Source organism: Hyperolius riggenbachi, chromosome 3, assembly GCF_040937935.1.
Source record: "Hyperolius riggenbachi isolate aHypRig1 chromosome 3, aHypRig1.pri, whole genome shotgun sequence".
Taxonomy (NCBI): Eukaryota; Metazoa; Chordata; class Amphibia; order Anura; family Hyperoliidae; genus Hyperolius; species Hyperolius riggenbachi.
The window spans coordinates 2,357,433-2,426,757 of NC_090648.1; positions in this window are offsets into that span (position 1 = coordinate 2,357,433).

Sequence of the window (69,325 nt, forward strand, 5' to 3'; positions counted from 1 at the left end):
TGCAGCCATCCTGTGCCCTCGTAGTCACTCACTGCTGCTCCAGTCCCCCGCCACCAGCTAGTTCTGCTTCTACCAGCCCCATGCAGCCATCCTGTGCCCTCGTAGTCACTCACTGCTGCTCCAGTCCCCCGCCACCAGCTAGTTCTGCCTCTACCAGCCCCCTGCAGCCATCCTGTGCCCTCGTAGTCACTCACTGCTGCTTCGGTCCCCCGCCACCAGCTAGTTCTGCTTCTACCAGCCCCATGCAGCCATCCTGTGCCCTCGTAGTCACTCACTGCTGCTCCAGTCCCCCGCCACCAGCTAGTTCTGCTTCTACCAGCCCCATGCAGCCATCCTGTGCCCTCGCAGTCACTCACTGCTGCTCCAGTCCCCCGCCGCCAGCTAGTTCTGCTTCTACCAGCCCCATGCAGCCATCCTGTGCCCTCGTAGTCACTCACTGCTGCTCCAGTCCCCCGCCACCAGCTAGTTCTGCTTCTACCAGCCCCATGCAGCCATCCTGTGCCCTCGTAGTCACTCACTGCTGCTCCAGTCCCCCGCCACCAGCTAGTTCTGCCTCTACCAGCCCCATGCAGCCATCCTGTGCCCTCGCAGTCACTCACTGCTGCTCCAGTCCCCCGCCACCAGCTAGTTCTGCTTCTACCAGCCCCATGCAGCCATCCTGTGCCCTCGTAGTCACTCACTGCTGCTCCAGTCCCCCACCACCAGCTAGTTCTGCTTCTACCAGCCCCATGCAGCCATCCTGTGCTCTCGTAGTCACTCACTGCTGCTCCAGTCCCCCACCACCAGCTAGTTCTGCTTCTACCAGCCCCATGCAGCCATCCTGTGCCCTCGTAGTCACTCACTGCTGCTTCGGTCCCCCGCCACCAGCTAGTTCTGCTTCTACCAGCCCCATGCAGCCATCCTGTGCCCTCGCAGTCACTCACTGCTGTTCCAGTCCCCCGCCTCCAGCTAGTTCTGCTTCTACCAGCCCCATGCAGCCATCCTGTGCCCTCGCAGTCACCCACTGCTGCTCCAGTCCCCCACCGCCAGCTAGTTCTGCTTCTACCAGCCCCATGCAGCCATCCTGTGCCCTCACAGTCACTCACTGCTGCTCCAGTCCCCCGCCACCAGCTAGTTCTGCTTCTACCAGCCCCATGCAGCCATCCTGTGCCCTCGTAGTCACTCACTGCTGCTCCGGTCCCCCGCCACTAGCTAGTTCTGCTTCTACCAGACCCCTGCAGCCATCCTGTGCCCTCGTAGTCACTCACTGCTGCTCCGGTCCCCCGCCACCAGCTAGTTCTCCTTCTACCAGCCCCCCCCTGCAGCCGTCCTGTGCCCGCATAGTCACTCACTGCTGCTCCAGTCTCCCGCCGCCAGCTAGTTCTGCTTCTACCAGCCCCATGCAGCCATCCTGTGCCCTCGTAGTCACTCACTGCTGCTCCAGTCCCACGCCACCAACTAGTTCTGCTTCTACCAGCCCCATGCAGCCATCCTGTGCCCTCGTAGTCACTCACTGCTGCTCCAGTCCCCCGCCACCAGCTAGTTCTGCTTCTACCAGCCCCATGCAGCCATCCTGTGCCCTCGTAGTCACTCACTTCTGCTCTGGTCCCCTGCCACCAGCTAGTTCTGCTTCTACCAACCCCCCCCCCCCCCCCCTGCAGCCGTCCTGTGCCCGCATAGTCACTCACTGCTGCTCCAGTCTCCCGCCGCCAGCTAGTTCTGCTTCTACCAGCCCCATGCAGCCATCCTGTGCCCTCGTAGTCACTCACTGCTGCTCCAGTCCCCCACCGCCAGCTAGTTCTGCTTCTACCAGCCCCATGCAGCCATCCTGTGCCCTCGTAGTCACTCACTGCTGCTCCAGTCCCCCGCCACCAGCTAGTTCTGCTTCTACCAGCCCCATGCAGCCATCCTGTGCCCTCGTAGTCACTCACTGCTGCTCCGGTCCCCTGCCACCAGCTAGTTCTGCTTCTACCAGACCCCTGCAGCCATCCTGTGCCCCCGTAGTCACTCACTGCTGCTCCGGTCCCCCGCCACCAGCTAGTTCTGCTTCTACCAGCCCCATGTAGCCATCCCGGGCCCTTGTAGTCACTCACTGCTGCTCCAGTCCCCCGCCACCAGCTAGTTCTGCTTCTACCAGCCCCCTGCAGCCATCCTGTACCCTCGCAGTCACTCACAGAGCCTCCGGTCCACCACCAGCTAGTTCTGCTTCTACCAGCCCCATGCAGCCACCCTGTGCCCTCGTAGTCACTCACTGCTGCTCCGGTCCCATGCCGCCAGCTAGTTCTGCTTCTACCAGCCCCATGCAGCCATCCTGTGCCCTCGTAGTCACTGCTGCTCCAGTCCCCCGCCGCCAGCTAGTTCTGCTTCTACCAGCCCCATGTAGCCATCCCGGGCCCTTGTAGTCACTCACAGCTGCTCCAGTCCCACGCCACCAGCTAGTTCTCCTTCTACCAGCCCCCTGCAGCCATCCTGTGCCCTCGTAGTCACTCACTGCTACTCCAGTCTCCCGCCACCAGCTAGTTCTGCTTCTACCAGCCCCATGCAGCCATCCTGTGCCCTCGTAGTCACTCACTGCTGCTCCGGTCCCCCGCCACCAGCTAGTTCTGCTTCTACCAGCCCCATGCAGCCATCCTGTGCCCTCGTAGTCACTCACTGCTGCTCCGGTCCCCCGCCACCAGCTAGTTCTGCTTCTACCAGCCCCATGCAGCCATCCTGTGCCCTCGTAGTCACTCACTGCTGCTCCAGTCCCCCGCCACCAGCTAGTTCTGCTTCTACCAGCCCCATGCAGCCATCCTGTGCCCTCGTAGTAACTCACTGCTGCTCCGGTCCCCCTCCGCCAGCTAGTTCTGCTTCTACCAGCCCCCTGCAGCCATCCTGTGCCCTCGTAGTCACTCACTGCTGCTCCAGTCCCCCTCACCAGCTAGTTCTGCCTCTACCAGCCCCATGCAGCCATCCTGTGCCCTTGTAGTCACTCACTGCTGCTCCGGTCCCCCTCCACCAACTAATTCTGCTTCTACCAGCCCCATGCAGCCATCCTGTGCCCTCGTAGTCACTCACTGCTGCTCCAGTCTCCCGCCGCCAGCTAGTTCTGCTTCTACCAGCCCTATGCAGCCATCCTGTGCCCTCGTCACTCACTGCGGCTCCGGTCCCACGACGCCTGCTAGTTCTGCTTCTACCAGCGCCATGCAGCCATCCTGTGCCCTCGTAGTCACTCATTGCTGCTCCGGTCCCCCGCCACCAGCTAGTTCTGCTTCTACCAGCCCCATGCAGCCATCCTGTGCCCTCGTAGTCACTCACTGCTGCTCTAGTCCCCCGCCACCAGCTAGTTCTGCCTCTACCAGCCCCCTGCAGCCATCCTGTGCCCTCATAGTCACTGCTGCTCCAGTCCCTCACCGCCAGCTAGTTCTGCTTCTACCAGCCCGCTGCAGCCATCCTGTGCCCTCGTAGTCACTCACTGCTGCTCCAGTCCCCCGCCACCAGCTAGTTCTGCTTCTACCAGCCCCCTGCAGCCATCCTGTGCCCTCATAGTCACTGCTGCTCCAGTCCCTCACCGCCAGCTAGTTCTGCTTCTACCAGCCCGCTGCAGCCATCCTGTGCCCTCGTAGTCACTCACTGCTGCTCCAGTCCCCCGCCACCAGCTAGTTCTGCTTCTACCAGCCCCCTGCAGCCATCCTGTACCCTCGCAGTCACTCACAGAGCCTCCGGTCCACCACCAGCTAGTTCTGCTTCTACCAGCCCCATGCAGCCACCCTGTGCCCTCGTAGTCACTCACTGCTGCTCCGGTCCCATGCCGCCAGCTAGTTCTGCTTCTACCAGCCCCATGCAGCCATCCTGTGCCCTCGTAGTCACTCACTGCTGCTCCAGTCCCCCGCCGCCAGCTAGTTCTGCTTCTACCAGCCCCATGCAGCCATCCTGTGCCCTCGTAGTCACTACCTGCTGCTCCAGTCCCCCGCCACCAGCTAGTTCTGCTTCTACCAGCCCCATGCAGCCATCCTGTGCCCTCGTAGTCACTCACTGCTGCTCCAGTCCCCCGCCACCAGCTAGTTCTGCTTCTACCAGCCCCATGCAGCCATCCTGTGCCCTCGTAGTCACTCACTGCTGCTCCGGTCCCCTGCCACCAGCTAGTTCTGCTTCTACCAGACCCCTGCAGCCATCCTGTGCCCTCGTAGTCACTCACTGCTGCTCCGGTCCCCCGCCACCAGCTAGTTCTGCTTCTACCAGCCCCATGCAGCATCCTGTGCCCTCGTAGTCACTCACTGCTGCTCCAGTCCCCCGCCGCCAGCTAGTTCTGCTTCTACCAGCCCCATGCAGCCATCCCGGGCCCTTGTAGTCACTCACTGCTGCTCCAGTCCCACGCCACCAGCTAGTTCTGCTTCTACCAGCCCCCTGCAGCCATCCTGTGCCCTCGTAGTCACTCACTGCTGCTCCAGTCCCCCGCCACCAGCTAGTTCTGCTTCTACCAGCCCCATGCAGCCATCCTGTGCCCTCGCAGTCACTCACTGCTGCTCCGGTCCCCCGCCGCCAGCTAGTTCTGCTTCTACCAGCCCCATGCAGCCATCCTGTGCCCTCGTAGTCACTCACTGCTGCTCCAGTCCCCCGCCACCAGCTAGTTCTGCTTCTACCAGCCCCATGCAGCCATCCTGTGCCCTCGTAGTCACTCACTGCTGCTCCAGTCCCCCGCCACCAGCTAGTTCTGCCTCTACCAGCCCCCTGCAGCCATCCTGTGCCCTCGTAGTCACTCACTGCTGCTTCGGTCCCCCGCCACCAGCTAGTTCTGCTTCTACCAGCCCCATGCAGCCATCCTGTGCCCTCGTAGTCACTCACTGCTGCTCCAGTCTCCCGCCGCCAGCTAGTTCTGCTTCTACCAGCCCCATGCAGCCATCCTGTGCCCTCGTAGTCACTCACTGCTGCTCCAGTCCCCCGCCACCAGCTAGTTCTGCTTCTACCAGCCCCATGCATCCATCCTGTGCCCTCGTAGTCACTCACTGCTGTTCCAGTCCCACGCCACCAGCTAGTTCTGCTTCTACCAGCCCCATGCAGCATCCTGTGCCCTCGTAGTCACTCACTGCTGCTCCAGTCCCCCGCCGCCAGCTAGTTCTGCTTCTACCAGCCCCATGCAGCCATCCCGGGCCCTTGTAGTCACTCACTGCTGCTCCAGTCCCACGCCACCAGCTAGTTCTGCTTCTACCAGCCCCCTGCAGCCATCCTGTGCCCTCGTAGTCACTCACTGCTGCTCCAGTCCCCCGCCACCAGCTAGTTCTGCTTCTACCAGCCCCATGCAGCCATCCTGTGCCCTCGCAGTCACTCACTGCTGCTCCGGTCCCCCGCCGCCAGCTAGTTCTGCTTCTACCAGCCCCATGCAGCCATCCTGTGCCCTCGTAGTCACTCACTGCTGCTCCAGTCCCCCGCCACCAGCTAGTTCTGCTTCTACCAGCCCCATGCAGCCATCCTGTGCCCTCGTAGTCACTCACTGCTGCTCCAGTCCCCCGCCACCAGCTAGTTCTGCCTCTACCAGCCCCCTGCAGCCATCCTGTGCCCTCGTAGTCACTCACTGCTGCTTCGGTCCCCCGCCACCAGCTAGTTCTGCTTCTACCAGCCCCATGCAGCCATCCTGTGCCCTCGTAGTCACTCACTGCTGCTCCAGTCTCCCGCCGCCAGCTAGTTCTGCTTCTACCAGCCCCATGCAGCCATCCTGTGCCCTCGTAGTCACTCACTGCTGCTCCAGTCCCCCGCCACCAGCTAGTTCTGCTTCTACCAGCCCCATGCATCCATCCTGTGCCCTCGTAGTCACTCACTGCTGTTCCAGTCCCACGCCACCAGCTAGTTCTGCTTCTACCAGCCCCATGCAGCCATCCTGTGCCCTCGCAGTCACTCACTGCTGTTCCAGTCCCCCGCCTCCAGCTAGTTCTGCTTCTACCAGCCCCATGCAGCCATCCTGTGCCCTCGCAGTCACTCACTGCTGTTCCAGTCCCCCGCCTCCAGCTAGTTCTGCTTCTACCAGCCCCATGCAGCCATCCTGTGCCCTCGCAGTCACCCACTGCTGCTCCAGTCCCCCACCGCCAGCTAGTTCTGCTTCTACCAGACCCCTGCAGCCATCCTGTGCCCTCACAGTCACTCACTGCTGCTCCAGTCCCCCGCCGCGAGCTAGTTCTGCTTCTACCAGCCCCATGCAGCCATCCTGTGCCCTCGTAGTCACTCACTGCTGCTCCGGTCCCCCGCCACCAGCTAGTTCTGCTTCTACCAGACCCCTGCAGCCATCCTTTGCCCTCGTAGTCACTCACTGCTGCTCCGGTCCCCCGCCACCAGCTAGTTCTCCTTCTACCAGCCCCCCCCTGCAGCCGTCCTGTGCCCGCATAGTCACTCACTGCTGCTCCAGTCTCCCGCCGCCAGCTAGTTCTGCTTCTACTAGCCCCATGCAGCCATCCTGTGCCCTCGTAGTCACTCACTGCTGCTCCAGTCCCACGCCACCAACTAGTTCTGCTTCTACCAGCCCCATGCAGCCATCCTGTGCCCTCGTAGTCACTCACTGCTGCTCCGGTCCCCCGCCACCAGCTAGTTCTGCTTCTACCAGCCCCATGCAGCCATCCTGTGCCCTCGTAGTCACTCACTGCTGCTCCAGTCCCCCGCCACCAGCTAGTTCTGCTTCTACCAGCCCCATGCAGCCATCCTGTGCCCTCGTAGTCACTCACTGCTGCTCCAGTCCTCCGCCACCAGCTAGTTCTGCCTCTACCAGCCCCCTGCAGCCATCCTGTGCCCTCGTAGTCACTCACTGCTGCTCCGGTCCCCCGCCACCAGCTAGTTCTGCTTCTACCAGCCCCATGCAGCCATCCTGTGCCCTCGTAGTCACTCACTGCTGCTCCAGTCTCCCGCCGCCAGCTAGTTCTGCTTCTACCAGCCCCATGCAGCCATCCTGTGCCCTCGTAGTCACTCACTGCTGCTCCAGTCCCCCGCCACCAGCTAGTTCTGCTTCTACCAGCCCCATGCATCCATCCTGTGCCCTCGTAGTCACTCACTGCTGTTCCAGTCCCACGCCACCAGCTAGTTCTGCTTCTACCAGCCCCATGCAGCCATCCTGTGCCCTCGCAGTCACTCACTGCTGTTCCAGTCCCCCGCCTCCAGCTAGTTCTGCTTCTACCAGCCCCATGCAGCCATCCTGTGCCCTCGCAGTCACTCACTGCTGTTCCAGTCCCCCGCCTCCAGCTAGTTCTGCTTCTACCAGCCCCATGCAGCCATCCTGTGCCCTCGCAGTCACCCACTGCTGCTCCAGTCCCCCACCGCCAGCTAGTTCTGCTTCTACCAGACCCCTGCAGCCATCCTGTGCCCTCACAGTCACTCACTGCTGCTCCAGTCCCCCGCCGCGAGCTAGTTCTGCTTCTACCAGCCCCATGCAGCCATCCTGTGCCCTCGTAGTCACTCACTGCTGCTCCGGTCCCCCGCCACCAGCTAGTTCTGCTTCTACCAGACCCCTGCAGCCATCCTGTGCCCTCGTAGTCACTCACTGCTGCTCCGGTCCCCCGCCACCAGCTAGTTCTCCTTCTACCAGCCCCCCCCTGCAGCCGTCCTGTGCCCGCATAGTCACTCACTGCTGCTCCAGTCTCCCGCCGCCAGCTAGTTCTGCTTCTACCAGCCCCATGCAGCCATCCTGTGCCCTCGTAGTCACTCCCTGCTGCTCCAGTCCCACGCCACCAGCTAGTTCTGCTTCTACCAGCCCCATGCAGCCATCCTGTGCCCTCGTAGTCACTCACTGCTGCTCCAGTCCCCCACCGCCAGCTAGTTCTGCTTCTACCAGCCCCATGCAGCCATCCTGTGCCCTCGTAGTCACTCACTGCTGCTCCAGTCCCCCGCCACCAGCTAGTTCTGCTTCTACCAGCCCCATGCAGCCATCCTGTGCCCTCGTAGTCACTCACTGCTGCTCCGGTCCCCTGCCACCAGCTAGTTCTGCTTCTACCAGACCCCTGCAGCCATCCTGTGCCCCCGTAGTCACTCACTGCTGCTCCGGTCCCCCGCCACCAGCTAGTTCTGCTTCTACCAGCCCCATGCAGCATCCTGTGCCCTCGTAGTCACTGCTGCTCCAGTCCCCCGCCGCCAGCTAGTTCTGCTTCTACCAGCCCCATGCAGCCATCCCGGGCCCTTGTAGTCACTCACAGCTGCTCCAGTCCCACGCCACCAGCTAGTTCTCCTTCTACCAGCCCCCTGCAGCCATCCTGTGCCCTCGTAGTCACTCACTGCTACTCCAGTCTCCCGCCACCAGCTAGTTCTGCTTCTACCAGCCCCATGCAGCCATCCTGTGTCCTCGTAGTCACTCACTGCTGCTCCGGTCCCCCGCCACCAGCTAGTTCTGCTTCTACCAGCCCCATGCAGCCATCCTGTGCCCTCGTAGTCACTCACTGCTGCTCCAGTCCCCCGCCACCAGCTAGTTCTGCTTCTACCAGCCCCATGCAGCCATCCTGTGCCCTCGTAGTCACTCACTGCTGCTCCAGTCCCCCGCCACCAGCTAGTTCTGCTTCTACCAGCCCCATGCAGCCATCCTGTGCCCTCGTAGTAACTCACTGCTGCTCCGGTCCCCCTCCGCCAGCTAGTTCTGCTTCTAAAAGCCCCATGCAGTCATCCTGTGCCCTCGTAGTCACTCACTGCTGCTCCGGTCCCCCTCCACCAGCTAGTTCTGCTTCTACCAGCCCCATGCAGCCATCCTGTGCCCTTGTAGTCATTTACTGCTGCTCCGGTCCCTCTCCACCAACTAATTCTGCTTCTACCAGCCCCATGCAGCCATCCTGTGCCCTCGTAGTCACTCACTGCTGCTCCAGTCTCCCGCCGCCAGCTAGTTCTGCTTCTACCAGCCCTATGCAGCCATCCTGTGCCCTCGTCACTCACTGCGGCTCCGGTCCCACGACGCCTGCTAGTTCTGCTTCTACCAGAGCCATGCAGCCATCCTGTGCCCTCGTAGTCACTCATTGCTGCTCCGGTCCCCCGCCACCAGCTAGTTCTGCTTCTACCAGCCCCATGCAGCCATCCTGTGCCCTCGTAGTCACTCACTGCTGCTCCAGTCCCCCGCCACCAGCTAGTTCTGCCTCTACCAGCCCCCTGCAGCCATCCTGTGCCCTCATAGTCACTGCTGCTCCAGTCCCTCACCGCCAGCTAGTTCTGCTTCTACCAGCCCGCTGCAGCCATCCTGTGCCCTCGTAGTCACTCACTGCTGCTCCAGTCCCCCGCCACCAGCTAGTTCTGCTTCTACCAGCCCCCTGCAGCCATCCTGTGCCCTCATAGTCACTGCTGCTCCAGTCCCTCACCGCCAGCTAGTTCTGCTTCTACCAGCCCGCTGCAGCCATCCTGTGCCCTCGTAGTCACTCACTGCTGCTCCAGTCCCCCGCCACCAGCTAGTTCTGCTTCTACCAGCCCCCTGCAGCCATCCTGTACCCTCGCAGTCACTCACAGAGCCTCCGGTCCACCACCAGCTAGTTCTGCTTCTACCAGCCCCATGCAGCCACCCTGTGCCCTCGTAGTCACTCACTGCTGCTCCGGTCCCATGCCGCCAGCTAGTTCTGCTTCTACCAGCCCCATGCAGCCATCCTGTGCCCTCGTAGTCACTCACTGCTGCTCCAGTCCCCCGCCGCCAGCTAGTTCTGCTTCTACCAGCCCCATGCAGCCATCCTGTGCCCTCGTAGTCACTACCTGCTGCTCCAGTCCCCCGCCACCAGCTAGTTCTGCTTCTACCAGCCCCATGCAGCCATCCTGTGCCCTCGTAGTCACTCACTGCTGCTCCAGTCCCCCGCCACCAGCTAGTTCTGCTTCTACCAGCCCCATGCAGCCATCCTGTGCCCTCGTAGTCACTCACTGCTGCTCCGGTCCCCTGCCACCAGCTAGTTCTGCTTCTACCAGACCCCTGCAGCCATCCTGTGCCCTCGTAGTCACTCACTGCTGCTCCGGTCCCCCGCCACCAGCTAGTTCTGCTTCTACCAGCCCCATGCAGCATCCTGTGCCCTCGTAGTCACTCACTGCTGCTCCAGTCCCCCGCCGCCAGCTAGTTCTGCTTCTACCAGCCCCATGCAGCCATCCCGGGCCCTTGTAGTCACTCACTGCTGCTCCAGTCCCACGCCACCAGCTAGTTCTCCTTCTACCAGCCCCCTGCAGCCATCCTGTGCCCTCGTAGTCACTGCTACTCCAGTCTCCCGCCACCAGCTAGTTCTGCTTCTACCAGCCCCCTGCAGCCATCCTGTGCCCTCGTAGTCACTCACTGCTGCTCCGGTCCCCCGCCACCAGCTAGTTCTGCTTCTACCAGCCCCATGCAGCCATCCTGTGCCCTCGTAGTCACTCACTGCTGCTCCAGTCCCCCGCCACCAGCTAGTTCTGCTTCTACCAGCCCCATGCAGCCATCCTGTGCCCTCGTAGTCACTCACTGCTGCTCCAGTCCCCCGCCACCAGCTAGTTCTGCCTCTACCAGCCCCCTGCAGCCATCCTGTGCCCTCGTAGTCACTCACTGCTGCTCCGGTCCCCCGCCACCAGCTAGTTCTGCTTCTACCAGCCCCATGCAGCCATCCTGTGCCCTCGTAGTCACTCACTGCTGCTCCAGTCTCCCGCCGCCAGCTAGTTCTGCTTCTACCAGCCCCATGCAGCCATCCTGTGCCCTCGTAGTCACTCACTGCTGCTCCAGTCCCCCGCCACCAGCTAGTTCTGCTTCTACCAGCCCCATGCATCCATCCTGTGCCCTCGTAGTCACTCCCTGCTGTTCCAGTCCCACGCCACCAGCTAGTTCTGCTTCTACCAGCCCCATGCAGCCATCCTGTGCCCTCGCAGTCACTCACTGCTGTTCCAGTCCCCCGCCTCCAGCTAGTTCTGCTTCTACCAGCCCCATGCAGCCATCCTGTGCCCTCGCAGTCACTCACTGCTGTTTCAGTCCCCCGCCTCCAGCTAGTTCTGCTTCTACCAGCCCCATGCAGCCATCCTGTGCCCTCGCAGTCACCCACTGCTGCTCCAGTCCCCCACCGCCAGCTAGTTCTGCTTCTACCAGACCCCTGCAGCCATCCTGTGCCCTCACAGTCACTCACTGCTGCTCCAGTCCCCCGCCGCGAGCTAGTTCTGCTTCTACCAGCCCCATGCAGCCATCCTGTGCCCTCGTAGTCACTCACTGCTGCTCCGGTCCCCCGCCACCAGCTAGTTCTGCTTCTACCAGACCCCTGCAGCCATCCTGTGCCCTCGTAGTCACTCACTGCTGCTCCGGTCCCCCGCCACCAGCTAGTTCTCCTTCTACCAGCCCCCCCCTGCAGCCGTCCTGTGCCCGCATAGTCACTCACTGCTGCTCCAGTCTCCCGCCGCCAGCTAGTTCTGCTTCTACCAGCCCCATGCAGCCATCCTGTGCCCTCGTAGTCACTCACTGCTGCTCCAGTCCCACGCCACCAACTAGTTCTGCTTCTACCAGCCCCATGAAGCCATCCTGTGCCCTCGTAGTCACTCACTGCTGCTCCGGTCCCCCGCCACCAGCTAGTTCTGCTTCTACCAGCCCCATGCAGCCATCCTGTGCCCTCGTAGTCACTCACTGCTGCTCCAGTCCCCCGCCACCAGCTAGTTCTGCTTCTACCAGCCCCATGCAGCCATCCTGTGCCCTCGTAGTCACTCACTGCTGCTCCAGTCCCCCGCCACCAGCTAGTTCTGCCTCTACCAGCCCCCTGCAGCCATCCTGTGCCCTCGTAGTCACTCACTGCTGCTCCGGTCCCCCGCCACCAGCTAGTTCTGCTTCTACCAGCCCCATGCAGCCATCCTGTGCCCTCGTAGTCACTCACTGCTGCTCCAGTCTCCCGCCGCCAGCTAGTTCTGCTTCTACCAGCCCCATGCAGCCATCCTGTGCCCTCGTAGTCACTCACTGCTGCTCCAGTCCCCCGCCACCAGCTAGTTCTGCTTCTACCAGCCCCATGCATCCATCCTGTGCCCTCGTAGTCACTCACTGCTGTTCCAGTCCCACGCCACCAGCTAGTTCTGCTTCTACCAGCCCCATGCAGCCATCCTGTGCCCTCGCAGTCACTCACTGCTGTTCCAGTCCCCCGCCTCCAGCTAGTTCTGCTTCTACCAGCCCCATGTTGCCATCCTTTTCCCCTTCGCAGTCACTCACTGCTGTTCCAGTCCCCCGCCTCCAGCTAGTTCTGCTTCTACCAGCCCCATGCAGCCATCCTGTGCCCTCGCAGTCACCCACTGCTGCTCCAGTCCCCCACCGCCAGCTAGTTCTGCTTCTACCAGACCCCTGCAGCCATCCTGTGCCCTCACAGTCGCTCACTGCTGCTCCAGTCCCCCGCCGCGAGCTAGTTCTGCTTCTACCAGCCCCATGCAGCCATCCTGTGCCCTCGTAGTCACTCACTGCTGCTCCGGTCCCCCGCCACCAGCTAGTTCTGCTTCTACCAGACCCCTGCAGCCATCCTGTGCCCTCGTAGTCACTCACTGCTGCTCCGGTCCCCCGCCACCAGCTAGTTCTCCTTCTACCAGCCCCCCCCTGCAGCCGTCCTGTGCCCGCATAGTCACTCACTGCTGCTCCAGTCTCCCGCCGCCAGCTAGTTCTGCTTCTACCAGCCCCATGCAGCCATCCTGTGCTCTCGTAGTCACTCACTGCTGCTCCAGTCCCACGCCACCAACTAGTTCTGCTTCTACCAGCCCCATGCAGCCATCCTGTGCCCTCGTAGTCACTCACTGCTGCTCCAGTCCCCCGCCACCAGCTACTTCTGCTTCTACCAGCCCCATGCAGCCATCCTGTGCCCTCGTAGTCACTCACTTCTGCTCTGGTCCCCTGCCACCAGCTAGTTCAGCTTCTACCAGACCCCTGCAGCCATCCTGTGCCCTCGTAGTCACTCACTGCTGCTCCGGTCCCCCGCCACCAGCTAGTTCTCCTTCTACCAGCCCCCCCCCCCCCCCCCCCCCCCTGCAGCCGTCCTGTGCCCGCATAGTCACTCACTGCTTCTCCAGTCTCCCGCCGCCAGCTAGTTCTGCTTCTACCAGCCCCATGCAGCCATCCTGTGCCCTCGTAGTCACTCCCTGCTGCTCCAGTCCCCCGCCACCAGCTAGTTCTGCTTCTACCAGCCCCATGCAGCCATCCTGTGCCCTCGTAGTCACTCACTGCTGCTCCAGTCCCCCACCGCCAGCTAGTTCTGCTTCTACCAGCCCCATGCAGCCATCCTGTGCCCTCGTAGTCACTCACTGCTGCTCCAGTCCCCCGCCACCAGCTAGTTCTGCTTCTACCAGCCCCATGCAGCCATCCTGTGCCCTCGTAGTCACTCACTGCTGCTCCGGTCCCCTGCCACCAGCTAGTTCTGCTTCTACCAGACCCCTGCAGCCATCCTGTGCCCCCGTAGTCACTCACTGCTGCTCCGGTCCCCCGCCACCAGCTAGTTCTGCTTCTACCAGCCCCATGCAGCATCCTGTGCCCTCGTAGTCACTGCTGCTCCAGTCCCCCGCCGCCAGCTAGTTCTGCTTCTACCAGCCCCATGCAGCCATCCCGGGCCCTTGTAGTCACTCACAGCTGCTCCAGTCCCACGCCACCAGCTAGTTCTCCTTCTACCAGCCCCCTGCAGCCATCCTGTGCCCTCGTAGTCACTCACTGCTACTCCAGTCTCCCGCCACCAGCTAGTTCTGCTTCTACCAGCCCCATGCAGCCATCCTGTGCCCTCGTAGTCACTCACTGCTGCTCCGGTCCCCCGCCACCAGCTAGTTCTGCTTCTACCAGCCCCATGCAGCCATCCTGTGCCCTCGTAGTCACTCACTGCTGCTCCAGTCCCTCGCCACCAGCTAGTTCTGCTTCTACCAGCCCCATGCAGCCATCCTGTGCCCTCGTAGTCACTCACTGCTGCTCCAGTCCCCCGCCACCACCTAGTTCTGCTTCTACCAGCCCCATGCAGCCATCCTGTGCCCTCGTAGTAACTCACTGCTTCTCCGGTCCCCCTCCGCCAGCTAGTTCTGCTTCTAAAAGCCCCATGCAGTCATCCTGTGCCCTCGTAGTCACTCACTGCTGCTCCGGTCCCCCTCCACCAGCTAGTTCTGCTTCTACCAGCCCCATGCAGCCATCCTGTGCCCTTGTAGTCACTCACTGCTGCTCCGGTCCCCCTCCACCAACTAATTCTGCTTCTACCAGCCCCATGCTGCCCTCCTGTGCCCTCGTAGTCACTCACTGCTGCTCCAGTCTCCCGCCGCCAGCTAGTTCTGCTTCTACCAGCCCTATGCAGCCATCCTGTGCCCTCGTCACTCACTGCGGCTCCGGTCCCACGACGCCTGCTAGTTCTGCTTCTACCAGCGCCATGCAGCCATCCTGTGCCCTCGTAGTCACTCATTGCTGCTCCGGTCCCCCGCCACCAGCTAGTTCTGCTTCTACCAGCCCCATGCAGCCATCCTGTGCCCTCGTAGTCACTCACTGCTGCTCCAGTCCCCCGCCACCAGCTAGTTCTGCCTCTACCAGCCCCCTGCAGCCATCCTGTGCCCTCATAGTCACTGCTGCTCCAGTCCCTCACTGCCAGCTAGTTCTGCTTCTACCAGCCCGCTGCAGCCATCCTGTGCCCTCGTAGTCACTCACTGCTGCTCCAGTCCCCCGCCACCAGCTAGTTCTGCTTCTACCAGCCCCCTGCAGCCATCCTGTGCCCTCATAGTCACTGCTGCTCCAGTCCCTCACCGCCAGCTAGTTCTGCTTCTACCAGCCCGCTGCAGCCATCCTGTGCCCTCGTAGTCACTCACTGCTGCTCCAGTCCCCCGCCACCAGCTAGTTCTGCTTCTACCAGCCCCCTGCAGCCATCCTGTACCCTCGCAGTCACTCACAGAGCCTCCGGTCCACCACCAGCTAGTTCTGCTTCTACCAGCCCCATGCAGCCACCCTGTGCCCTCGTAGTCACTCACTGCTGCTCCGGTCCCATGCCGCCAGCTAGTTCTGCTTCTACCAGCCCCATCCAGCCATCCTGTGCCCTCGTAGTCACTCACTGCTGCTCCAGTCCCCCGCCGCCAGCTAGTTTTGCTTCTACCAGCCCCATGCAGCCATCCTGTGCCCTCGTAGTCACTACCTGCTGCTCCAGTCCCCCGCCACCAGCTAGTTCTGCTTCTACCAGCCCCATGCAGCCATCCTGTGCCCTCATAGTCACTCACTGCTGCTCCAGTCCCCCGCCACCAGCTAGTTCTGCTTCTACCAGCCCCATGCAGCCATCCTGTGCCCTCGTAGTCACTCACTGCTGCTCCGGTCCCCTGCCACCAGCTAGTTCTGCTTCTACCAGCCCCATGCAGCCATCCTGTGCCCTCGTAGTCACTCACTGCTGCTCCGGTCCCCTGCCACCAGCTAGTTCAGCTTCTACCAGACCCCTGCAGCCATCCTGTGCCCTCGTAGTCACTCACTGCTGCTCCGGTCCCCCGCCACCAGCTAGTTCTCCTTCTACCAGCCCCCCCCCCCCCCCCCCCCCTGCAGCCGTCCTGTGCCCGCATAGTCACTCACTGCTTCTCCAGTCTCCCGCCGCCAGCTAGTTCTGCTTCTACCAGCCCCATGCAGCCATCCTGTGCCCTCGTAGTCACTCCCTGCTGCTCCAGTCCCCCGCCACCAGCTAGTTCTGCTTCTACCAGCCCCATGCAGCCATCCTGTGCCCTCGTAGTCACTCACTGCTGCTCCAGTCCCCCACCGCCAGCTAGTTCTGCTTCTACCAGCCCCATGCAGCCATCCTGTGCCCTCGTAGTCACTCACTGCTGCTCCAGTCCCCCGCCACCAGCTAGTTCTGCTTCTACCAGCCCCATGCAGCCATCCTGTGCCCTCGTAGTCACTCACTGCTGCTCCGGTCCCCTGCCACCAGCTAGTTCTGCTTCTACCAGACCCCTGCAGCCATCCTGTGCCCCCGTAGTCACTCACTGCTGCTCCGGTCCCCCGCCACCAGCTAGTTCTGCTTCTACCAGCCCCATGCAGCATCCTGTGCCCTCGTAGTCACTGCTGCTCCAGTCCCCCGCCGCCAGCTAGTTCTGCTTCTACCAGCCCCATGCAGCCATCCCGGGCCCTTGTAGTCACTCACAGCTGCTCCAGTCCCACGCCACCAGCTAGTTCTCCTTCTACCAGCCCCCTGCAGCCATCCTGTGCCCTCGTAGTCACTCACTGCTACTCCAGTCTCCCGCCACCAGCTAGTTCTGCTTCTACCAGCCCCATGCAGCCATCCTGTGCCCTCGTAGTCACTCACTGCTGCTCCGGTCCCCCGCCACCAGCTAGTTCTGCTTCTACCAGCCCCATGCAGCCATCCTGTGCCCTCGTAGTCACTCACTGCTGCTCCAGTCCCCCGCCACCAGCTAGTTCTGCTTCTACCAGCCCCATGCAGCCATCCTGTGCCCTCGTAGTCACTCACTGCTGCTCCAGTCCCCCGCCACCAGCTAGTTCTGCTTCTACCAGCCCCATGCAGCCATCCTGTGCCCTCGTAGTAACTCACTGCTTCTCCGGTCCCCCTCCGCCAGCTAGTTCTGCTTCTAAAAGCCCCATGCAGTCATCCTGTGCCCTCGTAGTCACTCACTGCTGCTCCGGTCCCCCTCCACCAGCTAGTTCTGCTTCTACCAGCCCCATGCAGCCATCCTGTGCCCTTGTAGTCACTCACTGCTGCTCCGGTCCCCCTCCACCAACTAATTCTGCTTCTACCAGCCCCATGCTGCCCTCCTGTGCCCTCGTAGTCACTCACTGCTGCTCCAGTCTCCCGCCGCCAGCTAGTTCTGCTTCTACCAGCCCTATGCAGCCATCCTGTGCCCTCGTCACTCACTGCGGCTCCGGTCCCACGACGCCTGCTAGTTCTGCTTCTACCAGCGCCATGCAGCCATCCTGTGCCCTCGTAGTCACTCATTGCTGCTCCGGTCCCCCGCCACCAGCTAGTTCTGCTTCTACCAGCCCCATGCAGCCATCCTGTGCCCTCGTAGTCACTCACTGCTGCTCCAGTCCCCCGCCACCAGCTAGTTCTGCCTCTACCAGCCCCCTGCAGCCATCCTGTGCCCTCATAGTCACTGCTGCTCCAGTCCCTCACTGCCAGCTAGTTCTGCTTCTACCAGCCCGCTGCAGCCATCCTGTGCCCTCGTAGTCACTCACTGCTGCTCCAGTCCCCCGCCACCAGCTAGTTCTGCTTCTACCAGCCCCCTGCAGCCATCCTGTGCCCTCATAGTCACTGCTGCTCCAGTCCCTCACCGCCAGCTAGTTCTGCTTCTACCAGCCCGCTGCAGCCATCCTGTGCCCTCGTAGTCACTCACTGCTGCTCCAGTCCCCCGCCACCAGCTAGTTCTGCTTCTACCAGCCCCCTGCAGCCATCCTGTACCCTCGCAGTCACTCACAGAGCCTCCGGTCCACCACCAGCTAGTTCTGCTTCTACCAGCCCCATGCAGCCACCCTGTGCCCTCGTAGTCACTCACTGCTGCTCCGGTCCCATGCCGCCAGCTAGTTCTGCTTCTACCAGCCCCATCCAGCCATCCTGTGCCCTCGTAGTCACTCACTGCTGCTCCAGTCCCCCGCCGCCAGCTAGTTCTGCTTCTACCAGCCCCATGCAGCCATCCTGTGCCCTCGTAGTCACTACCTGCTGCTCCAGTCCCCCGCCACCAGCTAGTTCTGCTTCTACCAGCCCCATGCAGCCATCCTGTGCCCTCATAGTCACTCACTGCTGCTCCAGTCCCCCGCCACCAGCTAGTTCTGCTTCTACCAGCCCCATGCAGCCATCCTGTGCCCTCGTAGTCACTCACTGCTGCTCCGGTCCCCTGCCACCAGCTAGTTCTGCTTCTACCAGACCCCTGCAGCCATCCTGTGCCCTCGTAGTCACTCACTGCTGCTCCGGTCCCCCGCCACCAGCTAGTTCTGCTTCTACCAGCCCCATGCAGCATCCTGTGCCCTCGTAGTCACTCACTGCTGCTCCAGTCCACCGCCGCCAGCTAGTTCTGCTTCTACCAGCCCCATGCAGCCATCCCGGGCCCTTGTAGTCACTCACTGCTGCTCCAGTCCCACGCCACCAGCTAGTTCTCCTTCTACCAGACCCCTGCAGCCATCCTGTGCCCTCGTAGTCACTCACTGCTACTCCAGTCTCCCGCCACCAGCTAGTTCTGCTTCTACCAGCCCCATGCAGCCGTCCTGTGCCCTCGTAGTCACTCACTGCTGCTCCGGTCCCCCGCCACCAGCTAGTTCTGCTTCTACCAGCCCCATGCAGCCATCCTGTGCCCTCGTAGTCACTCACTGCTGCTCCAGTCCCCCGCCACCAGCTAGTTCTGCTTCTACCAGCCCCATGCAGCCATCCTGTGCCCTCGTAGTCACTCACTGCTGCTCCAGTCCCCCGCCACCAGCTAGTTCTGCTTCTACCAGCCCCATGCAGCCATCCTGTGCCCTCGTAGTAACTCACTGCTGCTCCGGTCCCCCTCCGCCAGCTAGTTCTGCTTCTACCAGCCCCATGCAGCCATCCTGTGCCCTTGTAGTCACTCACTGCTGCTCCAGTCCCCCTCCACCAACTAATTCTGCTTCTACCAGCCCCATGCAGCCATCCTGTGCCCTCGTAGTCACTCACTGCTGCTCCAGTCTCCCGCCACCAGCTAGTTCTGCTTCTACCAGCCCCATGCAGTCATCATGTGCCCTCGTAGTCACTCACTGCTGCTCCGGTCCCCCTCCACCAGCTAGTTCTGCTTCTACCAGCCCCATGCAGCCATCCTGTGCCCTTGTAGTCACTCACTGCTGCTCCGGTCCCCCTCCACCAACTAATTCTGCTTCTACCAGCCCCATGCAGCCATCCTGTGCCCTCGTAGTCACTCACTGCTGCTCCAGTCCCACGCCGCCAGCTAGTTCTGCTTCTACCAGCCCTTTGCAGCCATCCTGTGCCCTCGTAGTCACTCACTGCTGCTCCGGTCCCATGCCGCCAGCTAGTTCTGCTTCTACCAGCCCCATGCAGCCATCCTATGCCCTCGTAGTCACTCACTGCTGCTCCAGTCCCACGCCGCCAGCTAGTTCTGCTTCTACCAGCCCCATGCAGACATCCTGTGCCCTCGTAGTAACTAACTGCTGCTCCAGTCCCCCACCGCCAGCTAGTTCTGCATCTACCAGCCCCCTGCAGCCGTCCCGTACCCTCGTAGTCACTCACTGCTGCTCCAGTCTCCCGCCGCCAGCTATTTCTGCTTCTACCAGCCCTATGCAGCCATCCTGTGCCCTCCTCACTCACTGCGGCTCCGGTCCCACGACGCCTGCTAGTTCTGCTTCTACCAGCGCCATGCAGCCATCCTGTGCCCTCGTAGTCACATATTGCTGCTCCGGTCCCCCGCCACCAGCTAGTTCTGCTTCTACCAGCCCCATGCAGCCATCCTGTGCCCTCGTAATCACTCACTGCTGCTCCAGTCCCCCGCCACCAGCTAGTTCTGCCTCTACCAGCCCCCTGCAGCCATCCTGTGCCCTCATAGTCACTGCTGCTCCAGTCCCTCACCGCCAGCTAGTTCTGCTTCTACCAGCCCGCTGCAGCCATCCTGTGCCCTTGTAGTCACTCACTGCTGCTCCAGTCCCCTGCCACCAGCTAGTTCTGCTTCTACCAGCCCCCTGCAGCCATCCTGTGCCCTCATAGTCACTGCTGCTCCAGTCCCTCACCGCCAGCTAGTTCTGCTTCTACCAGCCCGCTGCAGCCATCCTGTGCCCTCGTAGTCACTCACTGCTGCTCCAGTCCCCCGCCACCAGCTAGTTCTGCTTCTACCAGCCCCCTGCAGCCATCCTGTACCCTCGCAGTCACTCACAGAGCCTCCGGTCCACCACCAGCTAGTTCTGCTTCTACCAGCCCCATGCAGCCACCCTGTGCCCTCGTAGTCACTCACTGCTGCTCCGGTCCCATGCCGCCAGCTAGTTCTGCTTCTACCAGCCCCATGCAGCCATCCTGTGCCCTCGTAGTCACTCACTGCTGCTCCAGTCCCCCGCCGCCAGCTAGTTCTTCTTCTACCAGCCTCATACAGCCATCCTGTGCCCTCGTAGTCACTCACTGCTGCTCCAGTCCCCCGCCACCAGCTAGTTCTGCTTCTACCAGCATCATGCAGCCATCCTGGGCCCTCGTAGTCACTCACTGCTGCTCCAGTCTCCCGCCGCCAGCTAGTTCTACTTCTACCAGCCCAATGCAGCCATCCTGTGCCCTCATCACTCACTGCGGCTCTGGTCCCACGCCACCAGCTAGTTCTGCTTTTACCAGCGCCATGCAGCCATCCTGAGCCCTCGTAGTCACTCACTGCTGCTCCAGTCCACCGCCACCAGCTAGTTCTGCTTCTACCAGCACCATGCAGCCAGCCTGTGCCCTCGTAGTCACTCACTGCTGTTCCGGTCCCCCGCCGCCAGCTAGTTCTGCTTCTACCAGCCCCATGCAGCCATCCTGTGCCCTCGCAGTCACTCACTGCAGCTCCAGTCCCCCGCCGCCATCTAGTTCTGCTTCTACCAGCCCCATGCAGCCATCCTGTGCCCTCACAGTCTTTCACTGCTGCTCCCATCTCCCGCCACCAGCTAGTTCTGCTTCTACCAGCCCCATGCAGCCATCCTGTGCCCTCGTAGTCACTCACTGCTGCTCCGGTCCCCCTCTGCCAGCTAGTTCTGCTTCTACTAGCCCCATGCAGCCATCCTGTGCCTTCGTAGTCACTCACTGCTGCTCCAGTCCCCCGCCGCCAGCTAGTTCTGCCTTTACCAGCCCCATGCAGCCATCCTGTGCCCTCGTAGTCACTCACTGCTGCTTCAGTCCCCCGCCGCCAGCTAGTTCTGCTTCTACCAGCCCCATACAGCCATCCTGTGCCCTCGTAGTCACTCACTGCTGCTCCAGTCCCCCGCCACCAGCTAGTTCTGCTTCTACCAGCCCCATGCAGCCATCCTGGGCCCTCGTAGTCACTCACTGCTGCTCCAGTCCCACGCCGCCAGCTAGTTCTGCTTCTACCAGCCCCATGTAGCCATCCTGTGCCCTCGTAGTCACTCACTGCTGCTCCGGTCCCCCGCCGCCAGCTAGTTCTGCTTCCACCAGCCCTATGCAGCCATCCTGTGCCCTCGTAGTCACTCACTGCTGCTCCGGTCCCCCGCCGCCAGCTAGTTCTGCTTCTACCAGCCCCATGTAGCCATCCTGTGCCCTCGTAGTCACTCACTGCTGCTCCAGTCCCCCGCCACCAGCTAGTTCTGCTTCTACCAGCCCCATGCAGCCATCCTGTGCCCTCGTAGTCACTCACTGCTGCTCCGGTCCCCCGCCAGCTTGTTCTGCTTCCATCAGCCCCCTGCAGCGATCCTGTGCCCTCGTAGTCACTCACTGCTGCTCCGGTCCCCCACCACTAGCTAGTTCTGCTTCTACCAGCCCCATGCATCCATCCTGTGCCCTCGTAGTCACTCACTGCTGCTCCGGTCCCCCACCACTAGCTAGTTCTGCTTCTACCAGCCCCATGCAGCCGTCCTGTGCCCTCGTAGTCACTCATTGCTGCTCCAGTCTCCGTCCACTAGCTAGTTCTGCCTCTACCAGCCCCATGCAGCCATCCTGTGCCCTCGTAGTCACTCACTGCTGCTCCAGTCTCCGTCCACTAGCTAGTTCTGCCTCTACCAGCCCCATGCAGCCATCCTGTGCCCTCGTAGTCACTCACTGCTGCTCCGGTCCCCCACCAGCTAGTTCTGCTTCTACCAGCCCCATGCAGCCATCCTGTGCCCTCGTAGTCACTCACTGCTGCTCCAGTCCCCCGCTGCCAGCTAGTCCTGCTTCTACCAGCCCCATGCAGCCATCCTGTGCCCTCGTAGTCACTCACTGCTGCTCCAGTCCCCTGCTGCCAGCTAGTTCTGCTTCTACCAGCCCCCTGCAGCCATCCTGTGCCCTCGTATTCTCTCACTGCTGCTCCGATCCCTCGCCGCCAGCTAGTTCTGCTTCTACCAGCCCCATGCAGCCATCCTGTGCCCTCGCAGTCACTCACTGCTGCTCCAGTCCCCCGCCACCAGCTAGTTCTGCTTCTACCAGCCCCATGCAGCCATCCTGTGCCCTCGCAGTCACTCACTGCTGCTCCAGTCCCCCGCCGCCAGCTAGTTCTGCATCTACCAGCCCCCTGCAGCCATCCTGTGCCCTCGTAGTCACTCACTGCTGCTCCAGTCCCCCGCCACCAGCTAGTTCTGCTTCTACCAGCCCCATGCAGCCATCCTGCGCCCTCGTAGTCACTCACTGCTGCTCCAGTCCCCCGCCGCCAGCTAGTTCTGCATCTACCAGCCCCATGCAGCCATCCTGCGCCCTCGTAGTCACTCACTGCTGCTCCAGTCCCCTGCCACCAGCTAGTTCTGCTTCTACCAGCCCCATGCAGCCATCCTGCGCCCTCGTAGTCACTCACTGCTGCTCCAGTCCCCCGCCGCCAGCTAGTTCTGCATCTACCAGCCCCCTGCAGCCATCCTGTGCCCTCGTAGTCACTCACTGCTGCTCCAGTCCCCCGCCACCAGCTAGTTCTGCTTCTACCAGCCCCATGCAGCCATCCTGTACCCTCGTAGTCACTCACTGCTACTCCGGTCCCACGCTGCCAGCTAGTTCTGCTTCTACCAGCCCCTGCAGCCATCCTGTGCCCTCGTAGTCACTCACTGCTGTTCCAGTCCCACGCCACCAGCTAGTTCTGCTTCTACCAGCCCCATGCAGCCATCCTGTACCCTCGTAGTCACTCACTGCTGCTCCAGTCCCCCGCCACCAGCTAGTTCTGCTTCTACCAGCCCCATGCAGCCATCCTGTGCCCTCGCAGTCACTCACTGCTGCTCCAGTCCCCTGCCACCAGCTAGTTCTGCTTCTACCAGCCCCATGCAGCCATCCTGTGCCCTCGCAGTCACTCACAGAGCCTCTGGTTTCCTGCCACCAGCTAGTTCTGCTTCTACCAGCCCCATGCAGTCACCCTGTGCCCTCGTAGTCACTCACTGCTGCTCTGGTCCCCCGCCACCAGCTAGTTCTGCTTCTACCAGCCCCATGCAGCATCCTGTGCCCTCGTAGTCACTCACTGCTGCTCCAGTCCCCCTCCTCCAGCTAGTTCTGCTTCCACCAGCCCCATGCAGCCATCCTGTGCCCTCGTAGTCACTCACTGCTGCTCCGGTCCCATGCCGCCAGCTAGTTCTGCTTCTACCAGCCCCATGCAGCCATCCTGTGCCCTCGTAGTCACTCACTGCTGCTCCAGTCCCCCGCCGCCAGCTAGTTCTGCTTCTACCAGCCCCATACAGCCATCCTGTGCCCTCATAGTCACTCACTGCTGCTCCAGTCCCCCGCCACCAGCTAGTTCTGCTTCTACCAGCATCATGCAGCCATCCTGAGCCCTCGTAGTCACGCACTGCTGCTCCAGTCCCACGCCGCCAGCTAGTTCTGCTTCTACCAGCCCCATGTAGCCATCCTGTGCCCTCGCAGTCACTCACTGCTGCTCCAGTCTCCCGCCGCCAGCTAGTTCTGCTTCCACCAGCCCTATGCAGCCATCCTGTGCCCTCGTCACTCACTGCGGCTCCGGTCCCACGCCGCCATCTAGTTCTGCTTCTACCAGCGCCATGCAGCCATCCTGTGCCCTCGTAGTCACTCACTGCTGCTCCAGTCCCCCGCCGCCAGCTAGTTCTGCTTCTACCAGCCCCATGCAGCCATCCTGTGCCCTCGCAGTCACTCACAGAGCCTCCAGTCCCCCGCCACCAGCTAGTTCTGCTTCTACCAGCCCCCTGCAGCCATCCTGTGCCCTCGTAGTCACTCACTGCTGCTCCAGTCCCCCGCCACCAGCTAGTTCTGCTTCTACCAGCCCCATGCAGCCATCCTGTGCCCTCGTAGTCACTCACTGCTGCTCCAGTCCCCCGCCGCCAGCTAGTTCTTCTTCTACCAGCCCCATGCAGCCATCCTGTGCCCTCGTAGTCACTCACTGCTGCTCCAGTCCCCCTCCGCCAGCTAGTTCTGCTTCTACCAGCCCCATGTAGCCATCCCGTGCCCTCGCATTCACTAACTGCTGCTCCAGTCCCCCGCCACCAGCTAGTTCTGCTTCTACCAGCCCCCTGCAGCCATCCTGTGCCCTCGCAGTCACTCACTGCTGCTCCGGTCCCCTGCCAGCTAGTTCTGCTTCTACCAGCCCCTGCAGCCATCCTGTGCCCTCGTAGTCACTCACTGCTGCTCCAGTCCCCCGCTGCCAGCTAGTTCTGCTTCTACCAGCCCCATGCAGCCATCCTGTGCCCTCGTAGTCACTCACTGCTGCTCCAGTCCCCCGCCGCCAGCTAGTTCTGCTACCAGCCCCATGCAGCCATCCTGTGCCCTCGTAGTCACTCACTGCTGCTCCAGTCCCCCTCCACCAGCTAGTTCTGCTTCTACCAGCCCCATGCAGCCATCCTGTGCCCTCGTAGTCACTCACTGCTGCTCCAGTCCCACGCCGCCAGCTAGTTCTGCTTCTACCAGCCCCATGCAGTCATCCTGTGCCCTCGCAGTCACTCACTGCTGCTCCAGTCCCCCGCCACCAGCTAGTTCTGCTTCTACCAGCCCCATGCAGCCATCCTGTGCCCTCGTAGTCACTCACTGCTGCTCCAGTCCCACGCCGCCAGCTAGTTCTGCTTCTACCAGCCCCATGCAGCCATCCTGTGCCCTCGCAGTCACTCACTGCTGCTCCAGTCCCCCGCCACCAGCTAGTTCTGCTTCTACCAGCCCCATGCAGCTATCCTGTGCCCTCGCAGTCACTCACAGAGCCTCCGGTTCCCTGCCACCAGCTAGTTCTGCTTCTACCAGCCCCATGCAGCCATCCTGTACCCTCGCAGTCACTCACTGCTGCTCCAGTCCCCCGCCGCCCGCTAGTTCTTCCTCTACCAGCCCCTGCAGCCATCCTGTGCCCTTGCAGTCTCTCACTGCTGCTCCAGTCCCACGCCGCCAGCTAGTTCTGCCTCTACCAGCCCCCTGCAGCCATCCTGTGCCCTCGTAGTCTCTCACTGCTGCTCCAGTCCCCCGCCGCCAGCTAGTTCTGCTTCTACCAGCCCCATGCAGCCATCCTGTGCCCTCGTAGTCACTGACTGCTGCTCCAGTCCCCCGCCGCCTGCTAGTTCTGCTTCTACCAGCCCCTGCAGCCATCCTGTGCCCTCGCAGTCTCTCACTGCTGCTCCAGTCCCCCGCCGCCAGCTAGTTCTGCTTCTACCAGCCCCATGCAGCCATCCTGTACCCTCGCAGTCACTCACTGCTGCTCCAGTCCCCCGCCGCCCGCTAGTTCTTCCTCTACCAGCCCCTGCAGCCATCCTGTGCCCTCGTAGTCACTCACTGCTGCTCCAGTCCCCCGCCGCCAGCTAGTTCTGCCTCTACCAGCCCCCTGCAGCCATCCTGTGCCCTCGTAGTCTCTCACTGCTGCTCCAGTCCCACGCCGCCAGCTAGTTCTGCCTCTACCAGCCCCCTGCAGCCATCCTGTGCCCTCGTAGTCTCTCACTGCTGCTCCAGTCCCCCGCCGCCAGCTAGTTCTGCTTCTACCAGCCCCTGCAGCCATCCTGTGCCCTCGCAGTCTCTCACTGCTGCTCCAGTCCCACGCCGCCAGCTAGTTCTGCCTCTACCAGCCCCCTGCAGCCATCCTGTGCCCTCGTAGTCTCTCACTGCTGCTCCAGTCCCCCGCCGCCTGCTAGTTCTGCTTCTACCAGCCCCTGCAGCCATCCTGTGCCCTTGCAGTCTCTCACTGCTGCTCCAGTCCCACGCCGCCAGCTAGTTCTGCCTCTACCAGCCCCCTGCAGCCATCCTGTGCCCTCGTAGTCTCTCACTGCTGCTCCAGTCCCCCGCCGCCAGCTAGTTCTGCTTCTACCAGCCCCATGCAGCCATCCTGTGCCCTCGTAGTCACTGACTGCTGCTCCAGTCCCCCGCCGCCTGCTAGTTCTGCTTCTACCAGCCCCTGCAGCCATCCTGTGCCCTCGCAGTCTCTCACTGCTGCTCCAGTCCCACGCCGCCAGCTAGTTCTGCCTCTACCAGCCCCCTGCAGCCATCCTGTGCCCTCGTAGTCTCTCACTGCTGCTCCAGTCCCCCACCGCCTGCTAGTTCTGCTTCTACCAGCCCCTGCAGCCATCCTGTGCCCTCGCAGTCTCTCACTGCTGCTCCAGTCCCCCGCCGCCAGCGAGTTCTGCTTCTACCAGCCCCATGCAGCCATCCTGTACCCTCGCAGTCACTCACTGCTGCTCCAGTCCCCCGCCGCCCGCTAGTTCTTCCTCTACCAGCCCCTGCAGCCATCCTGTGCCCTCGCAGTCTCTCACTGCTGCTCCAGTCCCACGCCGCCAGCTAGTTCTGCCTCTACCAGCCCCCTGCAGCCATCCTGTGCCCTCGTAGTCTCTCACTGCTGCTCCAGTCTCCCGCCGCCAGCTAGTTCTGCTTCTACCAGCCCCATGCAGCCATCCTGTGCCCTCGTAGTCACTGACTGCTGCTCCAGTCCCCCGCCGCCTGCTAGTTCTGCTTCTACCAGCCCCTGCAGCCATCCTGTGCCCTCGCAGTCTCTCACTGCTGCTCCAGTCCCACGCCGCCAGCTAGTTCTGCCTCTACCAGCCCCCTGCAGCCATCCTGTGCCCTCGTAGTCTCTCACTGCTGCTCCAGTCCCCCGCCGCCTGCTAGTTCTGCTTCTACCAGCCCCTGCAGCCATCCTGTGCCCTCGCAGTCTCTCACTGCTGCTCCAGTCCCCCGCCGCCAGCTATTTCTGCTTCTACCAGCCCCATGCAGCCATCCTGTGCCCTCGTAGTCACTGACTGCTGCTCCAGTCCCCCGCCACCAGCTAGTTCTGCTTCTACCAGCCCCATGCAGCATCCTGTGCCCTCGCAGTCACTCACTGCTGCTCCAGTCCCCCGCCGCCAGCTAGTTCTGCGTCTACCAGCCCCATGCAGCCATCCTGTGCCCTCGTAGTCGCTCACTGCTGCTGCAGTCCCCCGCCCCCAGCTAGTTCTGCTTCTACCAGCCCCATGCAGGCATCCTGTGCCCTCGTAGTCACTCACTGCTGCTCCAGCCCACGCCGCCAGCTAGTTCTGCTTCTACCAGACCCCTGCAGCCATCCTGTGCCCTCGCAGCCACTCACTGCTGCTCCAGTCCCCCGCCACCAGCTAGTTCTGCTTCTACCAGCCCCATGCAGCCATCCTGTGCCCTCGTAGTCACTCACTGCTGCTCCAGTCCCACGCCGCCAGCTAGTTCTGCTTCTACCAGCCCCATGCAGCCATCCTGTGTCCTCGCAGTCACTCACTGCTGCTCCAGTCCCCCGCCACCAGCTAGTTCTGCTTCTACCAACCCCATGCAGCCATCCTGTGCCCTCGTAGTCACTCACTGCTGCTCCGGTCCCCCGCTGCCAGCTAGTTCTGCTTCTACCAGCCCCATGCAGCCATCCTGTGCCCTCGTAGTCACTCACTGCTGCTCCAGTCCCACGCCGCCAGCTAGTTCTGCTTCTACCAGCCCCATGCAGCCATCCTGTGCCCTCGCAGTCACTCACTGCTGCTCCAGTCCCCCGCCACCAGCTAGTTCTGCTTCTACCAGCCCCATGCAGCTATCCTGTGCCCTCGCAGTCACTCACAGAGCCTCCGGTTCCCTGCCACCAGCTAGTTCTGCTTCTACCAGCCCCATGCAGCCATCCTATGCCCTCGTAGTCACTCACTGCTGCTCCAGTCCCACGCCGCCAGCTAGTTCTTCCTCTACCAGCCCCTGCAGCCATCCTGTACCCTCGTAGTCACTCACTGCTGCTCCAGTCCCCCGCCGCCTGCTAGTTCTGCTTCTACCAGCCCCATGCAGCCATCCTGTGCCCTCGTAGTCACTGACTGCTGCTCCAGTCCCCCGCCGCCTGCTAGTTCTGCTTCTACCAGCCCCTGCAGCCATCCTGTGCCCTCGCAGTCTCTCACTGCTGCTCCAGTCCCACGCCGCCAGCTAGTTCTGCCTCTACCAGCCCCCTGCAGCCATCCTGTGCCCTCGTAGTCTCTCACTGCTGCTCCAGTCCCCCGCCGCCTGCTAGTTCTGCTTCTACCAGCCCCTGCAGCCATTCTGTGCCCTCGCAGTCTCTCACTGCTGCTCCAGTCCCCCGCCACCAGCTAGTTCTGCTTCTACCAGCCCCATGCAGCCATCCTGTACCCTCGCAGTCACTCACTGCTGCTCCAGTCCCCCGCCGCCCGCTAGTTCTTCCTCTACCAGCCCCTGCAGCCATCCTGTGCCCTCGCAGTCACTCACTGCTGCTCCAGTCCCACGCCGCCAGCTAGTTCTGCCTCTACCAGCCCCCTGCAGCCATCCTGTGCCCTCGTAGTCTCTCACTGCTGCTCCAGTCCCCCGCCGCCAGCTAGTTCTGCTTCTACCAGCCCCATGCAGCCATCCTGTGCCCTCGTAGTCACTGACTGCTGCTCCAGTCCCCCGCCGCCTGCTAGTTCTGCTTCTACCAGCCCCTGCAGCCATCCTGTGCCCTCGCAGTCTCTCACTGCTGCTCCAGTCCCACGCCGCCAGCTAGTTCTGCCTCTACCAGCCCCCTGCAGCCATCCTGTGCCCTCGTAGTCTCTCACTGCTGCTCCAGTCCCCCGCCGCCAGCTAGTTCTGCTTCTACCAGCCCCATGCAGCCATCCTGTGCCCTCGTAGTCACTGACTGCTGCTCCAGTCCCCCGCCGCCTGCTAGTTCTGCTTCTACCAGCCCCTGCAGCCATCCTGTGCCCTCGCAGTCTCTCACTGCTGCTCCAGTCCCACGCCGCCAGCTAGTTCTGCCTCTACCAGCCCCCTGCAGCCATCCTGTGCCCTCGTAGTCTCTCACTGCTGCTCCAGTCCCCCTCCGCCTGCTAGTTCTGCTTCTACCAGCCCCTGCAGCCATCCTGTGCCCTCGCAGTCTCTCACTGCTGCTCCAGTCCCCCGCCGCCAGCTAGTTCTGCTTCTACCAGCCCCATGCAGCCATCCTGTGCCCTCGTAGTCACTGACTGCTGCTCCAGTCCCCCGCCGCCAGCTATTTCTGCTTCTACCAGTCCCATGCAGCCATCCTGTGCCCTCGTAGTCACTCACTGCTGCTCCAGTTCCCCTCCACCAGCTAGTTCTGCTTCTACCAGCTCCATGCAGCCATCCTGTGCCCTCGTGGTCACTCACTACTGCTCCAGTCCCCCGCCACCAGCTAGTTCTGCTTCTACCAGCCCCATGCAGCCATCCTGTGCCCTCGCAGTCACTCACTGCTGCTCCAGTCCCCCGCCACCAGCTAGTTCTGCTTCTACCAGCCCCATGCAGCCATCCTGTGCCCTCGTAGTCACTCACTGCTGCTCCAGTCCCCCGCCGCCAGCTAGTTCTGCTTCTACCAGCCCCATGCAGCCATCCTGTGCCCTCGTAGTCACTCACTGCTGCTCCAGTCCCACGCCGCCAGCTAGTTCTGCTTCTACCAGCCCCATGCAGCCATCCTGTGCCCTCGTAGTCACTCACTGCTGCTCCAGTCCCCCGCCACCAGCTAGTTCTGCTTCTACCAGCCTCATGCAGCCATCCTGTGCCCTCGCAGTCACTCACTGCTGCTCCAGTCCCCCGCCGCCAGCTAGTTCTGCTTCTACCAGCCCCATGCAGCCATCCTGTGCCCTCGTAGTCACTCACTGCTGCTGCAGTCCCCCGCCACCAGCTAGTTCTGCTTCTACCAGCCCCATGCAGCCATCCTGTGCCCTCGTAGTCACTCACTGCTGCTCCAGTACCCCGCCGCCAGCTAGTTCTGCTTCTACCAGCCCCATGCAGCCATCCTGTGCCCTCGTAGTCACTCACTGCTGCTCCAGTCCCACGCCGCCAGCTAGTTCTGCTTCTACCAGCCCCATGCAGCCATCCTGTGTCCTCGCAGTCACTCACTGCTGCTCCAGTCCCCCGCCACCAGCTAGTTCTGCTTCTACCAACCCCATGCAGCCATCCTGTGCCCTCGTAGTCACTCACTGCTGCTCCGGTCCCCCGCTGCCAGCTAGTTCTGCTTCTACCAGCCCCATGCAGCCATCCTGTGCCCTCGTAGTCACTCACTGCTGCTCCAGTCCCACGCCGCCAGCTAGTTCTGCTTCTACCAGCCCCATGCAGTCATCCTGTGCCCTCGCAGTCACTCACTGCTGCTCCAGTCCCCCGCCACCAGCTAGTTCTGCTTCTACCAGCCCCATGCAGCCATCCTGTGCCCTCGTAGTCACTCACTGCTGCTCCAGTCCCACGCCGCCAGCTAGTTCTGCTTCTACCAGCCCCCTGCAGCTATCCTGTGCCCTCGTAGTCACTCACTGCTGCTCCGGTCCCCCTCCGCCAGCTAGTTCTGCTTCTACCAGCCCCATGCAGCCATCCTGTGCCCTCGTAGTCACTCACTGCTTGCTGCTCCGGTCCCCCGCCACCAGCTAGTTCTGCTTCCACCAGCCCCATGCAGCCATCCTGTACCCTCGCAGTCACTCACTGCTGCTCCATTCCCCTGCCGCCCGCTAGTTCTTCCTCTACCAGCCCCTGCAGCCATCCTGTGCCCTCGCAGTCACTAACTGCTGCTCCAGTCCCACGCCGCCAGCTAGTTCTGCTTCTACCAGCCCCATGCAGACATCCTGTGCCCTCGTAGTCACTCACTGCTGCTCCAGTCCCCCGCCACCAGCTAGTTCTGCTTCTACCAGCCCCATGCAGCCATCCTGTGCCCTCGTAGTCACTCACTGCTGCTCCAGTCCCCCACCGCCAGCTAGTTCTGCATCTACCAGCCCCCTGCAGCCTTCCCGTGCCCTCGTAGTCACTCACTGCTGCTCCAGTCTCCCGCTGCCAGCTTGTTCTGCTTCTACCAGCCCTATGCAGCCATCCTGTGCCCTCGTCACTCACTGCGGCTCCAGTCCCACGCCGCCAGCTAGTTCTGCTTCTTCTAGCCCCATGCAGCCATCCTGTACCCTCGCAGTCACTCACTGCTGCTCCAGTCCCCCGCCGCCCGCTAGTTCTGCTTCTACCAGCCCCCTGCAGCCATCCTGTGCCCTCGTAGTCTCTCACTGCTGCTCCAGTCCCCCGCCGCCAGCTAGTTCTGCTTCTACCAGCCCCATGCAGCCATCCTGTGCCCTCGTAGTCACTCACTGCTGCTCCAGTCCCACGCCGCCAGCTAGTTCTGCCTCTACCAGCCCCCTGCAGCCATCCTGTGCCCTCGTAGTCTCTCACTGCTGCTCCAGTCCCCCGCCGCCAGCTAGTTCTGCTTCTACCAGCCCCATGCAGCCATCCTGTGCCCTCGTAGTCACTGACTGCTGCTCCAGTCCCCCGCCGCCTGCTAGTTCTGCTTCTACCAGCCCCTGCAGCCATCCTGTGCCCTCGCAGTCTCTCACTGCTGCTCCAGTCCCACGCCGCCAGCTAGTTCTGCCTCTACCAGCCCCCTGCAGCCATCCTGTGCCCTCGTAGTCTCTCACTGCTGCTCCAGTCCCCCGCCGCCAGCTAGTTCTGCTTCTACCAGCCCCATGCAGCCATCCTGTGCCCTCGTAGTCACTGACTGCTGCTCCAGTCCCCCGCCGCCTGCTAGTTCTGCTTCTACCAGCCCCTGCAGCCATCCTGTGCCCTCGCAGTCTCTCACTGCTGCTCCAGTCCCACGCCGCCAGCTAGTTCTGCCTCTACCAGCCCCCTGCAGTCATCCTGTGCCCTCGTAGTCTCTCACTGCTGCTCCAGTCCCCCGCCGCCTGCTAGTTCTGCTTCTACCAGCCCCTGCAGCCATCCTGTGCCCTCGCAGTCTCTCACTGCTGCTCCGGTCCCACGCCGCCAGCTAGTTCTGCCTCTACCAGCCCCCTGCAGCCATCCTGTGCCCTCGTAGTCACTCACTGCTGCTCCAGTCCCCCGCCGCCAGCTAGTTCTGCTTCTACCAGCCCCATGCAGCCATCCTGTGCCCTCGCAGTCACTCACTGCTGCTCCAGTCCCCCGCCGCCAGCTAGTTCTGCTTCTACCAGCCCCATGCAGCCATCCTGTGCCCTTGTAGTCACTCACTGCTGCTGCAGTCCCCCGCCACCAGCTAGTTCTGCTTCTACCAGCCCCATGCAGCCATCCTGTGCCCTCGTAGTCACTCACTGCTGCTCCAGTCCCCCGCCACCAGCTAGTTCTGCTTCTACCAGCCCCATGCAGCCATCCTGTGCCCTCGTAGTCACTCACTGCTGCTCCAGTACCCCGCCGCCAGCTAGTTCTGCTTCTACCAGCCCCATGCAGCCATCCTGTGCCCTCGTAGTCACTCACTGCTGCTCCAGTCCCACGCCGCCAGCTAGTTCTGCTTCTACCAGCCCCATGCAGCCATCCTGTGTCCTCGCAGTCACTCACTGCTGCTCCAGTCCCCCGCCACCAGCTAGTTCTGCTTCTACCAACCCCATGCAGCCATCCTGTGCCCTCGTAGTCACTCACTGCTGCTCCGGTCCCCCGCTGCCAGCTAGTTCTGCTTCTACCAGCCCCATGCAGCCATCCTGTGCCCTCGTAGTCACTCACTGCTGCTCCAGTCCCACGCCGCCAGCTAGTTCTGCTTCTACCAGCCCCATGCAGTCATCCTGTGCCCTCGCAGTCACTCACTGCTGCTCCAGTCCCCCGCCACCAGCTAGTTCTGCTTCTACCAGCCCCATGCAGCCATCCTGTGCCCTCGTAGTCACTCACTGCTGCTCCAGTCCCACGCCGCCAGCTAGTTCTGCTTCTACCAGCCCCATGCAGCTATCCTGTGCCCTCGCAGTCACTCACAGAGCCTCCGGTTCCCTGCCACCAGCTAGTTCTGCTTCTACCAGCCCCATGCAGCCATCCTGTGCCCTCGTAGTCACTCACTGCTGCTCCATTCCCCTGCCGCCCGCTAGTTCTTCCTCTACCAGCCCCTGCAGCCATCCTGTGCCCTCGCAGTTACTAACTGCTGCTCCAGTCCCACGCCGCCAGCTAGTTCTGCTTCTACCAGCCCCATGCAGACATCCTGTGCCCTCGTAGTCACTCACTGCTGCTCCAGTCCCCCGCCACCAGCTAGTTCTGCTTCTACCAGCCCCATGCAGCCATCCTGTGCCCTCGTAGTCACTCACTGCTGCTCCAGTCCTTCGCCGCCAGCTAGTTCTGCTTCTACCAGCCCCCTGCAGCCGTCCCGTGCCCTCGTAGTCACTCACTGCTGCTCCAGTCCCCCACCGCCAGCTAGTTCTGCATCTACCAGCCCCCTGCAGCCTTCCCGTGCCCTCGTAGTCACTCACTGCTGCTCCAGTCTCCCGCTGCCAGCTTGTTCTGCTTCTACCAGCCCTATGCAGCCATCCTGTGCCCTCGTCACTCACTGCGGCTCCAGTCCCACGCCGCCAGCTAGTTCTGCTTCTTCTAGCCCCATGCAGCCATCCTGTGCCCTCGTAGTCACCCACTGCTGCTCCAGTCCCACGCCGCCAGCTAGTTCTGCTTCTACTAGCCCCATGCAGCCATCCTGTGCCCTCGTAGTCACTCACTGCTGCTCCAGTCCCACGCCACCAGCTAGTTCTGATTCTACTAGCTTCATGCAGCCATCCTGTGCCCTCGTAGTCTCTCATTGCTGCTCCAGTCCCACGCCGCCAGCTAGTTCTGCTTCTACTAGCCCCATGCAGCCATCCTGTGCCCTCGCAGTCACTCACAGCTGCTCCAGTCCCCAGCCGCCAGCTAGTTCTGCTTCTACCAGCCCCCTGCAGCCATCCTGTGCCCTCGTAGTCACTCACTGCTGCTCCAGTCCCACGCCGCCAGCTAGTTCTGCTTCTACCAGCCCCATGCAGTCATCCTGTGCCCTCGCAGTCACTCACTGCTGCTCCAGTCCCCCGCCACCAGCTAGTTCTGCTTCTACCAGCCCCATGCAGCCATCCTGTGCCCTCGTAGTCACTCACTGCTGCTCCAGTCCCACGCCGCCAGCTAGTTCTGCTTCTACCAGCCCCATGCAGCTATCCTGTGCCCTCGCAGTCACTCACAGAGCCTCCGGTTCCCTGCCACCAGCTAGTTCTGCTTCTACCAGCCCCATGCAGCCATCCTGTGCCCTCGTAGTCACTCACTGCTGCTCCGGTCCCCCGCCACCAGCTAGTTCTGCTTCCACCAGCCCCATGCAGCCATCCTGTACCCTCGCAGTCACTCACTGCTGCTCCATTCCCCTGCCGCCCGCTAGTTCTTCCTCTACCAGCCCCTGCAGCCATCCTGTACCCTCGCAGTCACTAACTGCTGCTCCAGTCCCCCACCGCCAGCTAGTTCTGCATCTACCAGCCCCCTGCAGCCTTCCCGTGCCCTCGTAGTCACTCACTGCTGCTCCAGTCTCCCGCTGCCAGCTTGTTCTGCTTCTACCAGCCCTATGCAGCCATCCTGTGCCCTCGTCACTCACTGCGGCTCCAGTCCCACGCCGCCAGCTAGTTCTGCTTCTTCTAGCCCCATGCAGCCATCCTGTGCCCTCGTAGTCACCCACTGCTGCTCCAGTCCCACGCCGCCAGCTAGTTCTGCTTCTACTAGCCCCATGCAGCCATCCTGTGCCCTCGTAGTCACTCACTGCTGCTCCAGTCCCACGCCGCCAGCTAGTTCTGATTCTACTAGCTTCATGCAGCCATCCTGTGCCCTCGTAGTCTCTCATTGCTGCTCCAGTCCCACACCGCCAGCTAGTTCTGCTTCTACTAGCCCCATGCAGCCATCCTGTGCCCTCGCAGTCACTCACAGCTGCTCCAGTCCCCAGCCGCCAGCTAGTTCTGCTTCTACCAGCCCCCTGCAGCCATCCTGTGCCCTCGTAGTCACTCACTGCTGCTCCAGTCCCCCGCCGCCAGCTAGTTCTGCTTCTACCAGCCCCATGCAGCCATCCTGTGCCCTCGTAGTCACTGACTGCTGCTCCAGTCCCCCGCCGCCAGCTAGTTCTGCGTCTACCAACCCCATGCAGCCATCCTGTGCCCTCGTAGTCACTCACTGCTGCTCCGGTCCCCCGCTGCCAGCTAGTTCTGCTTCTACCAGCCCCATGCAGCCATCCTGTGCCCTCGTAGTCACTCACTGCTGCTCCAGTCCCACGCCGCCAGCTAGTTCTGCTTCTACCAGCCCCATGCAGTCATCCTGTGCCCTCGCAGTCACTCACTGCTGCTCCAGTCCCCCGCCACCAGCTAGTTCTGCTTCTACCAGCCCCATGCAGCCATCCTGTGCCCTCGTAGTCACTCACTGCTGCTCCAGTCCCACGCCGCCAGCTAGTTCTGCTTCTACCAGCCCCATGCAGCTATCCTGTGCCCTCGCAGTCACTCACAGAGCCTCCGGTTCCCTGCCACCAGCTAGTTCTGCTTCTACTAGCCCCATGCAGCCATCCTGTGCCCTCGTAGTCACTCACTGCTGCTCCGGTCCCCCGCCACCAGCTAGTTCTGCTTCCACCAGCCCCATGCAGCCATCCTGTACCCTCGCAGTCACTCACTGCTGCTCCATTCCCCTGCCGCCCGCTAGTTCTTCCTCTACCAGCCCCTGCAGCCATCCTGTGCCCTCGCAGTCACTAACTGCTGCTCCAGTCCCACGCCGCCAGCTAGTTCTGCTTCTACCAGCCCCATGCAGACATCCTGTGCCCTCGTAGTCACTCACTGCTGCTCCAGTCCCCCACCGCCAGCTAGTTCTGCTTCTACCAGCCCTATGCAGCCATCCTGTGCCCTCGTCACTTACTGCGGCTCCAGTCCCACGCCGCCAGCTAGTTCTGCTTCTTCTAGCCCCATGCAGCCATCCTGTGCCCTCGCAATCACCCACTGCTGCTCCAGTCCCACGCCGCCAGCTAGTTCTGCTTCTACCAGCCCCATGCAGCTATCCTGTGCCCTGCCAGTCACTCACAGAGCCTCCGGTTCCCTGCCACCAGCTAGTTCTACTTCTACCAGCCCCATGCAGCCATCCTGTGCCCTCGTAGTCAGTCACTGCTGCTCCAGTCCCCTGCCACCAGCTAGTTCTGCCTCTACCAGCCCCCTGCAGCCATCCTGTGCCCTCGTAGTCTCTCACTGCTGCTCCAGTCCCCCGCCGCCTGCTAGTTCTGCTTCTACCAGCCCCTGCAGCCATTCTGTGCCCTCGCAGTCTCTCACTGCTGCTCCAGCCCCCCTGCCAGCTTGTTCTGCTTCTACCAGCCCCATGCAGCCATCCTGTACCCTCGCAGTCACTCACTGCTGCTCCAGTCCCCCGCCGCCCGCTAGTTCTTCCTCTACCAGCCCCTGCAGCCATCCTGTGCCCTCGCAGTCTCTCACTGCTGCTCCAGTCCCACGCCGCCAGCTAGTTCTGCCTCTACCAGCCCCATGCAGCCATCCTGTGCCCTCGTAGTCTCTCACTGCTGCTCCAGTCCCCCGCCGCCAGCTAGTTCTGCTTCTACCAGCCCCATGCAGCCATCCTGTGCCCTCGCAGTCACTCACTGCTGCTCCAGTCCCCCGCCGCCAGCTAGTTCTGCTTCTACCAGCCCCCCCCCTGCAGCCGTCCTGTGCCCTCGTAGTCTCTCACTGCTGCTCCAGTCTTCCGCCACCAGCTAGTTCTGCTTCTACCAGCCCCATGCAGCATCCTGTTCCCTCGTAGTCACTCACTGCTGCTCCAGTCCCCCGCCGCCAGCTAGTTCTGCTTCTACCAGCCCCATGCAGCCATCCTGTGCCCTCGTAGTCACTGACTGCTGCTCCAGTCCCCCGCCGCCTGCTAGTTCTGCTTCTACCAGCCCCTGCAGCCATCCTGTGCCCTCGCAGTCTCTCACTGCTGCTCCAGTCCCAAGCCGCCAGCTAGTTCTGCCTCTACCAGCCCCCTGCAGCCATCCTGTGCCCTCGTAGTCACTCACTGCTGCTCCAGTCCCCCTTTGCCTGCTAGTTCTGCTTCTACCAGCCCCTGCAGCCATCCTGTGCCCTCGCAGTCTCTCACTGCTGCTCCAGTCCCCCGCCGCCAGCTAGTTCTGCTTCTACCAGCCCCATGCAGCCATCCTGTGCCCTCGTAGTCACTGACTGCTGCTCCAGTCCCCCGCCGCCAGCTAGTTCTGCTTCTACCAGCCCCATGCAGGCATCCTGTGCCCTCGTAGTCACTCACTGCTGCTCCAGTCCCCCGCCGCCAGCTAGTTCTGCTTCTACCAGCCCCATGCAGCCATCCTGTGCCCTCATAGTCACTCACTGCTGCTCCAGTCCCCCGCCGCCAGCTAGTTCTGCTTCTACCAGCCCCATGCAGCCATCCTGTGCCCTCGTAGTCACTCACTGCTGCTGCAGTCCCCCGCCCCCAGCTAGTTCTGCTTCTACCAGCCCCATGCAGCCATCCTGTGCCCTCGTAGTCACTCACTGCTGCTCCAGTCCCACGCCGCCAGCTAGTTCTGCTTCTACCAGCCCCATGCAGCCATCCTGTGCCCTCGTAGTCACTCACTGCTGCTCCGGTCCCCCGCTGCCAGCTAGTTCTGCTTCTACCAGCCCCATGCAGCCATCCTGTGCCCTCGTAGTCACTCACTGCTGCTCCAGTCCCCCACCACCAGCTAGTTCTGCTTCTACCAGCCCCATGCAGCCATCCTGTGCCCTCGTAGTCACTCACTGCTGCTCCAGTCCCCCGCCGCCAGCTAGTTCTGCTTCCACCAGCCCCATGCAGTCATCCTGTGCCCTCGCAGTCACTCACTGCTGCTCCAGTCCCCCGCCACCAGCTAGTTCTGCTTCTACCAGCCCCATGCAGCCATCCTGTGCCCTCGTAGTCACTCACTGCTGCTCCAGTCCCACGCCGCCAGCTAGTTCTGCTTCTACCAGCCCCATGCAGACATCCTGTGCCCTCGTAGTCACTCACTGCTGCTCCAGTCCCCCACCGCCAGCTAGTTCTGCTTCTACCAGCCCTATGCAGCCATCCTGTGCCCTCGTCACTTACTGCGGCTCCAGTCCCACGCCGCCAGCTAGTTCTGCTTCTTCTAGCCCCATGCAGCCATCCTGTGCCCTCGCAATCACCCACTGCTGCTCCAGTCCCACGCCGCCAGCTAGTTCTGCTTCTACCAGCCCCATGCAGCTATCCTGTGCCCTGCCAGTCACTCACAGAGCCTCCGGTTCCCTGCCACCAGCTAGTTCTACTTCTACCAGCCCCATGCAGCCATCCTGTGCCCTCGTAGTCAGTCACTGCTGCTCCAGTCCCCTGCCACCAGCTAGTTCTGCCTCTACCAGCCCCCTGCAGCCATCCTGTGCCCTCGTAGTCTCTCACTGCTGCTCCAGTCCCCCGCCGCCTGCTAGTTCTGCTTCTACCAGCCCCTGCAGCCATTCTGTGCCCTCGCAGTCTCTCACTGCTGCTCCAGCCCCCCTGCCAGCTTGTTCTGCTTCTACCAGCCCCATGCAGCCATCCTGTACCCTCGCAGTCACTCACTGCTGCTCCAGTCCCCCGCCGCCCGCTAGTTCTTCCTCTACCAGCCCCTGCAGCCATCCTGTGCCCTCGCAGTCTCTCACTGCTGCTCCAGTCCCACGCCGCCAGCTAGTTCTGCCTCTACCAGCCCCATGCAGCCATCCTGTGCCCTCGTAGTCTCTCACTGCTGCTCCAGTCCCCCGCCGCCAGCTAGTTCTGCTTCTACCAGCCCCATGCAGCCATCCTGTGCCCTCGCAGTCACTCACTGCTGCTCCAGTCCCCCGCCGCCAGCTAGTTCTGCTTCTACCAGCCCCCCCCCTGCAGCCGTCCTGTGCCCTCGTAGTCTCTCACTGCTGCTCCAGTCTTCCGCCACCAGCTAGTTCTGCTTCTACCAGCCCCATGCAGCATCCTGTTCCCTCGTAGTCACTCACTGCTGCTCCAGTCCCCCGCCGCCAGCTAGTTCTGCTTCTACCAGCCCCATGCAGCCATCCTGTGCCCTCGTAGTCACTGACTGCTGCTCCAGTCCCCCGCCGCCTGCTAGTTCTGCTTCTACCAGCCCCTGCAGCCATCCTGTGCCCTCGCAGTCTCTCACTGCTGCTCCAGTCCCAAGCCGCCAGCTAGTTCTGCCTCTACCAGCCCCCTGCAGCCATCCTGTGCCCTCGTAGTCACTCACTGCTGCTCCAGTCCCCCTTTGCCTGCTAGTTCTGCTTCTACCAGCCCCTGCAGCCATCCTGTGCCCTCGCAGTCTCTCACTGCTGCTCCAGTCCCCCGCCGCCAGCTAGTTCTGCTTCTACCAGCCCCATGCAGCCATCCTGTGCCCTCGTAGTCACTGACTGCTGCTCCAGTCCCCCGCCGCCAGCTAGTTCTGCTTCTACCAGCCCCATGCAGGCATCCTGTGCCCTCGTAGTCACTCACTGCTGCTCCAGTCCCCCGCCGCCAGCTAGTTCTGCTTCTACCAGCCCCATGCAGCCATCCTGTGCCCTCATAGTCACTCACTGCTGCTCCAGTCCCCCGCCGCCAGCTAGTTCTGCTTCTACCAGCCCCATGCAGCCATCCTGTGCCCTCGTAGTCACTCACTGCTGCTGCAGTCCCCCGCCCCCAGCTAGTTCTGCTTCTACCAGCCCCATGCAGCCATCCTGTGCCCTCGTAGTCACTCACTGCTGCTCCAGTCCCACGCCGCCAGCTAGTTCTGCTTCTACCAGCCCCATGCAGCCATCCTGTGCCCTCGTAGTCACTCACTGCTGCTCCGGTCCCCCGCTGCCAGCTAGTTCTGCTTCTACCAGCCCCATGCAGCCATCCTGTGCCCTCGTAGTCACTCACTGCTGCTCCAGTCCCCCACCACCAGCTAGTTCTGCTTCTACCAGCCCCATGCAGCCATCCTGTGCCCTCGTAGTCACTCACTGCTGCTCCAGTCCCCCGCCGCCAGCTAGTTCTGCTTCCACCAGCCCCATGCAGTCATCCTGTGCCCTCGCAGTCACTCACTGCTGCTCCAGTCCCCCGCCACCAGCTAGTTCTGCTTCTACCAGCCCCATGCAGCCATCCTGTGCCCTCGTAGTCACTCACTGCTGCTCCAGTCCCACGCCGCCAGCTAGTTCTGCTTCTACCAGCCCCATGCAGCTATCCTGTGCCCTCGCAGTCACTCACAGAGCCTCCGGTTCCCTGCCACCAGCTAGTTCTGCTTCTACCAGCCCCATGCAGCCATCCTGTGCCCTCGTAGTCACTCACTGCTGCTCCGGTCCCCCGCCACCAGCTAGTTCTGCTTCCACCAGCCCCATGCAGCCATCCTGTACCCTCGCAGTCACTCACTGCTGCTCCATTACCCTGCCGCCCGCTAGTTCTTCCTCTACCAGCCCCTGCAGCCATCCTGTGCCCTCGCAGTCACTAACTGCTGCTCCAGTCCCACGCCGCCAGCTAGTTCTGCTTCTACCAGCCCCATGCAGACATCCTGTGCCCTCGTAGTCACTCACTGCTGCTCCAGTCCCCCACCGCCAGCTAGTTCTGCATCTACCAGCCCCCTGCAGCCTTCCCGTGCCCTCGTAGTCACTCACTGCTGCTCCAGTCTCCCGCTGCCAGCTTGTTCTGCTTCTACCAGCCCTATGCAGCCATCCTGTGCCCTCGTCACTCACTGCGGCTCCAGTCCCACGCCGCCAGCTAGTTCTGCTTCTTCTAGCCCCATGCAGCCATCCTGTGCCCTCGTAGTCACCCACTGCTGCTCCAGTCCCACGCCGCCAGCTAGTTCTGCTTCTACTAGCCCCATGCAGCCATCCTGTGCCCTCGTAGTCACTCACTGCTGCTCCAGTCCCCCTCCGCCAGCTAGTTCTGCTTCTACCAGCCCCCTGCAGCCATCCTGTGCCCTCGTAGTCACTCACTGCTGCTCCAGTCCCACGCCGCCAGCTAGTTTTGATTCTACTAGCTTCATGCAGCCATCCTGTGCCCTCGTAGTCTCTCATTGCTGCTCCAGTCCCACGCCGCCAGCTAGTTCTGCTTCTACTAGCCCCATGCAGCCATCCTGTGCCCTCGCAGTTACTCACAGCTGCTCCAGTCCCCAGCCGCCAGCTAGTTCTGCTTCTACCAGCCCCCTGCAGCCATCCTGTGCCCTCGTAGTCACTCACTGCTGCTCCAGTCCCACGCCGCCAGCTAGTTCTGCTTCTACTAGCCCCATGCAGCCATCCTGTGCCCTCGTAGTCACTCACTGCTGCTCCAGTCCCCCGCCGCCTGCTAGTTCTGCTTCTACCAGCCCCTGCAGCCATCCTGTGCCCTCGCAGTCTCTCACTGCTGCTCCAGTCCCCCGCCGCCAGCTAGTTCTGCTTCTACCAGCCCCATGCAGCCATCCTGTGCCCTCGTAGTCACTGACTGCTGCTCCAGTCCCCCGCCGCCAGCTAGTTCTGCGTCTACCAGCCCCATGCAGCCATCCTGTGCCCTCGCAGTCACTCACTGCTGCTCCAGTCCCCCGCCGCCAGCTAGTTCTGCTTCTACCAGCCCCATGCAGCCATCCTGTGCCCTCGTAGTCACTCACTGCTGCTGCAGTCCCCCGCCCCCAGCTAGTTCTGCTTCTACCAGCCCCATGCAGCCATCCTGTGCCCTCGTAGTCACTCACTGCTGCTCCAGTCCCACGCCGCCAGCTAGTTCTGCTTCTACCAGCCCCATGCAGCCATCCTGTGTCCTCGCAGTCACTCACTGCTGCTCCAGTCCCCCGCCACCAGCTAGTTCTGCTTCTACCAACCCCATGCAGCCATCCTGTGCCCTCGTAGTCACTCACTGCTGCTCCGATCCCCCGCTGCCAGCTAGTTCTGCTTCTACCAGCCCCATGCAGCCATCCTGTGCCCTCGTAGTCACTCACTGCTGCTCCAGTCCCACGCCGCCAGCTAGTTCTTCTTCTACCAGCCCCATGCAGTCATCCTGTGCCCTCGCAGTCACTCACTGCTGCTCCAGTCCCCCGCCACCAGCTAGTTCTGCTTCTACCAGCCTCATGCAGCCATCCAGTGCCCTCGTAGTCACTCACTGCTGCTCCAGTCCCACGCCGCCAGCTAGTTCTGCTTCTACCAGCCCCATGCAGCTATCCTGTGCCCTCGCAGTCACTCACAGAGCCTCCGGTTCCCTGCCACCAGCTAGTTCTGCTTCTACTAGCCCCATGCAGCCATCCTGTGCCCTCGTAGTCACTCACTGCTGCTCCGGTCCCCCGCCACCAGCTAGTTCTGCTTCCACCAGCCCCATGCAGCCATCCTGTACCCTCGCAGTCACTCACTGCTGCTCCATTCCCCTGCCGCCCGCTAGTTCTTCCTCTACCAGCCCCTGCAGCCATCCTGTGCCCTCGCAGTCACTAACTGCTGCTCCAGTCCCACGCCGCCAGCTAGTTCTGCTTCTACCAGCCCCATGCAGACATCCTGTGCCCTCGTAGTCACTCACTGCTGCTCCAGTCCCCCACCGCCAGCTAGTTCTGCATCTACCAGCCCCCTGCAGCCGTCCCGTGCGCTCGTAGTCACTCACTGCTGCTCCAGTCTCCCGCTGCCAGCTAGTTCTGCTTTTACCAGCCCTATGCAGCCATCCTGTGCCCTCGTCACTTACTGCGGCTCCAGTCCCACGCCGCCAGCTAGTTCTGCTTCTTCTAGCCCCATGCAGCCATCCTGTGCCCTCGCAGTCACCCACTGCTGCTCCAGTCCCACGCCGCCAGCTAGTTCTGCTTCTACCAGCCCCATGCAGCTATCCTGTGCCCTCGCAGTCACTCACAGAGCCTCCGGTTCCCTGCCACCAGCTAGTTCTGCTTCTACCAGCCCCATGCAGCCATCCTGTGCCCTCGTAGTCACTCACTGCTGCTCCAGTCCCCCGCCACCAGCTAGTTCTGCCTCTACCAGCCCCCTGCAGCCATCCTGTGCCCTCGTAGTCTCTCACTGCTGCTCCAGTCCCCCGCCGCCTGCTAGTTCTGCTTCTACCAGCCCCTGCAGCCATTCTGTGCCCTCGCAGTCTCTCACTGCTGCTCCAGCCCCCCTGCCAGCTTGTTCTGCTTCTACCAGCCCCATGCAGCCATCCTGTACCCTCGCAGTCACTCACTGCTGCTCCAGTCCCCCGCCGCCCGCTAGTTCTTCCTCTACCAGCCCCTGCAGCCATCCTGTGCCCTCGCAGTCTCTCACTGCTGCTCCAGTCCCACGCCGCCAGCTAGTTCTGCCTCTACCAGCCCCCTGCAGCCATCCTGTGCCCTCGTAGTCTCTCACTGCTGCTCCAGTCCCCCGCCGCCAGCTAGTTCTGCTTCTACCAGCCCCATGCAGCCATCCTGTGCCCTCGTAGTCACTGACTGCTGCTCCAGTCCCCCGCCGCCTGCTAGTTCTGCTTCTACCAGCCCCTGCAGCCATCCTGTGCCCTCGCAGTCTCTCACTGCTGCTCCAGTCCCACACCGCCAGCTAGTTCTGCCTCTACCAGCCCCCTGCAGCCATCCTGTGCCCTCGTAGTCTCTCACTGCTGCTCCAGTCCCCCTCCGCCTGCTAGTTCTGCTTCTACCAGCCCCTGCAGCCATCCTGTGCCCTCGCAGTCTCTCACTGCTGCTCCAGTCCCCCGCCGCCAGCTAGTTCTGCTTCTACCAGCCCCATGCAGCCATCCTGTGCCCTCGCAGTCACTCACTGCTGCTCCAGTCCCCCGCCACCAGCTATTTCTGCGTCTACCAGCCTCATGCAGCCATCCTGTGCCCTCGCAGTCACTCACTGCTGCTGCAGTCCCCCGCCCCCAGCTAGTTCTGCTTCTACCAGCCCCATGCAGCCATCCTGTGCCCTCGCAGTCACTCACTGCTGCTCCAGTCCCACGCCGCCAGCTAGTTCTGCTTCTACCAGCCCCATGCAGCCATTCTGTGTCCTCGCAGTCACTCACTGCTGCTCCAGTCCCCCGCCACCAGCTAGTTCTGCTTCTACCAGCCCCATGCAGCCATCCTGTGCCCTCGTAGTCACTCACTGCTGCTCCAGTCCCACGCCGCCAGCTAGTTCTGCTTCTACCAGCCCCATGCAGTCATCCTGTGCCCTCGCAGTCACTCACTGCTGCTCCAGTCCCCCGCCACCAGCTAGTTCTGCTTCTACCAGCCCCATGCAGCCATCCTGTGCCCTCGTAGTCACTCACTGCTGCTCCAGTCCTACGCCGCCAGCTAGTTCTGCTTCTACCAGCCCCATGCAGCTATCCTGTGCCCTCGCAGTCACTCACAGAGCCTCCGGTTCCCTGCCACCAGCTAGTTCTGCTTCTACCAGCCCCATGCAGCCATCCTGTGCCCTCGTAGTCACTCACTGCTGCTCCGGTCCCCCGCCACCAGCTAGTTCTGCTTCCACCAGCCCCATGCAGCCATCCTGTACCCTCGCAGTCACTCACTGCTGCTCGATTCCCCTGCCGCCCGCTAGTTCTTCCTCTACCAGCCCCTGCAGCCATCCTGTGCCCTCGCAGTCACTAACTGCTGCTCCAGTCCCACGCCGCCAGCTAGTTCTGCTTCTACCAGCCCCATGCAGACATCCTGTGCCCTCGTAGTCACTCACTGCTGCTCCAGTCCCCCACCGCCAGCTAGTTCTGCATCTACCAGCCCCCTGCAGCCTTCCCGTGCCCTCATAGTCACTCACTGCTGCTCCAGTCTCCCGCTGCCAGCTTGTTCTGCTTCTACCAGCCCTATGCAGCCATCCTGTGCCCTCGTCACTCACTGCGGCTCCAGTCCCACGCCGCCAGCTAGTTCTGCTTCTTCTAGCCCCATGCAGCCATCCTGTGCCCTCGTAGTCACCCACTGCTGCTCCAGTCCCACGCCGCCAGCTAGTTCTGCTTCTACTAGCCCCATGCAGCCATCCTGTGCCCTCGTAGTCACTCACTGCTGCTCCAGTCCCCCTCCGCCAGCTAGTTCTGCTTCTACCAGCCCCCTGCAGCCATCCTGTGCCCTCGTAGTCACTCACTGCTGCTCCAGTCCCACGCCGCCAGCTAGTTCTGATTCTACTAGCTTCATGCAGCCATCCTGTGCCCTCGTAGTCTCTCATTGCTGCTCCAGTCCCACGCCGCCAGCTAGTTCTGCTTCTACTAGCCCCATGCAGCCATCCTGTGCCCTCGCAGTCACTCACAGCTGCTCCAGTCCCCAGCCGCCAGCTAGTTCTGCTTCTACCAGCCCCCTGCAGCCATCCTGTGCCCTCGTAGTCACTCACTGCTGCTCCAGTCCCCCGCCGCCAGCTAGTTCTGCTTCTACTAGCCCCATGCAGCCATCCTGTGCCCTCGTAGTCACTCACTGCTGCTCCAGTCCCCCGCCGCCTGCTAGTTCTGCTTCTACCAGCCCCTGCAGCCATCCTGTGCCCTCGCAGTCTCTCACTGCTGCTCCAGTCCCCCGCCGCCAGCTAGTTCTGCTTCTACCAGCCCCATGCAGCCATCCTGTGCCATCGTAGTCACTGACTGCTGCTCCAGTCCCCCGCCGCCAGCTAGTTCTGCTTCTACCAGCCCCATGCAGCCATCCTGTGCCCTCGTAGTCACTGACTGCTGCTCCAGTCCCCCGCCGCCAGCTAGTTCTGCGTCTACCAGCCCCATGCAGCCATCCTGTGCCCTCGCAGTCACTCACTGCTGCTCCAGTCCCCCGCCCCCAGCTAGTTCTGCTTCTACCAGCCCCATGCAGCCATCCTGTGCCCTCGTAGTCACTCACTGCTGCTCCAGTCCCACGCCGCCAGCTAGTTCTGCTTCTACCAGCCCCATGCAGCCATCCTGTGTCCTCGCAGTCACTCACTGCTGCTCCAGTCCCCCGCCACCAGCTAGTTCTGCTTCTACCAACCCCATGCAGCCATCCTGTGCCCTCGTAGTCACTCACTGCTGCTCCGATCCCCCGCTGCCAGCTAGTTCTGCTTCTACCAGCCCCATGCAGCCATCCTGTGCCCTCGTAGTCACTCACTGCTGCTCCAGTCCCACGCCGCCAGCTAGTTCTTCTTCTACCAGCCCCATGCAGTCATCCTGTGCCCTCGCAGTCACTCACTGCTGCTCCAGTCCCCCGCCACCAGCTAGTTCTGCTTCTACCAGCCTCATGCAGCCATCCAGTGCCCTCGTAGTCACTCACTGCTGCTCCAGTCCCACGCCGCCAGCTAGTTCTGCTTCTACCAGCCCCATGCAGCTATCCTGTGCCCTCGCAGTCACTCACAGAGCCTCCGGTTCCCTGCCACCAGCTAGTTTTGCTTCTACTAGCCCCATGCAGCCATCCTGTGCCCTCGTAGTCACTCACTGCTGCTCCGGTCCCCCGCCACCAGCTAGTTCTGCTTCCACCAGCCCCATGCAGCCATCCTGTACCCTCGCAGTCACTCACTGCTGCTCCATTCCCCTGCCGCTCGCTAGTTCTTCCTCTACCAGCCCCTGCAGCCATCCTGTGCCCTCGCAGTCACTAACTGCTGCTCCAGTCCCACGCCGCCAGCTAGTTCTGCTTCTACCAGCCCCATGCAGACATCCTGTGCCCTCGTAGTCACTCACTGCTGCTCCAGTCCCCCACCGCCAGCTAGTTCTGCATCTACCAGCCCCCTGCAGCCGTCCCGTGCCCTCGTAGTCACTCACTGCTGCTCCAGTCTCCCGCTGCCAGCTAGTTCTGCTTCTACCAGCCCTATGCAGCCATCCTGTGCCCTCGTCACTTACTGCGGCTCCAGTCCCACGCCGCCAGCTAGTTCTGCTTCTTCTAGCCCCATGCAGCCATCCTGTGCCCTCGCAGTCACCCACTGCTGCTCCAGTCCCACGCCGCCAGCTAGTTCTGCTTCTACCAGCCCCATGCAGCTATCCTGTGCCCTCGCAGTCACTCACAGAGCCTCCGGTTCCCTGCCACCAGCTAGTTCTGCTTCTACCAGCCCCATGCAGCCATCCTGTGCCCTCGTAGTCACTCACTGCTGCTCCAGTCCCCCGCCACCAGCTAGTTCTGCTTCTACCAGCCCCATGCAGCCATCCTGTGCCCTCGTAGTCTCTCACTGCTGCTCCAGTCCCCCGCCGCCAGCTAGTTCTGCTTCTACCAGCCCCATGCAGCCATCCTGTGCCCTCGTAGTCACTGACTGCTGCTCCAGTCCCCCGCCGCCTGCTAGTTCTGCTTCTACCAGCCCCTGCAGCCATCCTGTGCCCTCGCAGTCTCTCACTGCTGCTCCAGTCCCACGCCGCCAGCTAGTTCTGCCTCTACCAGCCCCCTGCAGCCATCCTGTGCCCTCGTAGTCTCTCACTGCTGCTCCAGTCCCCCTCCGCCTGCTAGTTCTGCTTCTACCAGCCCCTGCAGCCATCCTGTGCCCTCGCAGTCTCTCACTGCTGCTCCAGTCCCCCGCCGCCAGCTAGTTCTGCTTCTACCAGCCCCATGCAGCCATCCTGTGCCCTCGTAGTCACTGACTGCTGCTCCAGTCCCCCGCCGCCAGCTATTTCTGCGTCTACCAGCCTCATGCAGCCATCCTGTGCCCTCGCAGTCACTCACTGCTGCTGCAGTCCCCCGCCCCCAGCTAGTTCTGCTTCTACCAGCCCCATGCAGCCATCCTGTGCCCTCGCAGTCACTCACTGCTGCTCCAGTCCCACGCCGCCAGCTAGTTCTGCTTCTACCAGCCCCATGCAGCCATCCTGTGTCCTCGCAGTCACTCACTGCTGCTCCAGGCCCCCGCCACCAGCTAGTTCTGCTTCTACCAGCCCCATGCAGCCATCCTGTGCCCTCGTAGTCACTCACTGCTGCTCCAGTCCCCCGCCGCCAGCTAGTTCTGCTTCTACCTGCCCCAAGCTGCCATCCTGTGCCCTCGTAGTCACTCACTGCTGCTCCTGTCCCCCGCTGCCAGCTAGTTCTGCTTCTACCAGCCCCATGCAGCCATCCTGTGCCCTAGTAGTCACTCACTGCTGCTCCAGTCCCCCGCCACCAGCTAGTTCTGCTTCTACCAGCCCCATGCAGCCATCCTGTGCCCTCGTAGTCACTCACTGCTGCTCCAGTCCCACGCCGCCAGCTAGTTCTGCTTCTACCAGCCCCATGCAGCTATCCTGTGCCCTCGCAGTCACTCACAGAGCCTCTGGTTCCCTGCCACCAGCTAGTTCTGCTTCTACCAGCCCCATGCAGCCATCCTGTGCCCTCGTAGTCACTCACTGCTGCTCCGGTCCCCCGCCACCAGCTAGTTCTGCTTCCACCAGCCCCATGCAGCCATCCTGTACCCTCGCAGTCACTCACTGCTGCTCGATTCCCCTGCCGCCCGCTAGTTCTACCTCTACCAGCCCCTGCAGCCATCCTGTGCCCTCGCAGTCACTAACTGCTGCTCCAGTCCCACGCCGCCAGCTAGTTCTGCTTCTACCAGCCCCATGCAGACATCCTGTGCCCTCGTAGTCACTCACTGCTGCTCCAGTCCCCCACCGCCAGCTAGTTCTGCATCTACCAGCCCCCTGCAGCCTTCCCGTGCCCTCGTAGTCACTCACTGCTGCTCCAGTCTCCCGCTGCCAGCTAGTTCTGCTTCTACCAGCCCCATGCAGCCATCCTGTGCCCTCGTAGTCACTCACTGCTGCTCCAGTCTCCCGCCACCAGCTAGTTCTGCTTCTACCAGCCCCATGCTGCCATCCTGTGCCCTCGTTGTCACTCACTGCTGCTCCAGTCCCCCGCCACCAGCTAGTTCTGCTTCTACCAGCCCCATGCAGCCATCCTGTGCCCTCGTAGTCACTCACTGCTGCTCCAGTCCCCCGCCGCCAGCTAGTTCTGCTTCTACCAGACCCCTGCAGCCATCCTGTGCCCTCACAGTCACTCACTGCTGCTCCAGTCCCCCGCCACCAGCTAGTTCTGCTTCTACCAGCCCCATGCAGCCATCCTGTGCCCTCGTAGTCACTCACTGCTGCTCCAGTCCCCCGCCGCCAGCTAGTTCTGCTTCTACCAGACCCCTGCAGCCATCCTGTGCCCTCACAGTCACTCACTGCTGCTCCAGTCCCCCGCTGCCAGCTAGTTCTGCTTCTACCAGCCCTATGCAGCCATCCTGTGCCCTCGTCACTCACTGCGGCTCCAGTCCCACGCCGCCAGCTAGTTCTGCTTCTTCTAGCCCCATGCAGCCATCCTGTGCCCTCGTAGTCACCCACTGCTGCTCCAGTCCCACGCCGCCAGCTAGTTCTGCTTCTACTAGCCCCATGCAGCCATCCTGTGCCCTCGTAGTCACTCACTGCTGCTCCAGTCCCACGCCGCCAGCTAGTTCTGATTCTACTAGCTTCATGCAGCCATCCTGTGCCCTCGTAGTCTCTCATTGCTGCTCCAGTCCCACGCCGCCAGCTAGTTCTGCTTCTACTAGCCCCATGCAGCCATCCTGTGCCCTCGCAGTCACTCACAGCTGCTCCAGTCCCCCGCCGCCTGCTAGTTCTGCTTCTACCAGCTGCATGCAGCCATCCTGTGCCCTCGTAGTCACTCACTGCTGCTCCAGTCCCCCGCCGCCAGCTAGTTCTGCTTCTACCAGCCCCATGCAGCCATCCTGTGCCCTCGTAGTCACTCACTGCTGCTTCAGTCCCCCGCCTCCAGCTAGTTCTGCTTCTACCAGCCCCATGCAGCCATCCTCTGCGCTCGTAGTCACCCACTGCTGCTCCAGTCCCCCACCACCAGCTAGTTCTGCTTCTACCAGCCCCATGCAGCCATCCTGTGCCCTCGTAGTCACTGACTGCTGCTCCAGTCCCCCGCCGCCAGCTAGTTCTTCTTCTACCAGCCCCATGCAGCCATCCTGTGCCCTCGCAGTCACTCACTGCTGCTCCAGTCCCCCGCCACCAGCTAGTTCTGCTTCTACCAGCCTCATGCAGCCATCCAGTGCCCTCGTAGTCACTCACTGCTGCTCCAGTCCCACGCCGCCAGCTAGTTCTGCTTCTACCAGCCCCATGCAGCTATCCTGTGCCCTCGCAGTCACTCACAGAGCCTCCGGTTCCCTGCCACCAGCTAGTTTTGCTTCTACTAGCCCCATGCAGCCATCCTGTGCCCTCGTAGTCACTCACTGCTGCTCCGGTCCCCCGCCACCAGCTAGTTCTGCTTCCACCAGCCCCATGCAGCCATCCTGTACCCTCGCAGTCACTCACTGCTGCTCCATTCCCCTGCCGCTCGCTAGTTCTTCCTCTACCAGCCCCTGCAGCCATCCTGTGCCCTCGCAGTCACTAACTGCTGCTCCAGTCCCACGCCGCCAGCTAGTTCTGCTTCTACCAGCCCCATGCAGACATCCTGTGCCCTCGTAGTCACTCACTGCTGCTCCAGTCCCCCACCGCCAGCTAGTTCTGCATCTACCAGCCCCCTGCAGCCGTCCCGTGCCCTCGTAGTCACTCACTGCTGCTCCAGTCTCCCGCTGCCAGCTAGTTCTGCTTCTACCAGCCCTATGCAGCCATCCTGTGCCCTCGTCACTTACTGCGGCTCCAGTCCCACGCCGCCAGCTAGTTCTGCTTCTTCTAGCCCCATGCAGCCATCCTGTGCCCTCGCAGTCACCCACTGCTGCTCCAGTCCCACGCCGCCAGCTAGTTCTGCTTCTACCAGCCCCATGCAGCTATCCTGTGCCCTCGCAGTCACTCACAGAGCCTCCGGTTCCCTGCCACCAGCTAGTTCTGCTTCTACCAGCCCCATGCAGCCATCCTGTGCCCTCGTAGTCTCTCACTGCTGCTCCAGTCCCCCGCCGCCTGCTAGTTCTGCTTCTACCAGCCCCATGCAGCCATTCTGTGCCCTCGCAGTCTCTCACTGCTGCTCCAGCCCCCCTGCCAGCTTGTTCTGCTTCTACCAGCCCCATGCAGCCATCCTGTACCCTCGCAGTCACTCACTGCTGCTCCAGTCCCCCGCCGCCCGCTAGTTCTTCCTCTACCAGCCCCTGCAGCCATCCTGTGCCCTCGCAGTCTCTCACTGCTGCTCCAGTCCCACGCCGCCAGCTAGTTCTGCTTCTACCAGCCCCATGCAGCCATCCTGTGCCCTCGTAGTCTCTCACTGCTGCTCCAGTCCCCCGCCGCCAGCTAGTTCTGCTTCTACCAGCCCCATGCAGCCATCCTGTGCCCTCGTAGTCTCTCACTGCTGCTCCAGTCCCCCGCCGCCTGCTAGTTCTGCTTCTACCAGCCCCATGCAGCCATTCTGTGCCCTCGCAGTCTCTCACTGCTGCTCCAGCCCCCCTGCCAGCTTGTTCTGCTTCTACCAGCCCCATGCAGCCATCCTGTACCCTCGCAGTCACTCACTGCTGCTCCAGTCCCCCGCCGCCCGCTAGTTCTTCCTCTACCAGCCCCTGCAGCCATCCTGTGCCTTCGCAGTCTCTCACTGCTGCTCCAGTCCCACGCCGCCAGCTAGTTCTGCCTCTACCAGCCCCCTGCAGCCATCCTGTGCCCTCGTAGTCTCTCACTGCTGCTCCAGTCCCCCGCCGCCAGCTAGTTCTGCTTCTACCAGCCCCATGCAGCCATCCTGTGCCCTCGTAGTCACTGACTGCTGCTCCAGTCCCCCGCCGCCTGCTAGTTCTGCTTCTACCAGCCCCTGCAGCCATCCTGTGCCCTCGCAGTCTCTCACTGCTGCTCCAGTCCCACGCCGCCAGCTAGTTCTGCCTCTACCAGCCCCCTGCAGCCATCCTGTGCCCTCGTAGTCTCTCACTGCTGCTCCAGTCCCCCTCCGCCTGCTAGTTCTGCTTCTACCAGCCCCTGCAGCCATCCTGTGCCCTCGCAGTCTCTCACTGCTGCTCCAGTCCCCCGCCGCCAGCTAGTTCTGCTTCTACCAGCCCCATGCAGCCATTCTGTGCCCTCGTAGTCACTGACTGCTGCTCCAGTCCCCCGCCGCCAGCTATTTCTGCGTCTACCAGCCTCATGCAGCCATCCTGTGCCCTCGCAGTCACTCACTGCTGCTGCAGTCCCCCGCCCCCAGCTAGTTCTGCTTCTACCAGCCCCATGCAGCCATCCTGTGCCCTCGCAGTCACTCACTGCTGCTCCAGTCCCACGCCGCCAGCTAGTTCTGCTTCTACCAGCCCCATGCAGCCATCCTGTGTCCTCGCAGTCACTCACTGCTGCTCCAGTCCCCCGCCACCAGCTAGTTCTGCTTCTACCAGCCCCATGCAGCCATCCTGTGCCCTCGTAGTCACTCACTGCTGCTCCAGTCCCCCGCCGCCAGCTAGTTCTGCTTCTACCTGCCCCAAGCTGCCATCCTGTGCCCTCGTAGTCACTCACTGCTGCTCCTGTCCCCCGCTGCCAGCTAGTTCTGCTTCTACCAGCCCCATGCAGCCATCCTGTGCCCTAGTAGTCACTCACTGCTGCTCCAGTCCCCCGCCACCAGCTAGTTCTGCTTCTACCAGCCCCATGCAGCCATCCTGTGCCCTCGTAGTCACTCACTGCTGCTCCAGTCCCACGCCGCCAGCTAGTTCTGCTTCTACCAGCCCCATGCAGCTGTCCTGTGCCCTCGCAGTCACTCACAGAGCCTCTGGTTCCCTGCCACCAGCTAGTTCTGCTTCTACCAGCCCCATGCAGCCATCCTGTGCCCTCGTAGTCACTCACTGCTGCTCCGGTCCCCCGCCACCAGCTAGTTCTGCTTCCACCAGCCCCATGCAGCCATCCTGCACCCTCGCAGTCACTCACTGCTGCTCGATTCCCCTGCCGCCCGCTAGTTCTTCCTCTACCAGCCCCTGCAGCCATCCTGTGCCCTCGCAGTCACTAACTGCTGCTCCAGTCCCACGCCGCCAGCTAGTTCTGCTTCTACCAGCCCCATGCAGACATCCTGTGCCCTCGTAGTCACTCACTGCTGCTCCAGTCCCCCACCGCCAGCTAGTTCTGCATCTACCAGCCCCCTGCAGCCTTCCCGTGCCCTCGTAGTCACTCACTGCTGCTCCAGTCTCCCGCTGCCAGCTAGTTCTGCTTCTACCAGCCCCATGCAGCCATCCTGTGCCCTCGTAGTCACTCACTGCTGCTCCAGTCTCCCGCCACCAGCTAGTTCTGCTTCTACCAGCCCCATGCTGCCATCCTGTGCCCTCGTTGTCACTCACTGCTGCTCCAGTCCCCCGCCACCAGCTAGTTCTGCTTCTACCAGCCCCATGCAGACATCCTGTGCCCTCGTAGTCACTCACTGCTGCTCCAGTCCCCCGCCGCCAGCTAGTTCTGCTTCTACCAGACCCCTGCAGCCATCCTGTGCCCTCACAGTCACTCACTGCTGCTCCAGTCCCCCGCCACCAGCTAGTTCTGCTTCTACCAGCCCCATGCAGCCATCCTGTGCCCTCGTAGTCACTCACTGCTGCTCCAGTCCCCCGCCGCCAGCTAGTTCTGCTTCTACCAGACCCCTGCAGCCATCCTGTGCCCTCACAGTCACTCACTGCTGCTCCAGTCCCCCGCTGCCAGCTAGTTCTGCTTCTACCAGCCCTATGCAGCCATCCTGTGCCCTCGTCACTCACTGCGGCTCCAGTCCCACGCCGCCAGCTAGTTCTGCTTCTTCTAGCCCCATGCAGCCATCCTGTGCCCTCGTAGTCACCCACTGCTGCTCCAGTCCCACGCCGCCAGCTAGTTCTGCTTCTACTAGCCCCATGCAGCCATCCTGTGCCCTCGTAGTCACTCACTGCTGCTCCAGTCCCACGCCGCCAGCTAGTTCTGATTCTACTAGCTTCATGCAGCCATCCTGTGCCCTCGTAGTCTCTCATTGCTGCTCCAGTCCCACGCCGCCAGCTAGTTCTGCTTCTACTAGCCCCATGCAGCCATCCTGTGCCCTCGCAGTCACTCACAGCTGCTCCAGTCCCCCGCCGCCTGCTAGTTCTGCTTCTACCAGCTGCATGCAGCCATCCTGTGCCCTCGTAGTCACTCACTGCTGCTCCAGTCCCCCGCCGCCAGCTAGTTCTGCTTCTACCAGCCCCATGCAGCCATCCTGTGCCCTCGTAGTCACTCACTGCTGCTTCAGTCCCCCGCCTCCAGCTAGTTCTGCTTCTACCAGCCCCATGCAGCCATCCTCTGCGCTCGTAGTCACCCACTGCTGCTCCAGTCCCCCACCACCAGCTAGTTCTGCTTCTACCAGCCCCATGCAGCCATCCTGTGCCCTCGTAGTCACTGACTGCTGCTCCAGTCCCCCGCCGCCAGCTAGTTCTGCGTCTACCAGCCCCATGCAGCCATCCTGTGCCCTCGCAGTCACTCACTGCTGCTCCAGTCCCACGCCGCCAGCTAGTTCTGCTTCTACCAGCCCCCTGCAGCCATCCTGTGCCCTCGTAGTCACTCACTGCTGCTCCGATCCCCCGCTGCCAGCTAGTTCTGCTTCTACCAACCCCATGCAGCCATCCTGTGCCCTCGTAGTCACTGACTGCTGCTCCAGTCCCACGCCGCCAGCTAGTTCTGCGTCTACCAGCCCCATGCAGCCATCCTGTGCCCTCGCAGTCACTCACTACTGCTCCAGTCTCCCGCCGCCAGCTAGTTCTGCGTCTACCAGCCCCATGCAGCCATCCTGTGCCCTCGCAGTCACTCACTGCTGCTCCAGTCCCCCTCCACCAGCTAGTTCTGCTTCTACCAGCCCCATGCAGCCATCCTGTGCCCTCGCAGTCACTCACTGCTGCTCCAGTCCCCCTCCACCAGCTAGTTCTGCTTCTACCAGCCCCATGCAGCCATCCTGTGCCCTCGTAGTCTCTCACTGCTGCTCCAGTCCCCCGCCGCCAGCTAGTTCTGCTTCTACCAGCCCCATGCAGTCATCCTGTGCCCTCGCAGTCACTCACTGCTGCTCCGGTCCCCCGCCGCCAGCTAGTTCTGCTTCTACCAGCCCCATGCAGCCATCCTGTGCCCTCGTAGTCACTCACTGCTGCTCCAGTCCCCTACCGCCAGCTAGTTCTGCTTCTACCAGCCCCCTGCAGCCGTCCTGTGCCCTCACAGTCACTCACCGATGCTCCAGTCCCCCGCCACCAGCTAGTTCTGCTTCTACCAGCCCCATGCAGCCATCCTGTGCCCTCGTAGTCACTCGCTGCTGCTCCAGTCCCCCGCCACCAGCTAGTTCTGCTTCTACCAGCCCCATGCAGCCATCCTGTGCCCTCGTAGTCACTCACTGCTGCTCCAGTCCCCCGCCGCCAGCTAGTTCAGCTTCTACCAGCCCCATGCAGCCATCCTGTGCCCTCGTAGTCACTCACTGCTGCTGCAGTCCCCCGCCCCCAGCTAGTTCTGCTTCTACCAGCCCCATGCAGCCATCCTGTGCCCTCGCAGTCACTCACTGCTGCTCCAGTCCCCAGCCGCCAGCTAGTTCAGCTTCTACCAGCCCCATGCAGCCATCCTGTGCCCTCGTAGTCACTCACTGCTGCTGCAGTCCCCCGCCCCCAGCTAGTTCTGCTTCTACCAGCCCCATGCAGCCATCCTGTGCCCTCGTAGTCACTCACTGCTGCTCCAGTCCCACGCCGCCAGCTAGTTCGGCTTCTACCAGCCCCATGCAGCCATCCTGTGTCCTCGCAGTCACTCACTGCTGCTCCAGTCCCCCGCCACCAGCTAGTTCTGCTTCTACCAACCGCATGCAGCCATCCTGTGCCCTCGTAGTCACTCACTGCTGCTCCGGTCCCCCGCTGCCAGCTAGTTCTGCTTCTACCAGCCCCATGCAGCCATCCTGTGCCCTCGTAGTCACTCACTGCTGCTCCAGTCCCACGCCGCCAGCTAGTTCTGCTTCTACCAGCCCCATGCAGTCATCCTGTGCCCTCGCAGTCACTCACTGCTGCTCCAGTCCCCCGCCACCAGCTAGTTCTGCTTCTACCAGCCCCATGCAGCCATCCTGTGCCCTCGTAGTCACTCACTGCTGCTCCAGTCCCACGCCGCCAGCTAGTTCTGCTTCTACCAGCCCCATGCAGCTATCCTGTGCCCTCGCAGTCACTCACAGAGCCTCCGGTTCCCTGCCACCAGCTAGTTCTGCTTCTACTAGCCCCATGCAGCCATCCTGTGCCCTCGTAGTCACTCACTGCTGCTCCGGTCCCCCGCCACCAGCTAGTTCTGCTTCCACCAGCCCCATGCAGCCATCCTGTACCCTCGCAGTCACTCACTGCTGCTCCATTCCCCTGCCGCCCGCTAGTTCTTCCTCTACCAGCCCCTGCAGCCATCCTGTGCCCTCGCAGTCACTAACTGCTGCTCCAGTCCCACGCCGCCAGCTAGTTCTGCTTCTACCAGCCCCATGCAGACATCCTGTGGCCTCGTAGTCACTCACTGCTGCTCCAGTCCCCCACCGCCAGCTAGTTCTGCATCTACCAGCCCCCTGCAGCCGTCCCGTGCCCTCGTAGTCACTCACTGCTGCTCCAGTCTCCCGCTGCCAGCTAGTTCTGCTTCTACCAGCCCTATGCAGCCATCCTGTGCCCTCGTCACTTACTGCGGCTCCAGTCCCACGCCGCCAGCTAGTTCTGCTTCTTCTAGCCCCATGCAGCCATCCTGTGCCCTCGCAGTCACCCACTGCTGCTCCAGTCCCACGCCGCCAGCTAGTTCTGCTTCTACTAGCCCCATGCAGCCATCCTGTGCCCTCGTAGTCACTCACTGCTGCTCCAGTCCCACGCTGCCAGCTAGTTCTGATTCTACTAGCTTCATGCAGCCATCCTGTGCCCTCGTAGTCTCTCATTGCTGCTCCAGTCCCACGCCGCCAGCTAGTTCTGCTTCTACTAGCCCCATGCAGCCATCCTGTGCCCTCGCAGTCACTCACAGCTGCTCCAGTCCCCAGCCGCCAGCTAGTTCTGCTTCTACCAGCCCCCTGCAGCCATCCTGTGCCCTCGTAGTCACTCACTGCTGCTCCAGTCCCACGCCGCCAGCTAGTTCTGCTTCTACTAGCCCCATGCAGCCATCCTGTGCCCTCGCAGTCACTCACTGCTGCTCCAGTCCCACGCCGCCAGCTAGTTCTGCTTCTACCAGCCCCATGCAGCTATCCTGTGCCCTCGCAGTCACTCACAGAGCCTCCGGTTCCCTGCCACCAGCTAGTTCTGCTTCTACCATCCCCATGCAGCCATCCTGTGCCCTCGTAGTCACTCACTGCTGCTCCGGTCCCCCGCCACCAGCTAGTTCTGCTTCCACCAGCCCCATGCAGCCATCCTGTACCCTCGCAGTCACTCACTGCTGCTCCATTCCCCTGCCGCCTGCTAGTTCTTCCTCTACCAGCCCCTGCAGCCATCCTGTGCCCTCGCAGTCACTCACTGCTGCTCCAGTCCCACGCCGCCAGCTAGTTCTGCTTCTACCAGCCCCATGCAGACATCCTGTGCCATCGTAGTAACTCACTGCTGCTCCAGTCCCCCACCGCCAGCTAGTTCTGCATCTACCAGCCCCCTGCAGCCGTCCTGTGCCCTCGCAGTCACTCACTGCTGCTCCAGTCTCCCGCCGCCAGCTAGTTCTGCTTCTACCAGCCCTATGCAGCCATCCTGTGCCCTCGTCACTCACTGCGGCTCCAGTCCCACGCCGCCAGCTAGTTCTGCTTCTTCTAGCCCCATGCAGCCATCCTGTGCCCTCGCAGTCACCCACTGCTGCTCAAGTCCCACGCCACCAGCTAGTTCTGCTTCTACTAGCCCCATGCAGCCATCCTGTGCCCTCGTAGTCACTCACTGCTGCTCCGGTCCCACGCCGCCAGCTAGTTCTGATTCTACTAGCTTCATGCAGCCATCCTGTGCCCTCGTAGTCTCTCATTGCTGCTCCAGTCCCACGCCGCCAGCTAGTTCTGCTTCTACTAGCCCCATGCAGCCATCCTGTGCCCTCGCAGTCACTCACAGAGCCTCCGGTTCCCTGCCACCAGCTAGTTCTGCTTCTACCAGCCCTATGCAGCCATCCTGTGCCCTCGTAGTCACTCACTGCTGCTCCAGTCTCCAGCCGCCAGCTAGTTCTGCTTCTACCTGCCCCCTGCAGCCATCCTGTGCCCTCGTAGTCACTCACTGCTGCTGCAGTCCTCCACCGCCAGCTAGTTCTGCTTCTACCAGCCCCATGCAGCCATCCTGTGCCCTCGTAGTCACTCACTGCTGCTCCAGTCCCACGCTGCCAGCTAGTTATGCTTCTACCAGCCCCATGCAGCTATCCTGTGCCCTCGCAGTCACTCACAGAGCCTCCGGTTCCCTGCCACCAGCTAGTTCTGCTTCTACCAGCCCCATGCAGCCATCCTGTGCCCTCGTAGTCACTCACTGCTGCTCCAGTCCCACGCCGCCAGCTAGTTCTGCTTCTACTAGCCCCATGCAGCCATCCTGTGCCCTCGCAGTCACTCACTGCTGCTCCAGTCCCACGCCGCCAGCTAGTTCTGCTTCTACCAGCCCCATGCAGCTATCCTGTGCCCTCGCAGTCACTCACAGAGCCTCCGGTTCCCTGCCACCAGCTAGTTCTGCTTCTACCATCCCCATGCAGCCATCCTGTGCCCTCGTAGTCACTCACTGCTGCTCCGGTCCCCCGCCACCAGCTAGTTCTGCTTCCACCAGCCCCATGCAGCCATCCTGTACCCTCGCAGTCACTCACTGCTGCTCCATTCCCCTGCCGCCTGCTAGTTCTTCCTCTACCAGCCCCTGCAGCCATCCTGTGCCCTCGCAGTCACTCACTGCTGCTCCAGTCCCACGCCGCCAGCTAGTTCTGCTTCTACCAGCCCCATGCAGACATCCTGTGCCATCGTAGTAACTCACTGCTGCTCCAGTCCCCCACCGCCAGCTAGTTCTGCATCTACCAGCCCCCTGCAGCCGTCCCGTACCCTCGTAGTCACTCACTGCTGCTCCAGTCTCCCGCCGCCAGCTAGTTCTGCTTCTACCAGCCCTATGCAGCCATCCTGTGCCCTCGTCACTCACTGCGGCTCCAGTCCCACGCCGCCAGCTAGTTCTGCTTCTTCTAGCCCCATGCAGCCATGCTGTGCCCTCGCAGTCACCCACTGCTGCTCAAGTCCCACGCCACCAGCTAGTTCTGCTTCTACTAGCCCCATGCAGCCATCCTGTGCCCTCGTAGTCACTCACTGCTGCTCCAGTCCCACGCCGCCAGCTAGTTCTGATTCTACTAGCTTCATGCAGCCATCCTGTGCCCTCGTAGTCTCTCATTGCTGCTCCAGTCCCACGCCGCCAGCTAGTTCTGCTTCTACTAGCCCCATGCAGCCATCCTGTGCCCTCGCAGTCACTCACAGAGCCTCCGGTTCCCTGCCACCAGCTAGTTCTGCTTCTACCAGCCCCATGCAGCCATCCTGTGCCCTCGTAGTCACTCACTGCTGCTCCAGTCCCCAGCCGCCAGCTAGTTCTGCTTCTACCTGCCCCCTGCAGCCATCCTGTGCCCTCGTAGTCACTCACTGCTGCTGCAGTCCTCCACCGCCAGCTAGTTCTGCTTCTACCAGCCCCATGCAGCCATCCTGTGCCCTCGTAGTCACTCACTGCTGCTCCAGTCCCACGCTGCCAGCTAGTTATGCTTCTACCAGCCCCATGCAGCTATCCTGTGCCCTCGCAGTCACTCACAGAGCCTCCGGTTCCCTGCCACCAGCTAGTTCTGCTTCTACCAGCCCCATGCAGCCATCCTGTGCCCTCGTAGTCACTCACTGCTGCTCCAGTCCCACGCCGCCAGCTAGTTCTGCTTCTACCAGCCCCATGCAGTCATCCTGTGCCCTCGCAGTCACTCACTGCTGCTCCAGTCCCCCGCCACCAGCTAGTTCTGCTTCTACCAGCCCCATGCAGCCATCCTGTGCCCTCGTAGTCACTCACTGCTGCTCCAGTCCCACGCTGCCAGCTAGTACTGCTTCTACTAGCCCCATGCAGCCATCCTGTGCCCTCGTAGTCACTCACTGATGCTCCAGTCCCACGCCGCCAGCTAGTTCTGCTTCTACCAGCCCCATGCAGCCATCCTGTGCCCTCGTAGTCACTCACTGCTGCTCCAGTCCCACGCCGCCAGCTAGTTCTGCTTCTACCAGCCCCATGCAGCCATCCTGTACCCTCGTAGTCACTCACTGCTGCTCCAGTCCCCCGCCACCAGCTAGTTCTGCTTCTACCAGCCCCATGCAGGCATCCTGTGCCCTCGTAGTCACTCACTGCTGCTCCAGTCCACCGCCACCAGCTAGTTCTGCTTCTACCAGCCCCATGCAGCCATCCTGTGCCCTCGTAGTCACTCACTGCTGCTCCAGTCCCCCGCCACCAGCTAGTTCTGCTTCTACCAGCCCCATGCAGCTATCCTGTGCCCTTGCAGTCACTCACTGCTGCTCCATTCCCCTGCCGCCCGCTAGTTCTTCCTCTACCAGCCCCTGCAGCTATCCTGTGCCCTCGCAGTCACTCACAGAGCCTCCGGTTCCCTTCCACCAGCTAGTTCTGCTTCTACCAGCCCCATGCAGCCATCCTGTACCCTCGCAGTCACTCACTGCTGCTCCATTCCCCTGCCGCCCGCTAGTTCTTCCTCTACCAGCCCCTGCAGCCATCCTGTGCCCTCGCAGTCACTCACTGCTTCTCCAGTCCCACGCCGCCAGTTAGTTCTGCTTCTACCAGCCCCATGCAGACATCCTGTGCCATCGTAGTAACTCACTGCTGCTCCAGTCCCCCGCCGCCAGCTAGTTCTGCATCTACCAGCCCCCTGCAGCCATCCCGTGCCCTCGTAGTCACTCACTACTGCTCCAGTCTCCCGCCGCCAGCTAGTTCTGCTTCTACCAGCCCTATGCAGCCATCCTGTGCCCTCGTCACTCACTGCGGCTCCAGTCCCCCGCCGCCAGCTAGTTCTGCTTCTTCTAGCCCCATGCAGCCATCCTGTGCCCTCGCAGTCACCCACTGCTGCTCCAGTCCCACGCCGCCAGCTAGTTCTGCTTCTACTTGCCCCATGCAGCCATCCTGTGCCCTCGTAGTCACTCACTGCTGCTCCAGTCCCACGCCGCCAGCTAGTTCTGATTCTACTAGCTTCATGCAGCCATCCTGTGCCCTCGTAGTCTCTCATTGCTGCTCCAGTCCCACGCCGCCAGCTAGTTCTGCTTCTACTAGCCCCATGCAGCCATCCTGTGCCCTCGCAGTCACTCACTGCTGCTCCAGTCCCACGCCGCCAGCTAGTTCTGCCTCTACCAGCCCCCTGCAGCCATCCTGTGCCCTCGTAGTCTCTCACTGCTGCTCCAGTCCCCCGCCGCCAGCTAGTTCTGCGTCTACCAGCCCCATGCAGCCATCCTGTGCCCTCGCCGTCACTCACTGCTGCTCCAGTCCCACGCCGCCAGCTAGTTCTGCTTCTTCTAGCCCCATGCAGCCATCCTGTGCCCTCGCAGTCACTCACTGCTGCTCCAGTCCCACGCCGCCAGCTAGTTCTGCTTCTACCAGCCCCATACAGCCATCCTGTGCCCTCGTAGTCACTCACTGCTGCTCCAGTCCCCCGCCACCAGCTAGTTCTGCTTCTACCAGCCCCATGCAGCCATCCTGTGCCCTCGTACTCACTCACTGCTGCTCCAGTCCCCCGCCACCAGCTAGTTCTGCTTCTACCAGCCCCATACAGCCATCCTGTGCCCTCGTAGTCACTCACTGCTGCTCCAGTCCCACGCCGCCAGCTAGTTCTGATTCTACTAGCTTCATGCAGCCATCCTGTGCCCTCGTAGTCTCTCATTGCTGCTCCAGTCCCACGCCGCCAGCTAGTTCTGCTTCTACTAGCCCCATGCAGCCATCCTGTGCCCTCGCAGTCACTCACAGCTGCTCCAGTCCCCCGCAACCAGCTAGTTCTGCTTCTACCAGCCCCATGCAGCCATCCTGTGCCCTCGCAGTCACTCACTGCTGCTCCAGTCCCCCGCCGCCAGCTAGTTCTGCTTCTACCAGCCCCCTGCAGCCATCCTGTGCCCTCGTAGTCACTCACTGCTGCTCCAGTCCCCCACCGCCAGCTAGTTCTGCTTCTACCAGCCCCATGCAGCCATCCTGTGCCCTCGTCACTTACTGCGGCTCCAGTCCCACGCCGCCAGCTAGTTCTGCTTCTACCAGCGCCATGCAGCCATCTTGTGCCCTCGCAGTCACTCACTGCTGCTCCAGTCCCCCGCCACCAGCTAGTTCTGCTTCTACCAGCCCCATGCAGCCATCCTGTGCCCTCGCAGTCACTCACTGCTGCTCCAGTCCCCCTCCGCCAGCTAGTTCTGCTTCTACCAGCCCCTGCAGCCATCCTGTGCCCTCGCAGTCACTCACTGCTGCTCCAGTCCCCCTCCGCCAGCTAGTTCTGCTTCTACCAGCCCCATGCAGCCATCCTGTGCCCTCGTAGTCACTCACAGCTGCTCCAGTCCCCAGCCGCCAGCTAGTTCTGCTTCTACCAGCCCCATGCAGCCATCCTGTGCCCTCGTAGTCACTCACTGCTGCTCCAGTCCCACGCCACCAGCTAGTTCTGCTTCTACTAGCCCCATGCAGCCATCCTGTGCCCTCGCAGTGACCCACTGCTGCTCCGGTCCCCCGCCACCAGCTAGTTCTGCTTCCACCAGCCCCATGCAGCCATCCTGTACCCTCGCAGTCACTCACTGCTGCTCCATTCCCCTGCCGCCTGCTAGTTCTTCCTCTACCAGCCCCTGCAGCCATCCTGTGCCCTCGCAGTCACTCACTGCTGCTCCAGTCCCACGCCGCCAGCTAGTTCTGCTTCTACCAGCCCCATGCAGACATCCTGTGCCATCGTAGTAACTCACTGCTGCTCCAGTCCCCCACCGCCAGCTAGTTCTGCATCTACCAGCCCCCTGCAGCCGTCCCGTACCCTCGTAGTCACTCACTGCTGCTCCAGTCTCCCGCCGCCAGCTAGTTCTGCTTCTACCAGCCCTATGCAGCCATCCTGTGCCCTCGTCACTCACTGCGGCTCCAGTCCCACGCCGCCAGCTAGTTCTGCTTCTTCTAGCCCCATGCAGCCATGCTGTGCCCTCGCAGTCACCCACTGCTGCTCAAGTCCCACGCCACCAGCTAGTTCTGCTTCTACTAGCCCCATGGAGCCATCCTGTGCCCTCGTAGTCACTCACTGCTGCTCCAGTCCCACGCCGCCAGCTAGTTCTGATTCTACTAGCTTCATGCAGCCATCCTGTGCCCTCGTAGTCTCTCATTGCTGCTCCAGTCCCACGCCGCCAGCTAGTTCTGCTTCTACTAGCCCCATGCAGCCATCCTGTGCCCTCGCAGTCACTCACAGAGCCTCCGGTTCCCTGCCACCAGCTAGTTCTGCTTCTACCAGCCCCATGCAGCCATCCTGTGCCCTCGTAGTCACTCACTGCTGCTCCAGTCCCCAGCCGCCAGCTAGTTCTGCTTCTACCTGCCCCCTGCAGCCATCCTGTGCCCTCGTAGTCACTCACTGCTGCTGCAGTCCTCCACCGCCAGCTAGTTCTGCTTCTACCAGCCCCATGCAGCCATCCTGTGCCCTCGTAGTCACTCACTGCTGCTCCAGTCCCACGCTGCCAGCTAGTTATGCTTCTACCAGCCCCATGCAGCTATCCTGTGCCCTCGCAGTCACTCACAGAGCCTCCGGTTCCCTGCCACCAGCTAGTTCTGCTTCTACCAGCCCCATGCAGCCATCCTGTGCCCTCGTAGTCACTCACTGCTGCTCCAGTCCCACGCCGCCAGCTAGTTCTGCTTCTACCAGCCCCATGCAGTCATCCTGTGCCCTCGCAGTCACTCACTGCTGCTCCAGTCCCCCGCCACCAGCTAGTTCTGCTTCTACCAGCCCCATGCAGCCATCCTGTGCCCTCGTAGTCACTCACTGCTGCTCCAGTCCCACGCTGCCAGCTAGTACTGCTTCTACTAGCCCCATGCAGCCATCCTGTGCCCTCGTAGTCACTCACTGATGCTCCAGTCCCACGCCGCCAGCTAGTTCTGCTTCTACCAGCCCCATGCAGCCATCCTGTGCCCTCGTAGTCACTCACTGCTGCTCCAGTCCCACGCCGCCAGCTAGTTCTGCTTCTACCAGCCCCATGCAGCCATCCTGTACCCTCGTAGTCACTCACTGCTGCTCCAGTCCCCCGCCACCAGCTAGTTCTGCTTCTACCAGCCCCATGCAGGCATCCTGTGCCCTCGTAGTCACTCACTGCTGCTCCAGTCCACCGCCACCAGCTAGTTCTGTTTCTACCAGCCCCATGCAGCCATCCTGTGCCCTCGTAGTCACTCACTGCTGCTCCAGTCCCCCGCCACCAGCTAGTTCTGCTTCTACCAGCCCCATGCAGCTATCCTGTGCCCTTGCAGTCACTCACTGCTGCTCCATTCCCCTGCCGCCCGCTAGTTCTTCCTCTACCAGCCCCTGCAGCTATCCTGTGCCCTCGCAGTCACTCACAGAGCCTCCGGTTCCCTTCCACCAGCTAGTTCTGCTTCTACCAGCCCCATGCAGCCATCCTGTACCCTCGCAGTCACTCACTGCTGCTCCATTCCCCTGCCGCCCGCTAGTTCTTCCTCTACCAGCCCCTGCAGCCATCCTGTGCCCTCGCAGTCACTCACTGCTTCTCCAGTCCCACGCCGCCAGTTAGTTCTGCTTCTACCAGCCCCATGCAGACATCCTGTGCCATCGTAGTAACTCACTGCTGCTCCAGTCCCCCGCCGCCAGCTAGTTCTGCATCTACCAGCCCCCTGCAGCCATCCCGTGCCCTCGTAGTCACTCACTGCTGCTCCAGTCTCCCGCCGCCAGCTAGTTCTGCTTCTACCAGCCCTATGCAGCCATCCTGTGCCCTCGTCACTCACTGCGGCTCCAGTCCCCCGCCGCCAGCTAGTTCTGCTTCTTCTAGCCCCATGCAGCCATCCTGTGCCCTCGCAGTCACCCACTGCTGCTCCAGTCCCACGCCGCCAGCTAGTTCTGCTTCTACTAGCCCCATGCAGCCATCCTGTGCCCTCGTAGTCACTCACTGCTGCTCCAGTCCCACGCCGCCAGCTAGTTCTGATTCTACTAGCTTCATGCAGCCATCCTGTGCCCTCGTAGTCTCTCATTGCTGCTCCAGTCCCACGCCGCCAGCTAGTTCTGCTTCTACTAGCCCCATGCAGCCATCCTGTGCCCTCGCAGTCACTCACTGCTGCTCCAGTCCCACGCCGCCAGCTAGTTCTGCCTCTACCAGCCCCCTGCAGCCATCCTGTGCCCTCGTAGTCTCTCACTGCTGCTCCAGTCCCCCGCCGCCAGCTAGTTCTGCGTCTACCAGCCCCATGCAGCCATCCTGTGCCCTCGCCGTCACTCACTGCTGCTCCAGTCCCACGCCGCCAGCTAGTTCTGCTTCTTCTAGCCCCATGCAGCCATCCTGTGCCCTCGCAGTCACTCACTGCTGCTCCAGTCCCACGCCGCCAGCTAGTTCTGCTTCTACCAGCCCCATACAGCCATCCTGTGCCCTCGTAGTCACTCACTGCTGCTCCAGTCCCCCGCCACCAGCTAGTTCTGCTTCTACCAGCCCCATGCAGCCATCCTGTGCCCTCGTACTCACTCACTGCTGCTCCAGTCCCCCGCCACCAGCTAGTTCTGCTTCTACCAGCCCCATACAGCCATCCTGTGCCCTCGTAGTCACTCACTGCTGCTCCAGTCCCACGCCGCCAGCTAGTTCTGATTCTACTAGCTTCATGCAGCCATCCTGTGCCCTCGTAGTCTCTCATTGCTGCTCCAGTCCCACGCCGCCAGCTAGTTCTGCTTCTACTAGCCCCATGCAGCCATCCTGTGCCCTCGCAGTCACTCACAGCTGCTCCAGTCCCCCGCAACCAGCTAGTTCTGCTTCTACCAGCCCCATGCAGCCATCCTGTGCCCTCGCAGTCACTCACTGCTGCTCCAGTCCCCCGCCGCCAGCTAGTTCTGCTTCTACCAGCCCCCTGCAGCCATCCTGTGCCCTCGTAGTCACTCACTGCTGCTCCAGTCCCCCACCGCCAGCTAGTTCTGCTTCTACCAGCCCCATGCAGCCATCCTGTGCCCTCGTCACTTACTGCGGCTCCAGTCCCACGCCGCCAGCTAGTTCTGCTTCTACCAGCGCCATGCAGCCATCTTGTGCCCTCGCAGTCACTCACTGCTGCTCCAGTCCCCCGCCACCAGCTAGTTCTGCTTCTACCAGCCCCATGCAGCCATCCTGTGCCCTCGCAGTCACTCACTGCTGCTCCAGTCCCCCTCCGCCAGCTAGTTCTGCTTCTACCAGCCCCTGCAGCCATCCTGTGCCCTCGTAGTCACTCACTGCTGCTCCAGTCCCCCGCCACCAGCTAGTTCTGCTTCTACCAGCCCCCTGCAGCCATCCTGTGCCCTCGTAGTCACTCACTGCTGCTCCAGTCCCCCTCCGCCAGCTAGTTCTGCTTCTACCAGCCCCATGCAGCCATCCTGTGCCCTCGTAGTCACTCACAGCTGCTCCAGTCCCCAGCCGCCAGCTAGTTCTGCTTCTACCAGCCCCATGCAGCCATCCTGTGCCCTCGTAGTCACTCACTGCTGCTCCAGTCCCACGCCACCAGCTAGTTCTGCTTCTACTAGCCCCATGCAGCCATCCTGTGCCCTCGCAGTGACCCACTGCTGCTCCGGTCCCCCGCCACCAGCTAGTTCTGCTTCCACCAGCCCCATGCAGCCATCCTGTGCCCTCGTAGTCACTCACTGCTGCTCCATTCCCATGCCGCCAGCTAGTTTTGTTGTTGCCAACCTCGGGGTCGGCGGGCCGCCACTCGTACATTTGCACGCATTCGTGCTGGTGCATAAACATTAACATACATTTTTACGCGTTAGTGGTGCGACGTGTAAAAATGTACGCGTTGCACCACTAACACGTAAAAATGTATGTGTTAATGTTCATGCACCAGCGGGAATGCGTGTAAATGTACGCATTGAGACCTGCCGACGCCGAGGTCGGCAAAAACAAAACTAGCGGGGGACAGGAGCAGCAGTGAGTGACTATGAGGGCACAGGATGGCTGCATGGGGCTGGTAGAAGCAGAACTAGCTGGCGGCGGGGGACTGGAGCAGCAGTGAGTGACTACGAGGGCACAGGATGGCTGCATGGGGCTGGTAGAAGCAGAACTAGCTGGTGGCGGGGGACCGGAGCAGCAGTGAGTGACTACGAGGGCACAGGATGGCTGCATGGGACTGGTAGAAGCAGAACTAGCGGGCGGCGGGGGACTGGAGCAGCAGTGAGTGACTGTGAGGGCACAGAATGGCTGCATGGGGCTGGTAGAAGCAGAACTAGCTGGTGGCGGGAGACTGGAGCAGCAGTGAGTGACTACGAGGGCACAGGATGGCTGCAGGGGCTGGTAGAAGCAGAACTAGCTGGCGGCGGGGGACTAGAGCAGCAGTAAATGACTATGAGGGCACAGGATGGCTGCATGGGGCTGGTAGAAGCAGAACTAGCTGGCGGCGTGGGACTGGAGCAGCAGTGAGTGACTACGAGGGCACAGGATGGCTGCATGGGGCTGGTAGAAGCAGAACTAGCTGGCGGCGGGGGACTGGAGCAGCAGTGAGTGACTACGAGGGCACAGGATGGCTGCATGGGGCTGGTAGAAGCAGAACTAGCTGGCAGCGTGGGACCGGAGTAGCAGTGAGTGACTACGAGGGCACAGGATGGCTGCATGGGGATGGTAGAAGCAGAACTAGCTGGTGGCGGGGGACTGGAGCAGCAGTGAGTGACTGCGAGGGCACAGGATGGCTGCATGGGGCTGGTGGAAGCAGAACTAGCTGGTGGCGGGGGACTGGAGCAGCAGTGAGTGACTGCGAGGGCACAGGATGGCTGCATGGGGCTGGTAGAAGCAGAACTGGCTGGTGGTGGGGGACTGGAGCAGCAGTGAGTGACTACGAGGGCACAGGATGGCTGCATGGGGCTGGTAGAAGCAGAACTAGCTGGCAGCGTGGGACTGGAGTAGCAGTGAGTGACTACGAGGGCACAGGATGGCTGAAGGGGGCTGGTAGAAGCAGAACTAGCTGGCAGCGTGGGACCGGAGTAGCAGTGAGTGACTACGAGGGCACAGGATGGCTGCAGGGGGCTGGTAGAAGCAGAACTAGCTGGCGGTGGGGGACTGGAGCAGCAGTGAGTGACTACGAGGGCACAGGATGGCTGCATGGGGCTGGTAGAAGCAGAACTAGCTGGTGGCAGGGGACTGGAGCAGCAGTGAGTGACTACGAGGGCACAGGATGGCTGCAGGGGGCTGGTAGAAGCAGAACTAGCTGGTGGCGGGGGACCGGAGCTGCAGTGAGTGACTACGAGGGCACAGGATGGCTGCAGGGGGCTGGTAGAAGCAGAACTAGCTGGCAGCGTGGGACCGGAGTAGCAGTGAGTGACTACGAGGGCACAGGATGGCTGCAGGGGGCTGGTAGAAGCAGAACTAGCTGGCGGTGGGGGACTGGAGCAGCAGTGAGTGACTACGAGGGCACAGGATGGCTGCATGGGGCTGGTAGAAGCAGAACTAGCTGGTGGCAGGGGACTGGAGCAGCAGTGAGTGACTACGAGGGCACAGGATGGCTGCAGGGGGCTGGTAGAAGCAGAACTAGCTGGTGGCGGGGGACCGGAGCAGCAGTGAGTGACTACGAGGGCACAGGATGGCTGCATGGGGCTGGTAGAAGCAGAACTAGCTGGCGGCGTGGGACCGGAGCAGCAGTGAGAGACTACGAGGGCACAGGATGGCTGCAGGGGGCTGGTAGAAGCAGAACTAGCTGGCAGCGTGGGACCGGAGTAGCAGTGAATGACTGCGAGGGCACAGGATGGCTGCAGGGGTTGGTAGAAGCAGGACTAGCTGGTGGCTGGAGACAGGAGTAGCAGTGAGTGACTACGAGGGCACAGGATGGCTGCATGGGGCTGGTAGAAGCAGAACTAGCTGGCGGCGGGGGACTGGAGCAGCAGTGAGTGACTAAGAGGGCACAGGATGGCTGCATGGGGCTGGTAGAAGCAGAACTAGCTGCCAGCGGGGGGCTGGAGCAGAAGTGAGTGACTGCGAGGGCACAGGATGGCTGCATGGGGCTGGTAGAAGCAGAACTAGCTGGTGGCGGGGGACCGGAGCAGCAGTGAGTGACTACGAGGGCACAGGATGGCTGCATGGGGCTGGTAGAAGCAGAACTAGCTCGCGGCGGGGGACTGGAGCAGCAGTGAGTGACTGCGAGGGCACAGGATGGCTGCATGGGGCTGGTAGAAGCAGAACTAGCTGGCGGCGGGGGACCGGAGCAGCAGTGAGTGACTACGAGGGCACAGGATGCTGCATAGGGCTGGTAGAAGCAGAGCTAGCTGGTGGCGGGGGACCGGAGCAGCAGTGAGTGACTACGAGGGCACAGGATGGCTGCATGGGGCTGGTAGAAGCAGAACTAGCTGGTGGCGGGGGACTGGAGCAGCAGTGAGTGACTGAGAGGGCACAGGATGGCTGCATGGGGCTGGTAGAAGCAGAACTAGCTGGTGGCGGGGGACCGGAGCAGCAGTGAGTGACTACGAGGGCACAGGATGGCTGCATGGGGCTGGTAGAAGCAGAACTAGCTGGTGGCGGGGGACTGGAGCAGCAGTGATTGACTACGAGGGCACAGGATGGCTGCAGGGGGCTGGTAGAAGCAGAACTAGCTGGCAGCGTGGGACCGGAGTAGCAGTGAGTGACTGCGAGGGCACAGGATGGCTGCATGGGGCTGGTAGAAGCAGAACTAGCTGGTGGCGGGGGACCGGAGCAGCAGTGAGTGACTACGAGGGCACAGGATGGATGCAGGGGTTGGTAGAAGCAGGACTAGCTGGTGGCGGGAGACTGGAGTAGCAGTGAGTGACTACGAGGGCACAGGATGGCTGCAGGGGGCTGGTAGAAGGAGAACTAGCTGGTGGCGTGGGACTGGAGCAGCAGTGAGTGACTACAAGGGCCCGGGATGGCTGCATGGGGCTGGTAGAAGCAGAACTAGCTGGCGGCGTGGGACTGGAGCAGCAGTGAGTGACTACGAGGGCACAGGATGGCTGCATGGGGCTGGTAAAAGCAGAACTAGCTGGCGGCGGGGGACTGGAGCAGCAGTGAGTGACTTCGAGGGCACAGGATGCTGCATGGGGCTGGTAGAAGCAGAACTAGCTGGTGGCAGGGGACCGGAGCAGCAGTGAGTGACTACGAGGGCACA